The sequence below is a fragment of the Arachis hypogaea genome, chromosome 11 (genome assembly GCF_003086295.3).
Source record: "Arachis hypogaea cultivar Tifrunner chromosome 11, arahy.Tifrunner.gnm2.J5K5, whole genome shotgun sequence".
Lineage (NCBI taxonomy): Eukaryota > Viridiplantae > Streptophyta > Magnoliopsida > Fabales > Fabaceae > Arachis > Arachis hypogaea.
Window position 1 is genome coordinate 129,610,502 of NC_092046.1, and position 72,089 is coordinate 129,682,590.

Below are 72,089 nucleotides of genomic sequence, written 5' to 3' on the forward strand. Positions count from 1 at the left end.
CTCATCGACGCGCAAGCGTCATACGCGCGAACGCGCGGGTTGAAAATTAGCCAAACGACGCGCATGCGTCAGCCACGCGTACGCGTGGGTACTCTTGCGCCCCAGGCACAAAACTGGCACAACTCTGGCACAACTCTCTGGAAAATGGCTGGGCATTGGGTGCAGCACATTCGGCGCGCCCGCGCACATCACGCGCACGCGTGGATGGCGTTTCCTGGAAGAACGGCGCGTATGCGCCAAGTGCGCCTACGCGCGGAGGGTCATTCTGCTAAAAATTTTCTAAGTTAAAAGCTGCAGAATTTACAGATTCAACCCCCAATCTTCCGACGGACATAACTTCCTCATTTTAAATCGTTTTTCACCCGTTCTTCGAACGGCATGGACATCCCGGATCCAATTTCATTTCTAAACAGATTTGGCTCAAATCAGAGATCCGTAGCCCAAGTTATGTCCCGTCAAAGTATGCCCAAAAACCATGTTTTCATTCAAAACCACAAAGTGCCATTTTCAAAACAAGTCACTTTCAACTCTTTTCAAAATCAATCAAAACATGCCAATTTCATCCATTTTCTTTGAAATCAATCAAAATGTACCAAAATCAACATCAAGCCATCCTCAACTCACACATTGACATTTTACCCAAAATTTCCAAAACCACATCCAACCATTTTAACACTTCTCAATCAAATGGCTAAAGGACAAACACAATATCATGTCATACATCCTTCCTCATCCCAATTTCCAATAATACCATTTCCAATCAACCATCATTATACATGATCAACATCATACTCACCATCAACATGGTACCACCCATCAATTCAACCTCAATCATCCATCAAGCATATATCACAACATGCATTTCTCATATACCACACAATCAAGGCATCAATATTCATAATCACATATATGAACATATCATATATCTCAACCATTCAACCACATCAACAATCCAATGCCTATCTTAGGGCCTCTAGCCTAAGTATTTCCTACCACATTACATATTAGATACGGGAAACCGAAACCATACCTTAGCCGATTTCCCAAGCTCAACCGGAGCACTTCCAAACCACTTGTCCACAAGCTCTCAAGGTATCAACACCTCCAAGAACAGATTTTATCACACAAAACCCCCTTTCAAGCTTTCCAAAATCACCAATCAAGCTCCAATATTCACATATACACAACCTAAGCCACAATCATCATACCCATACACAACATCTCAATACCCAAACATCATAGAATCAACAAATTACACTAGGGTTGAGAATCTTACCACACCCAAGGTCCAAGGAGACAAGATTAACCTTCTCCTTCAAGAGAGTTGGGTCCTATAACATCAAAGAACCCAAAATCTCAACATTTCACCCATGAAACTCGAAATCAAGGGCTGGAATTTCGAACAGTAAAACGTGGCTTACTTCAAGATTGATTGTATGGGTTTTGTAGAGCTCTCCGCGGTGAACGCGTGGCCGCAAACGGAGCGGCAATCGGAGCTCTAGATCAAAAGTTATGGTGGTTTGAAGATCAACCAAGGGAGAGAACTTGAGAGAGTGTTCTTCCCCCCTCCATATTGATTTTCAGCGTGTTTGAGAGAGTTGTGAGGAGAGAGAATGCTGAAAACTAGGGTTTTGGTTTAGTTTAGTTGGGCCAAGGGCCCACTTTGGGTCCGGTTGGCCCGGTTTAGCCCGTTCGGTCTAATCTTGGTCCGATTTCTATAAAATTGGTACCGAAATTCTCGTCTCAATCTCCTCTATCATATTTAGCCATAAAAATAACATTTTTGGCTTTTCTAGAATAAATTCTCATTTATGGGTTAATTAGCCGTTAATTAACCGGGTCTTACATTCTACCCACCTAATTGGGAATTTTGCCCACAAAATTCAAATTCAATTACTTGAGAATAAATGCGGATAATCCGTTCGCATCTCCGAATCAAGTTCCCAAGTGTGTTCCTCAACACCGCCTCGACTCCAAGCCACTTTGACTAATGAAACCTCTTTTCCACGCAATTGTTTGATACTAGTATCATCAATTCTGACTAGAGCCACTGGAAGCGTCAAATCTTCCCTTAACTGAACCGATTCGGGTTCTAACACATGGCTAGCATCAGGGGTGTACTTCCGAAGCTGCGACACGTGAAATACGTCGTGCAGGTTCGAAAGATGAGGTGGTAGGGCCACCCGATACGCCACCGGTCCAATCCTCTCCAGGATCTGAAATGGACCAATGTATCGAGGATTCAACTTCTTCGCTTTAATCGCCCTACCTACTCCTGTGGTCGGAGTAACCTTCAGGAAAACATGATCTCCTGCCTCGAATTCCAAGGGCTTCCGCCTCTGATCGGCGTAACTCTTCTGGCGACTCTGCGCCGTAAGCATCCTATCTCGGATTTTCTTGACTTGTTCTGTGGTCTCAGCTATCATTTCCGGCCCCAACAAGCCTTTTTCTCCAGCTTCATACCAACATAGCAGAGATTGACATTTCCTCCCATACAATGCCTCATAAGGAGCCATTCCGATGCTCGCATGGTAACTATTATTGTATGCAAACTCCACTAACGGCATATACCGATCCCAACTCGCCGGTTGGTCCAAAACACAAGCTCTCAACATATCCTCTAGTGTTTGGATCGTCCTCTCGGATTGACCATCTGTTTGAGGATGGTAAGCTGTACTCAAGCTTAATCGGGTTCCAAAAGCTTTCTGAAATGCACCCCAGAATCTCGAAGTAAAACGAGGATCTCTATCAGAGATTATAGTAGCAGGTACACCATGAAGTCTCACAATTTCCTTTATGTATAACCGTGCTAGCTCCTCAAGGGTATAAGTCATCCGAACGGGTAAAAAGTGAGCTGACTTCGTCAGTCGGTCCACGATCACCCAGATAGCATCAAAACCAGTCCTAGTCCTTGGCAATCCCGACACAAAGTCCATTGCAATACTTTCCCACTTCCATTGCGGAATCTCTAAAGGTTGCAACATCCCGGAAGGTCTTTGATGTTCAATCTTTACCTTTTGACAAGTTAAGCACTTTGAAACATATTCCGCCACATCATTCTTCATACCCGGCCACCAAAACATCGCCTTTAAATCATGGTACATCTTAGTACTTCCCGGGTGAATGGAGAATCCGCTTTTGTGTGCCTCCTTTAAGATATCTTGCCTCAAAGTACCAACATCCGGCACAATGATCCTACCCTTGAATCTCCATAACCCATCTTTTTCTTCCGACACTCTCCACTGTTTTCCTTGCTCGATAGCCGGTAACACCTTCCATAACGCTTCATCATTTTCATGAGCCTTTAGGAGTTCGGACTTAAAGTCACTTGAGATTTCTAATCGGCTCAAACACAAGGTTCCAGATACTTCTCGAGCACCAATTTTTAGACTCTCGAATCCCTTGAGCAACTTCTCCTCTTGAAGCATCATCCAAGACGCATATAACGACTTCCGACTTAACGCATCCGCCACTACATTCGCCTTTCCTGGATGGTAATTCAACTCAAAGTCGTAGTCCTTCAATAATTCCATCCACCTTCTCTGCCTCATATTAAGCTCTTTCTGATCAAAGAGATATTTCAAGCTCTTATGATCGGAGAAGACTTGGAACTTAACCCCATAGAGATAATGCCTCCACACCTTCAAGGCAAACACGACCGCAGCGAGTTCCAGATCGTGCGTAGGGTAACTAACTTCATGAGGTCTCAATTGCCGTGAGGCATACGCCACCACATTATGATGCTGCATCAGCACGCATCCTAGACCCTTTAGTGAGGCATCACAGTACACCTCAAAAGGCTCGTTCGGCTCAGGTAACACTAACACAGGTGCAGTGGTCAACTTTTTCTTCAATGCCTGAAAGCTCTCTTCACACTCAGGAGTCCAAACAAACGGAGTGTCTTTGCGGGTTAATTTTGTCAACGGCAAGGCTAATTGCGAAAAGCCTTTGATGAACCTTCGATAATAGCCAGCTAAACCCAGAAAACTCCTTATCTCAGTCACTGTGGTTGGTTGCCTCCAATCCATCACAGCTTCCACCTTGGATGGATCTACGGCTATTCCCTCCTTACTCACCACGTGACCCAAAAACTTTACCTCACTCTTCCAAAACTCACACTTAGACAGTTTCGCATAGAGTTTCTTCTCCTTTAAAATCTGCAACACGGTCCGCAAGTGTTCCGCATGCTCTTCTTCAGTCTTGGAGTAAATCAGTATGTCGTCAATGAAGACAACAACGAATTTATCCAGAAACGGACGGAATACTCTATTCATGTAATCCATAAACACTGCAGGAGCGTTCGTCAACCCAAAAGACATCACTGTGTACTCGTAATGACCATAACGAGTCCTAAAAGCGGTCTTAGGGATATCCTCGCCCCTCACCCTTATCTGGTGATAACCGGATCGCAAATCGATCTTGGAGAAAACCCCAGCTCCTTGTAACTGATCCATGAGATCATCAATCCTCGACAATGGGTACTTATTCTTTATGGTGACCTTGTTCAGCTGCTTGTAATCCACACAGAGCCGCATACTTCCATCTTTCTTCTTTACCAGTAACACTGGAGCACCCCACGGGGAAACACTTGGTCGGATAAAGTTCTTACCCAACAATTCCTCTAACTGAGACTTTAGCTCGGCCATCTCTAACGGTGACATCCTATAAGGAGCACTTGAGATTGGTCCCGCCCCAGGCACCAACTCAATAGCAAACTCGACCTCTCGGTTAGGTGAAAATTCCTCAATATCATCGGGAAACACTTCCGAAAACTCACACACTACCGGAATCTGATCCAACCTTTGATCATCACCCGAAACACCAGCGGTTAACAACAGGATACCCTGACATTCGATTCCAGAACAGTTCACCATCATCGAATTCAAGTAATAATTATTCACCACAACCGGCCCTTCTGTATCCTCTGGCATAAAGTACACCGACTTTGTAGAACAATCGAGCAGGACATGGTTCTCAGATAACCAGTCCAATTCCAAGATAAGATAAAGACCGATCATCGGTAAGCAGATTAAATTATGGACAAAATCACGCTGCTTGAACCTAAACGAAACTTTCGGGCATCCTAGCCTAGTTACCATGGCTTCATGGGTAGCATTATACACTTTTAAGTCATAACCTAAGGTTACGATCTTCAATCCTAACTCATGGGCTTTCTCAAATGCAATAAATGAATGCGATGCTCCCGAATCAAATAAAGCATTTAAAGTTTGACCAGCCATTTCACAGTTACCTCGAATGAGAGTCTCAGATCCTTCTGCACCCACAGCTGAGGTGGTGAACACCCGACCAGTCTGTTGTGCTTTCCCAGCACATTGCTTTTGCTTCTCCGGACAACTTGCGGCTTTATGCCCCGCCTTTCCACAATTGTAGCACAAACCCCATCCGGCCTTGCATGGTACACCCGGATGGTGACTCCCACACCTAGTACAAGCTTGATCATTTTGAGGCTGCTTCTCAAACTTTTTCCCTTGGGAGTAGTTGTTGTTGGGCTTCCTAAAAGAACCTCCCCTCTTAAAGGGTGGACCTCTAGGTGCAAAGCTCTTCCCTCGGTTCTGTGGGAATGATCCTTTGTGACTTCCTTTCTCAACGGTTGCCCTCTTCACGCACTCTTCAGCGACCCTACACTTGTCCACCAACTCGGAGAAAGTCCTAATCTCCATTGGTCCCACTGAACTGAAAATATCGCTCCGGAGTCCTCCTTCGTACTTAACACACTTCCATTCCTCATATTCCACCGGAGTCCCTTGACACATACGAGAGAATCTGAACAGCTCCTCAAACTTGTCAGTATACTCAGATACGGACATAGTACCCTGCTTCAGCTGCAACAATTCAAGCTCCTTGGCCGTCCTAGCAGAAGTCGGAAAGTACTTCTTATAGAACTCCTCTTGGAAAACATCCCAGGTGATGTAATCATCACCCTGCTGCAGGAGACGATGGATACCTTGCCACCAATGCGACGCTTCACCTGTGAGCATATAAGTAGCGAACTCGACACGCTGTCCTTCAGGTACCACTTGTGCTTGCAGTGCTCGCTCTATAGCCTGAAACCATGTATCGGCCTCAGTCGGGCTAGTAGTTCCCTTGAACTTAGGTGGATTAACCTTCAAAAAGTTTGCCAGTGTCATCGGGCCCTGAACTCCACCTCCGTCATTACCACGGTTGTTCATCTGTTGGCCAAGAGCCTCGGCAGTGGCTTGCATAGCAGCAGCCATGTTCTCCAACGCAGTCATAAAGTTCACCGGGTCATTAGGGTTAGTCTCCAGCGCACGAGCATTATTACGACTCCTCCCACGACCTCTACCGCGTCCATGAGGCGCCATCTGGTTCCTATACACACCAAACAATCGATATTAAGTTGATCAGTCTCAATATCGGAAGTTTAGTGCTTCAAAGTCCCAAATGCATGCTCATGAACGTTTATGCCAATTATATCAAGCAGATATACTAACAGCACATGACACACATACAGAGAATGCACAGAAGCATAGTCAGTCCATTCCTCAGGCTCTACAGGAACGAACTGCTCTGATACCATAATGTAACACCCTACCATACAGAGTCTTATGCTTAAGTCATAATTCAGAGATGGCAAGGTATTACGACCTCTAAAACAAAAATTTAGTACGTATAGTAGTATGAATAATTGATTATAACTAGGAGCCTTTGCAGAAAAAGGGGTAAACAAAAACCGTAACTCGAACGCGCAACACTCCGATCGATAACGTAACGAGCAAGGGATAAGCTAACGCAAGATCATATATACAAAGGAGTGTCACAAACAGGAATATCAAGACTCAAAATTCGGTTGCGAAGATGACCGGTCCGAGCATAATAATATATACAAATAATAAAATAAGGAAAACCCCAAAGGAAACCCAAAGGGACACAAATACATAAAACCTATTCTCCAAAGTCCCCTCTAGAAGGAGTCATCACAGTGTATTATTCAATGGAGATAAAAGTATCTAAAAAAGATATATAAATCAAAATAGAGTCCCGAGAACAAGGATCTTCGCTAATCCAGAAGTCTCCAGCATGCCTTAACGAGAAGCCTCGCGTCCTGCATCTGAAAACCACAAAATCCGCATGGGTGAGAACCAGAGGTCCCCAGTACGGTAACAGCTTCCACATATATAATACATAATAATAGAGGAAAGCCGAAGGCAATCCTAGAACTTCCTCCAAATAATATCAAAGCTTATAAACAAGCTAAACCGTAAGTGGCAACTGACTAAAGATCCTTCAGTCTAACTAATACTTCCCTTTCCAATTCCTTCAGACCTCCCAACCACCAGCAGGAGTATAATATAGCAACCACAGTTATATCAAACAAGAGATATACAAATAAGAACAATTAAGGCATTTAGGCAATTAGCAAGTAATATGCAGTCAAATAGGCAATCTCAAACAATTCATGTAGTATGCTTATGATGCATGCCTGTCCCTAGTGGCTGATGATATCATCTGTCGGTTATAGAGCCAACCCGACAAGTCCTGGTAGCTAACCATTGGACTGTCCCTCTGTCGTGCATCCCCAACTCGAGTTATACTCATCATAAACTTGATCATAATCATGATCCATATCCATCACCCTCACTGGTGAATATTTATCCATCACCATCACTGGTGAATATTTATGGGGGCGAGCTCATCCGGGCCTTTCACAGTGCCCGGCCACACTTACGACATTGGGTTAACAGAGCTTCGAGTCTCAACCTGGAGCACATGGTGGCTAGCCATTGCTACTACCCAGGGAAACCCTCATCTCCAATGGTGGAAGTGCAAACATTCACAATTCAATCAACAGCATATATGCATTTATACTTGGCCATAAACATGGCTCCGCCGTAACACGGCAATAATCTAGCCATCCGGCTCACGGTTAAATCCATAACCAGCCAATTCATTAACAATTACGGCCCTTCGGCCCATGGCACAACAAGCACTTCCACCGCCATTCTCCGCATCTCACATAATCATCTTTGATCATCAATGATCATTCATTTTTCCCCTTGCTTCACTCGCAAGTTACCACATTCACTAGCCCTTTTCCTCATGCTAGGCATATCATAATGATTCAAGACATAAGTGGTGAGATCGGAGGCTTAGAAGTATGAAATTTGGCTTTTAAAACTCAAAAATCAACTTTGGGATGAAAACAGGTCCACGCGTACGCGCACTCCACGCGCACGCGCGGATGGCCTTAAAGCTCATCGACGCGCAAGCGTCATACGCGCGAACGCGCGGGTTGAAAATTAGCCAAACGACGCGCATGCGTCAGCCACGCGTACGCGTGGGTACTCTTGCGCCCCAGGCACAAAACTGGCACAACTCTGGCACAACTCTCTGGAAAATGGCTGGGCATTGGGTGCAGCACATTCGGCGCGCCCGCGCACATCACGCGCACGCGTGGATGGCGTTTCCTGGAAGAACGGCGCGTATGCGCCAAGTGCGCCTACACGCGGAGGGTCATTCTGCTAAAAATTTTCTAAGTTAAAAGCTGCAGAATTTACAGATTCAACCCCCAATCTTCCGACGGACATAACTTCCTCATTTTAAATCGTTTTTCACCCGTTCTTCGAACGGCATGGACATCCCGGATCCAATTTCATTTCTAAACAGATTTGGCTCAAATCAGAGATCCGTAGCCCAAGTTATGTCCCGTCAAAGTATGCCCAAAAACCATGTTTTCATTCAAAACCACAAAGTGCCATTTTCAAAACAAGTCACTTTCAACTCTTTTCAAAATCAATCAAAACATGCCAATTTCATCCATTTTCTTTGAAATCAATCAAAATGTACCAAAATCAACATCAAGCCATCCTCAACTCACACATTGACATTTTACCCAAAATTTCCAAAACCACATCCAACCATTTTAACACTTCTCAATCAAATGGCTAAAGGACAAACACAATATCATGTCATACATCCTTCCTCATCCCAATTTCCAATAATACCATTTCCAATCAACCATCATTATACATGATCAACATCATACTCACCATCAACATGGTACCACCCATCAATTCAACCTCAATCATCCATCAAGCATATATCACAACATGCATTTCTCATATACCACACAATCAAGGCATCAATATTCATAATCACATATATGAACACATCATATATCTCAACCATTCAACCACATCAACAATCCAATGCCTATCTTAGGGCCTCTAGCCTAAGTATTTCCTACCACATTACATATTAGATACGGGAAACCGAAACCATACCTTAGCCGATTTCCCAAGCTCAACCGGAGCACTTCCAAACCACTTGTCCACAAGCTCTCAAGGTATCAACACCTCCAAGAACAGATTTTATCACACAAAACCCCCTTTCAAGCTTTCCAAAATCACCAATCAAGCTCCAATATTCACATATACACAACCTAAGCCACAATCATCATACCCATACACAACATCTCAATACCCAAACATCATAGAATCAACAAATTACACTAGGGTTGAGAATCTTACCACACCCAAGGTCCAAGGAGACAAGATTAACCTTCTCCTTCAAGAGAGTTGGGTCCTATAACATCAAAGAACCCAAAATCTCAACATTTCACCCATGAAACTCGAAATCAAGGGCTGGAATTTCGAACAGTAAAACGTGGCTTACTTCAAGATTGATTGTATGGGTTTTGTAGAGCTCTCCGCGGTGAACGCGTGGCCGCAAACGGAGCGGCAATCGGAGCTCTAGATCAAAAGTTATGGTGGTTTGAAGATCAACCAAGGGAGAGAACTTGAGAGAGTGTTCTTCCCCCCTCCATATTGATTTTCAGCGTGTTTGAGAGAGTTGTGAGGAGAGAGAATGCTGAAAACTAGGGTTTTGGTTTAGTTTAGTTGGGCCAAGGGCCCACTTTGGGTCCGGTTGGCCCGGTTTAGCCCGTTCGGTCTAATCTTGGTCCGATTTCTATAAAATTGGTACCGAAATTCTCGTCTCAATCTCCTCTATCATATTTAGCCATAAAAATAACATTTTTGGCTTTTCTAGAATAAATTCTCATTTATGGGTTAATTAGCCGTTAATTAACCGGGTCTTACATTGGGTTAATATGATTGCTGCCTCTTTAACAGAAGCTTTTCTCATCTTATAAGTAGTTGCGGCCATAGTCATATTACACATTTGATCTAAAATAGCTTGTTCACTTAATCCATGTATATTCCATTCTACTAAGTCTGATCCGGAAAAACGATCTTGTACTAATTGCGTTCTTTCTTCTAAGCCTACATCTACTGGTGATGATCTAGAATAATAATTTCTTATTTTATGATAATCTCTTTTATGAGATGTTTTATTTATTTCTAATTCTCCTTTATTTTTTAATGTATTAATCTTTATTTTTCCTAGACTAATACTTCTAAGTTTTTCTTTTAATTCATCAACTTCTGCTTCTACTTTAGATTTTAAATTAATATTATCCAAACTTTGTAATTTATATATAGGTTTTTCTATAATTTTTTCTACTTTAATTGTTTTTTTTTATATTTTTCACTCTTCCTAATTGATTTTTCATTATATCTAACATGGTATTAGTAAAGTTTAATTGTTGATGTAATTTTTTAATATCTCTTTTTTCTATGTTTCCTTTTGTATTTCTATCTTTATAGGGTGTTGTTTCAACTTCTAAATCTTTTCCAACTGGTATTTTAATAGTTTCTTTAGAAGGATATTCAGATTCTATTATTGATCCTGAACTAGTTTTCTATACAACAGTTAGTTTTGTTAACGGACATAATTTCTTGTTGTTTTCAGAATAATAATTAACGTACCAATCAAAGAAGTATAAATTAATTCTATTTTCTTTCATAAAGTCATAAAATAATTTTCTAAGCCTAATAAATTTATTTTCAGAATAATTGGTAAAATATCAGTCTCTTAATGGTTTATTATAATCAACATTAAAATTTTGTCTTATCCATTCTTTATCAATTTCAAATAGTTCTTCCTTGATAATTACTGATAATACTTGCGATTCAGTTGGGTCATAATCTGAAGGTGCTTTATATACAGGAACGGCTATATGAGGCCTTATATTATTAATTCCTATAATATTATCCATATTTCCTATTGACGAATTATCTATAGAATTTCTATGACTAATAGTTTTAACACTATCAGGAATTCTTAGTGATTGGGATCTATTCATCCTAATTCTAATATCTATTCCTTCTTTTATTATTTCTCTTAATCTAGTATTTTTTATTTGTGGTTCTTCAATAATATTAGGTATTACCCATTCTTCAGACATTTTGCTGAGTAATTCCTCATGTCTTAGCTTTCTAGGTGTTTGTATATTAGATCTTTTAAGATTTGCATGCATAATTATCGTTTCTTTTTTTGAGGATTGTCTTAACACTTTAAAGTTATAATTAACCTTAGTGATTTTATAATATATTCTATAGATTATTTTAAATGGATCATATTTTTCATTTATGATTTTCTCATCAGATTGGACATGCAATTTTAAGGCTTGCCAAGTATATTCATGTCTTAGATTTATAGCATAATTCGGATAACAATTGAAGAAAACTGGTCCATCATGACCATTACTTTCTAATATTCCTATTAATGAATCACTAAAATTTTGAAATCTTGTATTTCTTAATGTTAATATAGGAACATTTATTCCTATTCTAAAATTAGGTTTAACTGCTACTTGTATTAATCCTATATGGATGAAGTTGTATCCTTTGTTACTATGTTCTTTTAACTTATCTTCTTCTAAAATGGTAATGGTCCTATTATTACTTGTTCCTGGTTTACAACATTCTAACATATGTATTTCATAATTTCTTCTTTCCCAGAAAGATCCTTTTTTATATACTTCATTTTTATCTATTATAAGTATATTCCAATTATGAAAATTTTTCTCTAAATTAGCTATTTCTAATTCATTTTTAGTTTCGAAGGTTGATGCTTCACCGTTATCTGTTTTTATTACTAAAGAATTATTTTTTCCTAGATTTAAACTACTCATCGTTCTCAATAAACTAGCCATTTTATGGTTAGAACTTTGTGAGTTACGGGACCACCCTCGTTAACTAACAGATTCACTGCCTCACTAGGACTTACAACCGGGACCACTGCTACTTCAAAGTTTTAACTATAAAATTTTTAGTTTATCAAGAAGACTTGTAATAAAAATCCGGTTAAATATATATATATATATATATATATATATATATATATATATATATATATATATATATATATATCAGAAAAGCTCTACATCCATGTAATTTCTTCATCCAAGCTATCCAAGTAATTTCTTCCAGAGGCGTCTCCCCCACTCCCTCACTCGTTTGTCATACACGCGCCTCATATAACATAAACATTCTGCTGCAACCTAAACCTTGTTCTCTTCTCACGTTTTCATTCTTCTTCTTCTTCTCTGCTCGCGTTCTTCTTCTTCTTCTTCTTCTTCTTCTTCTTCTTCTTCTTCTTCTTCTTCTTCTTCTTCTTCTTCTTCTTCTTCTTCTTCTTCTTCTTCTTCTTCTTCTTCTTCTTCTTCAACGTAATAAGCTTCATCGTTGATAAACCACTATTTTATGGTTTATCTTGTGCTTAATTGAGTGGATTTTATCCATCTTTCATACACTTGTTCATACAAAATGCATGGTTTTATAATTTCCTTCCTGATTTTGTGCTATGATTGAAAACATGCCTCTTTGGCCTTATATTTGCTAATATTAACCCTCTCTTATTACCATTTGATGCCTTGATATGTGTGTTAAGTGTTTTCAGAGATTACGGGACAGGAATGGCTTAGAGGATGGAAAGGAAGCATGCAAAAGTGGAAGGAATACAAGAAGTTGAAGAAATTGCTAAGATGTCCAGCCTAACCTCTTCGCATTCAAACAGTCATAACTTGAGCTACAGAGGTCCAAATGATGCGGTTCTAGTTGCGTTGGAAAGCTAACGTTCGGGGCTTCGATTCGATATATAATTTACCATAGCTTCCCCGAAGCAAGACGACGCGAACGCGTGGATCACGCGGACGCGTGACCTGGCAGAAACGCAATCCACGCAAACGCGTGGACGACGCCTCCGCGTCACTTTCCGCAACCTATACGTACCAAAATACGCTGGGGGCGATTTCTAGGATGTTTTTGACCCAGTTTTCAGCCCAGAAAACACAGATTAGAGGCTATAAAGTGGGGGAATGCATCCGTTCAACAGGGAGTCGATCATAATTCACTTTTCATAATTTAGATGTAGTTTTTAGAGAGAGAGGTTCTCTCCTCTCTCTTAGGTTTTAGGATTAGGATTCCTCTTAAAGGATTTAGGATTTCAACTCTCTATTAGGTTCAATATTCCTTTTACTCTATATTTCTCTTTTACTTTCAGATACTTCAATGCTTTTCTTTAATTACTTATGTTGCCAAATTGGCTTATGAACTCTTTGTGTTTAGATTAATTTTCTCTTATTAATGCAATTGAGGTATTTCATATTTATGATTCCTATTTAGCCTTTTTATATTCTTGGCTTTAATTGATTAACTGGAGACTCTTGAGTTATCAAACTTATTGTGATTGATTGTTATGTCTGCTAATTGAATTGAATTTCACTAACTCTAGTCTTTCCTTAGGAGTTGGCTAGGACTTGGGAAATCTAACTAATTAGTCCACTTGACTTTCCCTTGCTTTCGTAAAGGTTAACTAAGTGGGATTAACTTCAATTCTCATAAGAATAACTAGGATAGGACTTCCGAATTTTCATACCTTGCCGAGAGTTTATTTTATAGTTATTTATTTATTTTACTTGTCATTTAAATTACTTGTTCCTTACTTTCAAAACCCCCAATTTACAAAACTCATAACCAATAATAAGAACATACCTCCCTGCAGTTCCTTGAGAAGACGACCCGAGGTTTAAATACTTTGGTTATCAATTTTTAAGGGGTTTGTTAATTGTGACAACCAAAACGTTTGTAAGAAAGGATGATTGCTTGGTTTAGAAACTATACTTACAACGGGAATTTATTCTGAATTCTAAACCGTCAATCATCCGTTCTTCAGTCGTTCTCCTCTGTTCGCATTTTCTTTATTGTTCTTTTTCTTCTTCTCTGCTCGCGTTCTTCATTATTGATATGCATTGAATTCAACGTAATAAGCTCTGTCGTTCTTCTTCTTCTTTTTCTTCGTTTTCTTCTTCGATCTTCACTTCTGAATCAAAACAATGAATGATTCAACGTCAAATCAGTTGAATGAGAACAATTTAGTTTATTCTTCTGAAACGAATCATGCTTATGAGGTTTGGATTATTCAATTTTGAATCAAATTGAATGGAATGCAATTGTTAATTTTATTTGAATTGAATTCAATGGACATAGGTGTTTTTGAATCTGAATTGAATAGAATTGAATTGATAATATCTAAATTGTAGACAGAGGTATTTTGAATTTGATTTTGTATAATGGATTATGTTTCGTTCACTAAGTACTATACAATTGTTTCACCGTGAGTACCTGTTCGGTTCGATATACAGAAAGGAGTTTGAATTTAATTTTTTATACTAGATTATGTTTCATTCACTCAGTACTATAGAGTTGTTTCATCATGAGTATGTGTTCGGTTCGATATGAAGAAAGGAGTTTGAATTTGAATATATATAATGGATTATGTTTCGTTCACTGAGTAATATATAATTGTTTCACCATAATGACGTTTTCGGTTCACTATGCAGACCAGCTGTGTTGTGGATGAAAAATTTGTCCCAGAGATGGGGATAATTTTCAAGACACTAGAAGAAGCTGGAAAGTTCTACAAACATTATTCCAAACTTAGTGGTTTTTCTACCAAAATAAGAAACTTGACTCAGGACGGAGACAAGATTAAGAATCAACTAATTGTATGCAGCAGAGATGGAAGGTGGAAATCCAAGATATCTCCAACTCTGAAGACAAACCACTCAGCCGGGTTAAACTATCCAGTTAGGATTTACGTACACATAATGAAGGACGTCGGTCTTTGGACAATTTCGGTTCACTGATGTTATAGGAGGGTTAATTTCTGAATGTTGTTAGTCTTTAATGAATAGTAACTTTTTTTGTTTTTTATATTAGTTTTTGTGAAATTTTTTATTCAAAAGTTACTTTTTTTTCTTTATTGAATAGTCAATTTATTGTGCTATGTTAGAGAATTAAGGTGTTTCTGAAACTGAATACTAATAGAAACATTTTTTTTAATTAGCTCTCTGCTAAAATGATATATGCAATTTTTCGGTTCATTCAGTGTATTAATTTCGGTTCACTGTATTTTTTTGGGTTCTTAATATCTTGATAAATACCATGATTCCATTCACTGTGAACCTGGAACAAAACAGCAGCCATACAGTTCCAACAGATATATAAATTAACATCTCAGACCGACGGGACAAGGAGTAATGCATCTTGAATCAGATAAAAATATTAACATTAGATATATACATTGATATTAATATTAGATATATAGATTAACATTTACATTAATATTCACATGAATACATTGAAAGAAGCATTGTTTACTTTTTTAAACAAGTTAAACAAAATATTGTTAATTACAACCAGTGAATCACAGTATATCCTATTTACTCTCTAAATCCGCAGATGAGAATTTACAATAAGGACTGGAGAGGGCAGCAGATGACTTCGGGAGTCTTATTGCTTCAGATGTCCGAATCAATTGGTCTCTGATTTTGTTCGTTTCGTGCAACAGAATATTCGAACCATATTCGTGCCTGAAACCATCAATCTCTTCCTACATTTGAATCGAAAGGAATTAGTTACATAAGAAACGAGCCCAACTGAAATGATAAATGAAAGAATTGAAATGATAAAGGTCTCATTGTCTTGTTGAGTTTTGCTGTAATGAAAAAATTTGGTCATTACTTCACTCAATACACCGACAAGCACAAGCATGCATATGTTAATCAAGTCAATTAAAATGCTCCAGTCCACTGAACCGAACCCTTTTCATGCACTGAATAAATATGATAAATAATAAAACAGCTAGAAAAGCATTTTTGCATGCAATCAGAATAACTCTAAATCCTGAACACACTAATTATCAAGTGAATGAAAATCACCAAGCCCACCGAACCAAACAGAATTCATGTGGTGAATAAATCTTTATAAGCTTTCAATCATTAAGAATAGTATTTCTCCATGCAAAAGATGTCAACTCAATAGAGTAACAACCAAGTTGACATTTACATACACTATCTACTCACATTAACTATCCATTGAACTGAATAAAAATAAGAACAAATTTCATTCAAAGCCCTAGTTACACTGTAAAAATACAATCAGAATAACCCTAAATCCTGAACACACTAAATATCAAGTGAATGAAAATCACTAAGCCCATCGAACCGAACAGAATTCATGTGGTGAATAAATCTTTATAAACTTTCAATCATCAAGAATAGTATTTGTCCATGCAAAAGAAGTCAACTGAACAGAGTAACAACCAAGTTCAAATTTAGATATACTATCCACTGAACAGAGTTATAACCAAGTTCAAACCGCTAGTTACACTATCCACTAAACTGACTGAAAATAAGAACAAATTTCATACAAAGCCCTAGTTATACTGTAAAAATGCAATCAGAATAACCCTAAATCCTAAACACACTAAATATCAAGTAAATGAAAATCACCAAGGCTACCGAACTAAACAACATATATGTGGTGAATGAATCGTTATAAACTTTCAATCATCAAAAATAGTATTTCTCCATGCAAAAGAAGAACTGAACAGAGTAACAATCAAGTTCAAAGTCCTAGTTACACTATCCACTAAACTGAATGAAAATAAGAAAACATTTTATTCAAAGCCCTAGTTACACTGTAAAAATCCAATCAGAATACGTCGATCTACTAAACAAAGCAACTCAGTCCAGTAACTAAAATACAACTAGGAGAAACACTACATTGTAAGATTTCAAATGAACAGTAGTTTTTCTCATACCTTTGTCAGTCTTTGTTGCTGTGGTGGTTCGTTTTTGCTTCTTCCTTGTGAAATCTTCTCGCCATTCTTCTCCAGTAGTGGTTTTCACAGAGAGCGTGAGTGAAGTTCGAGTAATTTTGAGAGAAATTCAAAGAGAAGGAACGGTTTTATGTAGTGGTTTCGTGTTGAGAAAGAAGTAACGTTTTTTCATAATGAACGCGAAGTAACAAGGGATTTTCAGGCGCATGTTTTCACGCTTTATTAATGCGGGTGACTATATTTGGGTTTGAACCAACTTGGATATATGGATGTGTAGCATATATATATATATATATATATATATACCATCTGTAATAGAATTAATAAATGAGATTACTCATTTTCTGTCCACATTCACATGTTCTAATAGATAGCCAACCCCAAAAAAGCTCGAATTAAACTCCAATTGACATATTAGTCTTCCGAACTAGAGGATACATTGGAAAACCAAAAATCACATCAATGATTTGAATCTTTTTATTTTGTTACAAAACAGGGCATTTGCCCGGAAGAGATCAGGAGAGAAAAGAAAGAAGGCCGGGGCTGCACTATGTTCGGCCATGGCGACGCAAAGAAACCCCTCAGACTTCGCGGAGCAGCTAGTTGCACCATGGTGAAAAACTGAATGGATCGGCAAAGAAAGGTCGAGACATTGCAGATATGAAGATAGCTATCAAATTTTCACTTCGATTCAACATTTTCAGTTGCTGTTTAATATTTACTCTATCCGACATCTAAATTACAAATACAAAATACAAAATCCAGGAAGCGAGATTAAATTTTAGACAGTGGGAACAGTAAACGACCAGTATCCACAATTTCTCTGCTGAAACCTAGTGTTGTAACTTGCAACTGTGATGGTCATGCGTGTCACCAAGGAACTATAGTGTATCAAAAGTATTTAATAACCAACAGTGGCCATTCATAAATCATAATCTTTGCTTCAACAAACTAAACTACATTTTCGGTTTTTGCTGTCTGCAGTTGTCTCCTGACTAATGCAGTATAGACACCATTCTTGCCGAGAAGCTCGTCGTGCGTGCCACTCTCAACTACTTGGCCATCCGAGATAACCGCTACAGTATCGGCAGTTTTGACAGTTGATAATCTATGAGCAATGACTAGAACAGTTCTTCCCTTCATTAGAGAATCCATAGCATCCTACAACATATGGACCATAAAATTAGCGAATGGCAAATACAAGCCAAAGTTTATATGCTACATGATGTCAACTCACTACTCACCTGCACTAGGTACTCGCTCTCGGCATCCAGGGCACTAGTGGCTTCATCCAGGAGGAGAATTTTTGGATCCATGAGCAGGGCTCTAGCAATCGCAATTCTCTGTTTCTGCCCTCCCGAAAGCCGTACCCCACGCTCTCCAACAAAGGTCTTGTATTTCTCTGGGAACTTTGATATAAATTCATGTGCATTGGCCATTTTCTGCATTCAAACCCATACAAATGGTGAATAAACTAGAGTTAGGACAAAATGAGAGATGAGTTTCATTGGAGAAAGAAAGTAAATATTACAGCCGCATTTTCTATGTCAACTTCGTCGACTTTGCCGTCAAAACCATAGGCTATGTTCTCCTCTATGGAACAGTTGAACAATGTAGGCTCCTGACTCACTATACTGATCTGCGAAATTACAAGCAGACATCGTTAATCTCAGAAATTAGACTTCAGAGTGTTCAACCTTTCTTTTGCTAACACGGGCATATTAACACTTAGAATAAGTCTGCAATGTAATAGGTGAGTTCATGAGGCACAATATATAAATTAATAAATAGCACTTCATCTTGATTTCCTCAGGAATATTTCAAGATCCCCTCAGAATCTAATATGTTCAAAATACTATAAAGCCTTAAACTATAATACACTAACTTAAAATGAGTTAAACAGTTGTTATTGAAACATTATAATATTGGTGTAACTAATTTTAAGCAGCAAAAACCATAAGTTTATGATTGAGATACCTTTCTGTGCAAATGCTTGTGAGATATTTCTACCAGAGGAACCCCATTCAGCAAAATCTTTCCTTTGCTTGGATCATAAAATCTTTCAATCAAGTTAGCTATTGTTGTCTGCACAAAAAAGACATAAGTTCATGTTGAATAAGAACTTTGTCGAATAATAAACAGCAGAAAATAAACAAAGGAACAAAGAAAAATCATGGAGAAAATATGCACGATACCTTCCCGCCACCACTTGGACCAACAAGAGCAACTTTTGAGCCAGGCAGCAGTTTAATTGTAATGCCCTATTGAAGAAAATGTACTTTTTAGTAATTGTAGCCTTGAATTTGTATTGTATATGCAACAGCAGAACAGTAACTTAGAAGGAAACTGATACCTTGAGCACCATGTGATTAGGGCGCGACGGATAGGAAAACCATACATCATCGAGTTCCACTTCCCCATCTTGATCACTACAATATAATGTTCATTTGTTGTGATAAATAAGTTGGTATAGTTAATTCATGAAAATTATTCTGCAATTCACACTTTTTATGACAGAGGTGAAATTGACTTTTGTACTCTCGCCCTATGTAAGGTTTTCATCAACAAATTTCCACTTCGTAACACTGGCTGTCTTTGGTTTTGGGGTACAAAGTGAGTGGTAAAATTTCATGGATGAACTTCAACCAACATTGGAAATGTAGGCTTTGAATAGTGAATACATAATTGGAACACTGTAAATTCTGTGGTACAGGAATCTACACCTTGAACCTTAGGATGAGACACAATAGATTAGGGGTATTTCAGGATCTTAATATGCCAAAATAGGCAAAAGAGAAGGGGGACTATCTGAAAATAACATTTATAGATATATTTTACAAAATCTATGTTTACTGACCCAAGAGGACACTTATTTCCTGGCTTAGGCATTGACGACTCACGATCCAAAAGTTGAAATACCCTTCGGCTAGCACCTGCAGCTTTCATAACTACTGTATACAATCCCGACAAGCCAGATATAGAAGATCCCACTGCAAGGAAAAATAACCGAGTCAACATATATACTACGCCACAGCTCAAACACAACAGATCAAACTGGAATCTGATCAACAATCAACTATAACAATCATGCATCATACATACTTTCAACTGTTGATGTTCTATAGAAATCATTTAATGTAAAATTGCAGAATAGAATGAGGAACTTACCTGAAAGACTATAAAGAATGAAAGACGTGAGATCACCCGAGGTCATGTGACCCTTGATTGTCAAGCTAGCTCCATATATAACTACTACGATAACAGAAAGTGTGGACGCTGCATTAAGGCCTCCAGAAAAGAGTCCAACGACTTTCTGTAACATCAAGTGGATAAGGTTAAAATGCATAGGCAAAACAACTTAGTTTACAAAGTAGCACATAGATCAAACCAGAAAGGACTAACTCACAGCTTGCTTAAGGCCAAGGCTGAGTGTCTCACTAACTTTCTCAGAGTAGCGTGAAATTTCATAATCTTCTTGGGCAAAAGATCTTACTGTTCTTATGGCACCAAATGATTCCTAAGCAACATGCAAAATTAAGATTAGATTGGAAATGAATATCATCTCCTAATGTTGGTTTGATGGAAGAGGAATACCTCAGCAATTGAAGATGCTACTGCAGCTGCAGCTTGAGTTTTGTGAGATAGTTCACGCAGGAAACGCCCAAATTTACGGACAGCAACAGAAATTACAGGCACAACAGCCAAAGCCAACACTATAAGATATTGAGGGAAGAGGGAGAAGTTAGGATTTGAACAATGGCATAAATGTGTGTCTATAGTTTATGAAATAAACCTCCACTCTTCAACTACTCACATGTTAACTTCCAAGATGTTGCAAACATGAAGCTGAGACCCATAAGTGCTGTTGCTAGGTTCCTCATGGCCTCAGAAAGATTGGTAGTTGCGGCATTCTTTATGATCTGTGTATCTTCCGACAACCTACTTAAGAGTTCTCCCGTTCGAGTAACATCGAAGAAAGCAATCTCCTGAAAAATCGTGATTCCATAATAAACAAAAGCTTTCGTTGAGCAGCAAGGGCAGTTACAATCTGCAAGATTGAAAATTCCTACTCTCCAATTCATTGGACCAAAAATAACACAACGCAAGAGTCATTGCAACAATATTATTTTACCTGGTTTACAAGGTGACTGAACAAATCCTTTCTTAGCCGTGCGACAACTCTTTCACTAGCAGAAGAAAATAGCCAAGCTCGAAGTGCTGTGCAAATTGAACTGAAAATCCAGGAAAACTCGGTGAACCACGTGGGGATACAGAAAATCCACACAACAGATCACAAAACATAACTACATTCAGATTATAAAAAAAATGACCAGTGAAAGAGTAATCAGGCAAGGTTCATACCCAAGAAACACAATTAGAAAGATCTCTATAATAGTGTTCTTGACAGCATTTAAAGCCGCATCTCTCTGCTCTTGAGTTCTTAGATCTCCTGACACAATGTCAATTATCTTGCCACCATATTTTTGCTACAGCAGGAAATTCCATGTTCATTAGGAAACATGCTGGAAAAACTGTGTGCGCGCACGCAGGAAATAGAGGGAGTAAATGATCATACAACTAAGATACTTGATGTGGCCGCAATCAACAAAGCCCCTGTACCAATCACCAAATTTCCAGCCTCTGGTTTTGCCTGAAATTAATTAATTATAGAATTAAATGATCACAAAAATATGGCAGCAATTCATCCAAATAAACACCAGCACCAACCACTTACAAGTGAAAACACTCGGAAGAATCCCACATTCGCTGCCTGACAATTTAATTCATCTAGTTAGCAATTGTACACATAAAAACATGATCAAAGAGATTCTAAGGGTGTATAGACAACCGGCACTCCGTCACCGTGCTCAAGGTCTGAGACTTGGTCCTCTGAAGCTCCATCCCTTTTTCCCCTTCCCTATACAAAATCAATAGAATACAATCATAAAATGCAGTTCCAGATATATGTCTAGAATCCTTATTCTTTTATGCAGTTCTTTGGTGTAAATAAAGCATAACCATTATGAACAATTAGGAAGTTAATTTAACAGTTCCATTAAAACGATTGTCAAGAAAACACGCATGTCTCAATAGGTTTAGGAGGAAGCCATAGCAAAAGTCAACAAGCCAACATTTTGAAGCGAAAAATTTTCAAACTATGAAGACTGTGATTTGATGGATTTCAAAAATCAATTTTCATTTCTCAATTCTATGTAACTCTAGCATCAGATTTTCGAAATAGAAACAGCTCATTAAACACACTCTTTCACTCAAAATAATAACACTAACATTACGTAATAAATAAATCTGAACTAAATAAAAACATAGTAATATTCTTATCCAGAGTGAATGGAACAATCATATTTTTAGAGCTGCAAAATTGTTGGAGCTGAAAAGTAAAAAGGTAAGCAAACACAAGAATGGCAGAGTGACTGAGACTGTGGAATAAAAAATTAAAAATAAGAGAAAATATTGTGACTTACGCCGCGCTCAGCTTCCAAGAGAGGAGCTCTTTCACCTCTTAAACCGTTCATCTCTCTCTCTCTCTCTCTCTCTCTCTCTCTCTCTCTCCAATTTCTAATTTCTAGTTGTAATAGGAAGAATGCTACACTTGCACGTTACTAGTAATCTCTCATCGCCACTCCAACTTATAGATTCTCCCCTAGAAATTAATTAATATCCCCAATATTGTTAATACTGTTAATTAATAAAATCAATTGACGTACTATTTATATTGAGTTGGTCATTTAAAAATATATAAAAAAAATTAAATTAATTAATGTATTGCAAAAAGATGTAGTACTACTTATTACTTAATAATGAAGTTATTATTCTTGGTCAAAGATTTCAGTTCAGAAAATTGCCCAGAAAATGAATGTGGTCCAATATCACCCAACTAGAAGGGGTGGCCGAAATTAAACAATCACTGTGAAGTACTAACTGCTCACTTTCCATCTATCAATTCAATAGGGCCATTTTTTGCTATTGGTTTTATTTTCAGATACATTTATGTACAAAAATACATGCTCATATATAATTTTAGTCATTAATTTTAATTATATATATTTTATTATTAAAATTAATGACTAAAATTATCTACAAAATTTAATTAGAATTTCAATATATATATAATTAAAACAATTCAAATTTATTTTATTTAAAAATTATTAATTATTACTATAATTAATACAAAAAAATTTTATATTTAAGTCATTAATCTAACTAAATCCAACTAAGTTGTTATAATGTATTTTTTGTTTATGCACTTCTTCTTATGTATTGCTACTGCCTCTTCTTATTCTCCTCCTTTTTCTTCATTTTTCTTTTTCGTTATCATCGTTACCACCACCTCCTCCTCTTCCTCTTCTTTCTTTTTTCATTTGAATTTATTTTTCTCTTTCCTTTTCCTCCTCTTCCATCATCGTCGTTGTTGTCATCGTCATTGCTGCTGCTACTATCTCTTCTTATTCTCCTCATTTTTCTTCATATTTCGCTTTTATTATCGTCATCGTCATCGTCACCACTACGACCTCCTCCTCTTCCTCGTCATTTCTTTCTCATTTGAATTTATTCTCCTCCTTCCTTTTTCTTTTTCTCCTCCTCCATCACCATAGTCATTATCATTGTTAATGTCGTTTTCTTTTTATACGTAAATTACAATGTTTCTTTTCCTCTTTTATTTTCTTTTAAATTTTTGCACATGTAAGTTTTCAATCTAATAAATGTGCATTCAAGTCTAATTGAGAAATAATACTCTTAAAAGAAATAAGAGCAACAAAAAAAAAAAAAGAAGAATAAGAAACAAAAAATGCAGCATTAAAAAAGAGATTTCTGTATTTATGTAAGAACATTTTGGTATTAAAATTAAGAAATTTCGATATTTTTTGTTTTTGGCAAGAATTCAAATTCAATAAGTGGAAATTTACATTCATTCAACTAAATAAGATTCAAATATAGTACAAACATATTTATTCAAGTAATTTTGGTGTTATTTTGTGATCTTATAGTATACAATTTGTTTTTTATATTCATTCAATTAAATAACATTGTAATACATGTTCATTCAAATCTAACATGAGAAGTAATATTCCAAAAAAAAATAAGAACAACAATTCAAAACAAAAGCTCTTCCTCTTCTTATTCTTGGTTATCTTGATCATTATAATTACTTAGCAAGATTAGAACATCAAATTAAAATATTCCTTTTGATTATTTTTAGTTAGTAAGTAGAGAAAGAAAAGAAGCTCTCATTGAAGCATCAGAAGATATTAAAAAGATATTTATGTGTTTGCAGTAAAAATTTTAGTGTCAAAATTAAGAATTTTTTTGTTTTTGTAATATTTTGGTGTCAAAATTAAAAAATTTTAGTGTCAAAATTCAGAAATTTCGGTGATTTGTTATTTCTGGCAAGAATTCAATGCAATAAATATGAAACTCATTCATTCAACTAAATAAGATTGTAATATAGTATAAACATATTCATTCAAGTCATTTGGGTGCTATCTTATGATCTTTTAGTATGCAATTTACTTTTTACCTTCATTCAATTAAATAAGATTGTAATATATGTTTATTCAAGTCTAATATGAGAATCAATACTTCTAAAAAAATTAAGAATAACAATTCAAAACTCCTCCTCCTCCTCCTCCTCCTCCTCCTCCTCCTCCTCCTCCTCCTCCTCCTCCTCCTCCTCCTCCTCCTCCTCCTCCTCCTCCTCCTCCTCCTCCTCCTCCTCCTCCTCCTCGTCGTCGTCGTCGTCGTCGTCGTCGTCGTCGTCGTCGTCGTCGTCGTCGTCGTCGTCGTCGTCGTCGTCGTCGTCGTCGTCGTCGTCGTCGTCGTCGTCGTCGTCGTCGTCATCATCATCATCATCATCATCATCACCATCATCATCATAAGAAGCAAAAAAAAATGCAGCATTAAAAAAGCTATTTTTTTTAGTTAAATTTTGGTATTAAAATTAAGAAGTTTTAGTGTTATTGTTGAGATATTTTAGTGTTATTTTCTAATAAATTTTGCATTATTCCAAATTCTTCATCTTCCTCCTCTTCTTCTTTATCATTATCTTCTTTTTTTTTTTGTCTCGCATTCTCATCATTTTTCTTCTTTTATCCTATTAACAAGAATAAAAATAAAAAAAAGAGAAAAAAATCAAATATAAAAAAAAGGCATACATAATGCTGCAAACAATCGCTAGAAAAATGAAGAGGAAAAGAAAAGAAAAATGCAGCAACTGCACTGCATGTAGAGAAGAATAAGGAATACGAAAAAGAAGGAAGAACGTCAAGAAGAAGAGGAAGCACGCGATGTCGCTGGGAGTTGGAGCATGTCTACACGCTCTCACTATGAAACTGATTTTTGTTAGGTTTAAACCAAGTTGATTGAATTTAGTCGCCAAAAAAATTTAGATGTATAACGAAATCGTAATTAATTAAATACTAAATAAAGTAAATTTAAATTTTTTTATTTTTCTAACATTATTGTTATAATTTATTATATCATCCATTAGGTTTTCTAAAATAATTTAATTATAAAAATATTATTATTTAATAATGGCTGCTTTCATTAATTAATATAAACCAAAGACTTACACCCGCTTTTTCCCCCCTAGTGAGTGGAAAATGTGTGGGAAAAACAAAAAAGGCAGCAATTTTCTTAGCAAACGATGATGACTTTGACTTGTGTTTACATTAAATCCACGTGGAATTTTCTTAGCAAACACATAGAAGGTGCGGTATTGGTAATTTGCCAATAAGGCTTAGCACTTATCAATTATCAGGGTCATGTGTAATAGAGAAAAATATATTTTGTACTTTCAATATTTGTATTTAATTTTAATTTTATCTCTAAATTTTATATCAACCTTTAATTGTTAGAAGATTTAATTGAAAGATGCAAAATAAAATATTTTGAAAATTTTGGTATAAAATTAAAATGAAATAAAATTTAAAGATAAACTTAAAATAAAATATAAATATTAAGAGTATAAAATATTTGTTTAAGTTATTTGCCAACTGTATGTTTAGTGTATGGAATATGTTTACATTTTTTTAAAGGGTCAAAAAGTTTATACTCACATCAGATAATATAATATAATTAATTTGTCATGAAATATTTAACTCAAAAATTTAAACGGTATGTTGCATACAAATAATTTATTTTTAATTAACAAAAACTAAATTCTAAACTTTTTTCATGAAAACTTTAATAATATATTATAAAATCACTTAAGAAAAAAACTCAAACTAATATATATATATATATATATATATATATATATATATATATATATATATTTCATATATCCTAACATATTATTGTATTATTGATACTATATAAACATCTGGTTATGGAAAATTTGTGAATTTGAATATTGAAACAGAAAAATAAAAGGGAAAATTTTAAGGAATAAAATCGAAAAGAGAAAATTTTCCTTTTCATTATTTGCCATATAATACCGAAATGTCAGAGAAATATACTAAATATTTATAGTAAGTCAGCTGTAACCTTAACCTTATAGGGGGGAGGTGGTGCTGGGTGCGTAGTGCATAAATCTGATGGTTTGAAATATCTGTGAATATAAAATGTTGAGCCTTAATTAGAATAGAAATGTTGTTTTATGGGTATATGATAAAATAAGAAACGTCAGCAGGGACGTTATGGTCGATGTAAGTGGCGTAGGAGGTGTATGGAATATTCCTTCTTGTATTATTATTATTATTATTATTATTATTATTATTATTATTATTATTATTATTATTATTATTATTATTATTATTGAAGTTGTGAAAAATATTATTCCTTTTTTAATACATGTTTTTTATTTTTAGATTTATTAAAATTATCTAATTGCATTAAATTCCTAATAAACTTAAAAAATAAAGAACATTTAAATAACATGTTAAAATTATTATTAGTATATTTTTTAATTTGTTTAATAAATATATAACAAATAAATTAAAATTTTAAATTTTTGGTACTATTTTTAATTTTTAATTTTTAAGTTTTTAAAATACGAAGATATAATATATATATAAAATATAAAATATTTTTAGATAAATTTTAATAATATTTTGATATTTTATTTATTATATTAAAATATAAATTATTTTTTTATTTTTAATTATACAACATATTTAAAATATTTTTTTTAATAAATAATAACATATATTATTTTAAAATTTATTTTAAAAATATATAATAATAATAATAATAATAAAAATAAACACAATAATACATAATAATATTTAAATGTACCTAAATATGTCGAAATTTTTTTTATTTTTTGTTAAACCACATTTGGATACAAAATGAAGATTTTGATCAAGATGTGTTCATATGTGTGCCCGTGAATGTGCGGCGGTCCCATCCTCTGTCTTGTTAGGGCAGTTTTGGATAAAAATGAAACTAATACGGCGACCGCATCATTACACATTTTCACAGGTTAGAAATAAGAGAGAAATTTTAAAAAAATTTTGTGTATTATTTATATTGAAAAAAATACAATGTATAAGAGAGATATATATAACTGTTAGTAAGATTAAAATAATAAAAACATAAAATTCTATAATTAATATATAAATACACTATATAAATATAAATGATACTAATTAATCTAATTCAATTTTAATGATTCTCTTAACATCACAAATGAACTTCACTTCCGGAAACTGGAAATGTGTGTTGTAATATACGAATGTAAATCACTTTCCAATTACGTATATAAATTTTTTGGTGAATCTTACGTACAATATAATTTATTTATGTAACTTAAATTAATCACTTTTTTTTTTCATTTTAGTATTTTACTAACTTAGACCAATTAAATACTGAAAAACAACCTTATTTATATGAATGCAAATAACACATTTAACAAAATTCAATTCGTACTCAGGATATATGAATGGAAAACAAACTCACGTGAAAAATAGATTTTGTATTTGTATATATTTACTGAATATTTAACACTTTAAATTATCAGAAAATTAACAAAAATATTATATATTAACACAAAAATTATTGTAACTAAAAATATATTAGAGATATTTTATTTAAAAAATTATTTTAAGGAAAACATGCAAAAAAATTTGTCATCCAATAAATTACTGTATGCATAAAATTAAATGAGATTCAAATTCTAATACCTATTTAAAGAGACTGCCATTCAAATTGGTTAGATAAAAATATCTATTATCAAAACCAACATAACCAAAAGGATAAACTAAAAGGAGAATTTTTTTTTTTTAATGTGACAATACTAATGGAGACACTAATAAAAATAGGGGTTGGTTTGAAGCGTTAGAAGAGGCCCAACTCAGAAGTTTTTCTACATCTATGAAAATATCCACGTATACCCAATTTCCAACAAAACATATGTAGATTCAAAATAATTTCATTATCGAAGAAAAAAAACATTCGTAATCTAAACAACAAAACCTTTTGTCCAAAAAAAAAAAAAAAAAACAAAACCACTTTCACCCTATATCAGCAAGACTCTAAACCTCAGTAAAAAAAAACACCTAGTCCCAGAAAAAGGGAAGGTAAGTATCAAACTTATCATAATACCAAAAAAAAAGTATCAAACTTATCCGGAATAAAATTTGATATCTTTAACCAACCTGGGTCGATGAAATAGTCAATTTACTGGTCAGCTCACTCTTGTTTTTTTATCACTAAAACAGACATAATATAATTCTTCTAACATGATAAGATTACAATTTTATTTTTTGGTTCTAGAATAACAAAAATGTCCTCTTAAATACATATCATTTTTATTATCTATAAGAATAATATAACTATTCCATGAATAAAATATTTGCTTTTATGTCAAAAGAAAATTATAATTTTCTCTAATTCAAAATAATAGCATCAAACTTGGTTAAGGTTGTATTCATATTAGTAACATGAAAAAGTATAGATAGATAATGAGAATACTAAACAATGTGAACAATGAATATGTTGGATATTCAATTCAATAGGTATGCAGATAATTATGTTCATTATTTTTAATTAGATGGTTATTTCTTTTGATTCGATTTATTCATGCACAGTTAACAATGGCTGAATGTTCAATTTACTAGGTGTGCAGATGATTATCCTAATATTAAAATTTAGGAGGTAATTTGGAATGAAGTGTTTTTTTTTTTTATTGAGTCAATTCAAAAGCTCATTATTCACATTATTTATAAAAGTTATTGTCTACCTAATAAAATCGTAGTAACATTCCTCATCAAATATTCTTGAAACACCACCATATATATATATATATACTATTGAAGAAACTTTTACTAAATTTAAACCTTTTTCTATTGATACATAATAAACATACAATAATATGAACTGTGTGATACGAAAATGCTGATGAAAATACAAGTTATCAACCACAATACATAGTATATATATGTTGATGTTGATGTTGATATTTTATATCAAGTTGGCCACCAGCATATGCATGCATGCATGCATGCATCATGTTCTATAATCAATAAGCTACATTCTCTATTTATCTATTAACTAACCAATAAATTAATAATCCCTGATATCTTGTATTGCTTTTTGAACGTGGAGAATGATTCCTTATTATGAACTAGCTAGTAGCTAGGTTACATAATAATATATATGAACTAGCAACTAGCTTGATGGTGATGACCATAAGAATTCCACTTTTTTTTCCATCTGGCTTTTAATAATGATTGAGGAATAAGAACCTTACAATAATTATAAATTTAAAATGGACCTATATATGATCCCTTTCGCATGATCCGATCGACATCCTTTTCTCCATCCAGAATATATTTATTGTAATTTACATGACAATTGTGCCTGTAAAAGTTTTGCTCCTTTCCCACCCATAAATCATATAATAAAGATGAAAATGTAGGTGAATATCCAAAGAAACTAATTAGTAATATATCTTTCTTATTATTCTATACTAAGGCAACTTGCTTTAGACCTCCTTTTTTAGTTTTTGTTATTTTCTATTGAGTAATTATATTCTCTCTCCTTGTCATCTTTTTCTGTATTTCTTTCCTTCTTCGTACAGAGAATTAATTTTTAATTAATTAATATTAACTAATTTTTTAAATTATATAATTATCTTTTCAATTTTTATTTTGTAAAAAATTTAAAATTTAAAATACAAAAAATTAACCGATGTAGGTATATTTATTAAAAAATTAATTTTTTAATTGAATTCTAAAATAGTGTCATCATCCATTATCAATATCCTCACTAAATCAATAAAAATATTATTTACATATTAAAATAAACTATTAAAATTAGTCATTATATTTATATTTAAATATATATATAATTTAATTTATTTTTAATATATATTTTATATTTTAATATATATTCTATACTAATAATTAATTTTTATGACTAATTTTTAGGTATACTAAACCAATGCCAAAAGTCACAATAGAGATGACTCGTCACTACTTATAGTCACAAAATTAATCGTCTTTTAAATTAATAGTTTTGAAAGTTCAAGTTACTTTTCAATTAATGAAAATAAAAAATTCAGAACTAAATTCTTTTAAAACAAAAGTAATTCGATACAACAAGATGGAACATAATAAGAACAAATAGAAGTAAATATAAAATAAAATAAAATCCTAGTTATTTCTAAGATTTTTATCAACAACTTAAAAGATTAATAACATTCCACTCTTTATAAAATATGAACAAGTGTAATACCCGTGTCATGTACGTGATAAATTTAAAATTATAATTTTAAATCTTTTGTTAAGATTAATTTGAATTATAATAATTTGATTAATAAAAATGTAACATATTATGTATATTTATTTTTTCTTAATCTAGTATTAAATGTATTAACTCTAAAATAGTTATTAATTAGTTTTAGTAATTTACTTTTTTCAATAAATCAAACATATATACTCAATGTGACCATAAATAACCTAGTAATACTTAGACCCACCAACAATTTTTTATATGTTGTTTTACTGTCAAGTAAGAACATATCAAAATCAGCTCAAAATAAATAATAAATTATTAGAGAATTCTAATGCACAAAATTCTCTAATAAACAATAAATAATTTAAACCCACTAAAAAATAACTCAACATTTTTCTTTGATGCCTGCAAAACATATACCTGAAATAATATTATAGCAATGTTAGTATACAGTTTTACAATTATCGAACGTATTTACTATACATAACTCATTCTTAAAAGTTATTCTACATACGTGTGCAGTCGAAAGATAAATTACTGGACTTTATTTTATTTTTCTAAATTATTATAATTATGCATTATTCATTAAGTGCTACTTGTAATATAATTGTAATATTGTAATATAATTATAATAAAGATATTTTTTTAAAATAAATTTAGAAGAGAGAATAGTACTTTCATTTTGGAGGAAAAATGAATTCATGAGGAATTGACACTTCACTTTTATTAGTTGATAATATATTAAATATTGATTTTATATAATTATAATAAAGATATTTTCCTAAATTAGTATAATCATGCATTATTCGTTAAATGTTAATTGTAATATAATTATAATAAAGATATTTTTCTAAAATAAATTTAGAAGAGAAAATAGTGATTTCATTTTAGAGGAAAAATAAATTCATGAAAAATTGACACCTCACTTTTATTAGTTGGAGGAAAAATCCAGTTTTAGTATATTTCTCGTTATTATATATTTTTCTCTAATCATATATCCACTGTTTTCTTTCCTTTGTTTCAGCATTTTGAATCTGGGTTTAACTTGTCGTAGTTCTCACTTCTCAGTCATTCTATTAGATGTAGTTGATAACTATCGAAATTCTTTGATTAACATAGGAGAAAAATATATTATTATATGATAGAATTAATATGAATATATTTTGTTATTAAATACACAAAGTTAATGTAAAATAAAATTACACATAAAAAAGCAAAGAAAATAAAATTAAAATAGCAAAAACGATAAAAAGATTATTTTTACAATTTTGTTTTGTCATTTTTATGTATAGAAGATTAGAAAATAATAAACTTTTGACTAAATTAATTTTGTATTTGTTGTATTCAAATTAAATAAGTAATAAGTTATATTATTTTAATTTATTCCTTAAATTTATATATCATAAAAATCAAATCAATATACATAATTTTAAATTATGTGATACTTAAATATCTAATTAAATCAATTAGTTGATATAATTAACGCATTATAATGAATTGTATTTAATGAGTTAAACAAAATAAATTAAGAAACACTCTCAGAAACATGCTACGTTGACTCTATCATTAAATGTAAAAAATCGATTTTAATATAATAGAATCGATAATATAATAGACGGCGAGAAAGAGAAAGATAAACATTTTAGATCTTAGGTTGTTTCATTTGGATGTTGTAATATGTGTATCACATTATTTTACTTATTCTACCCTATGGACCTTTTTGCAACTTTATTTCAGTATCAATAGAATTTCACTACCTTTTAGTAATAAATTAAAATCCAAAATGAAATTAAAAAAAAGTAAAGAATATAAAATTATTGATTGAAATAAATTTTATTTTATTTTTTGTTATTATAACAGGTATTTTTATTTAATATACCAACACCGTACAAAATTAATCATAAAAAAAGTATAAAATATAAATAAATATACTGAATTAAGAGATAAAATTATATTTGTTATCTCATTTTTACTTTTAGCAGCACAATAGAATATCATGTACTCAACATAATTTAAGATGTAAATTATAATTAATTATACTTTTTATTTTAAAATATTTAAAATTAATCTTAATATAAATAAAAATAATTTAATATATTAAATAAATTAATAGAATAATATAAGTTAACTATTTTTTATTAATTTTTTTTGTTTTTTCTGACTACCTTTAAAATTACGACTTTTTTTTTTAAATTTGACCGTGAAATAAAATTAGAGTTGTTGGTCTACACCATTAAAAAAAATAATACTATACAATTACATTTGTACATATAACATATTTCTAAATTTTTATATTCTAAACTTAAGATTTTGTATTTCTTTGTTTATGCCATAAATAAGTATTATTTACAATGATTCGTATTGATTTAAAAGCTTAAAAATTTTTGTACGTATTAATTTTATATTTAATATTAAAACATAAAAATTTACTATATTATTTTACTATTAATGTATGTAGTATTACATTACAAAATACAAAAATTAAAATGATTATTATATAGCTTAGATTGATTGAACTAAATATAAAAATATAAAACAGAATTGCATTATTAAATTTTAGTAATTTTAATTAGTTAATAATATAAAATAAGATAAAAGTGACTATTTATAATTGAATATTTTTGGTTGATTAGACTAAGAAAATTGAAAAACACTCTAAATAAAAAGCCAAATTAACTTTAATATTAAATTCATTAATACGATTTTAATTTTATATAATAGTTAGATAATAAATTAGTAAAAGTAAATGGAAGGATGACTTTAATTAGTATTTGATAAAATATTCATTTAGAATAATTAAAAAAAGTAAAAGTATGATATTATTAAAAATAATACATTTTTATGTTTAAAATATATTTAAATAAAATATTTGTAAAATATAAAATTTAGAATAACATAGCTTCATTAATCAATTATGAACTAACATAAAATTATAATATAATTTATTGACGAAAAATAATCAATAATTAATATTAATAAATATAAAAATCATCCAAACACTTTGATTAAAAGTATGAGTGATTAATTATCATTTATTATTAATAATATTTTGTTCATAAATAAGACTAAAAATATAATTATTCAGATTTAGATTTTAGAAGAATAAACGTATAAGTAACAAATAATCTATTTTATCATGCATATTATAAATTAATGAATTAAACTAACTGATATAATGAATTATAATTAATTAATTGGTATAAATTATAATAATTATATGATATTTAAAAAAAAATAAAATGAATAAGAAGAAAATAAAAAGAAATAGAAGAGATAAAAGACTACAATAAAATAAATTACGTGTGAGAGTTTTATTTTTTTAACAAATTTTATATCACTTCCGTTTCAATAATAATAAATAAAAATACATCAACTTGATATCTAAGAGAAAAGGATGAGATAAAATCATAACACGGTTCTAAAATAAAAGCTTAAATTAAACCATAATATCATTGCACAACACAAATTGAAAGTAATTTCACACTATAATATACCACACAAACAGGTAAATGACTTAAGTTTAATTACGGAATTTTTTTTATTTATGCATACATGATAACACCATGGTCTATAAATGTTTCATGGATAACATATCATATATTGCTCTGAATGATGAGCATAGGAGTTGAAGAGTGTGTGGTAGTTTGTGTCCATGATAGTTGACTTCTTGCGACGACGCCTCATAGGAAGAAAAAGAATTATTGTAAAAGCTACCTAATTAAAGAATAATTGGTAAATGAATGATATTTTCTTCTAGCATATATGGTCTTTTATAGTGGTAAAATAAAAATGGAAGGAATAAAATTTTATATTTTTATATTCGAAATAGAATTTGATATTTATCGTAATAAAATCAAATAACTAATCAGTTATAATTCATGTATTTAAATAAATAAAATAAATCAAATAAAAATATTTTTAAGAATTAATCAAATCAGTTAGTTGATACAAATAATTAGTATAATTGATTTTATTTGATTTATTGAATTCAAAAAATTAAATTAGAAAATAATTGATTAAATTAATTAGTTGATATAATTAATTTATTATAATTGATTGGATTTAATAAATTAAAAAAACAATAGAAAAACATATGAGACAATGATTTTTGTAACTAAATTAATCTGTATTTATTGTATTTAATTATTATAAGTAACAAATCATCTATGCTATATATTATGTAGTTTATAAATTAATGAATTAAAATAATTAATATAATAAATTACAATTATTTGATTGATATGAATTATAATAAATTGTGTGATATTTAAATATCTAATCAAATCAATTAGTTGATATAATTAATTTACTGTAATAAATTGTATTCAATGAATTATAAAAAGTAAATTAAGAAACACGCTCAAAAGTAGTGACGGATCCAAAAATTTTAAATAATAGAGGTAAACATATAGCATATAAAAATAATAAAAAATATTTATAAATATATCAAAATATATAAAAAATAAATAATATAAAAATATTAAATATTAAATAATTTTTATATAATCATTATCAATATTAATATATTGATAAATAATAATATGGTTATTAATTTATCTTTCTGTAAATTAATAATAATAATAATAATAATAATAATAATAATAATAATAAATAAAATTAATCAAAATATAAATAGGTTATCTTCTAATCAATAATAAAAGTGAAATATATTTTTTATGAATTATATACAATAAATAATATTTTAAATAAATAATATTTTTTATGTTATATTTTTTTCAATAAATGATATCATGGGTAATTATCATTATTATTATTATTATTATTATTATTATTATTATTATTATTATTATTATTATTATTATTATTATTATTATGATTAAAAGTATTTTTAATTAATAATTGATAAGTAGTTTCATAATGCATTAAATATTGATTTGATATAATTATAACAAAGATGTGTTTCTAAATTAGTATAATGATGTATTATTGATTAAATATTAATTATAATATAATTATAATAAATATATTTTTTATAAAATAATTTAGAATAGAGAATAGAAAAGTTTATTTTAAAGGAAAAACGGAGTCACGAGAGATCGACATCTCACCTTTATTAATTGTGAGAAAATCCAATTTTAATATATTAAGTAGATAATCCCTCAATTATTTCTGCAATCCATGCTATCTTGTGAAAACCATTTAATTCCTTCCCAACCAAGTATATATATTTTAAATAAAAGCAAAAAAATTCAATAACCAATTTTTTCGTTCCAACTTCCTCATAAAAAATATTGTTTAACTCTCAAAATATTACTTTATTGCTTGTGTTTAGAATATAGTCCATCGTCTACCAAAGTCAAACAATCAAATGTCGCATATCTACCCAAAAAAAAAACTCACAACTAAAAAATAAATATTGCACACTTTCAATATATTTTTTACATACTATATTATTACTCTTTTTAATTAATAACACTTAATTTATACAATTTGTTCTTGGTATTAACACTGCGTACCCACTAAAATAAATTAAGCAAACAATTCAACTCTTGGTGATATCAAGGCCTTCTATATATTTTTTGTAAAGCTATAACTAGACATAGTCTTTGAAAAAATATTTACTTGCAAGATCTATATAAATAAGTTAGTAGAAAAAATACAATTTTTATCAAATTAAATACAATATTGTCTTCTTTATCTTCTTTGTTTAACTGACTGCAAAATTACGTGGAGTTTGTAACACCCTATCATACAGAATTTTACGTTTAAGCCATAAGATAAAGATGGTTTGGTATTACGACCTCTAAAATAAAATATATATGTAATAATATTGAAAAGGATATAGTATACAAGGAGTCTTGAAAAATGGATAAAGCAAAATTGCAAAATAAAAAGTACAACACTCAGGAAACGAGATTACTTGCGTGTGAAGAAATCTAAAGTTTATAAGCACAAATAAACGGAAAACAGGATTAGAAGATCAAGAATACAAGATAACAAGTCTCCGACTCAGTCTGCGAAACTAAGGCTGGCCGGAGAATATTTATATACAAAATATACAACTTTTAGCCCAAAAGTACATGTTTTAAAAGCCCTAGTTCTCCATAAAACCTCTAAGAGGTACAAAAGTAAAGTATCCATATATACAAGAGGAGAAACTATACATATATGTATCAAAATATCAAAAGTAGTGAGCCCCGAAAATGAAACCACTTCGTTGCAGAAGCTCCAGACGCCTACCGAGGTGCCTCTCAACCTGCATCTGAAAATGACAACATAGTATGGGATGAGAACCGGGGGTTCTCAGCATGGTAAATGTGCCACATACATAAGATATAAGGTCCTGGGAAAGCCAGAGGCAATCCTAGAACGCCGACACTCAGATTATAAAGCTTAAAGTACTAAAACAGAAACCATAATCGGGTGGTCTTCTAAGAATATCTAAGCATAGCTTAAACTTAACTTTAAAACTAAGTCTTTCCACCTTTCCTCTGTTCATTTGTCTCCAGTGAGTTTGCAAAGACAAACAAACAGACAAATGCAAGCACAGGTAGAAAACAAATAGTGCAAGTAGCAAATATAACAGTTAACATAACATATTCAATTAGGCATTCCCAAATAATGAATAGCAAACAGAACAAACAATATACACATGATATATGTTTGTCCTATGGCTGATGAGTCTCATCTGTCGGTTATCAAGCCAACCCGACAAGCCGGCTGTTAAACCATGGACTGTCCCCCGTTGCGCATCCCCATGAGTCTATGCATAGTTTTTTCACATACATAAATATCAATTGCTCAATGGAGGGTATCATTCTCGAGAATTTATACGTGCCTGGTCACCCTTACGACGTAGGGTCAATAGAGTATCGAGTCTCAACTTGGAACACATGGTGGCAAGTCACGGTACTTTACCCAGGGAAACTCGTATCTCAGATAATCATTTCATATTCATTCATTAACATTTCATAATCATTCATTACTTACTCATCATATAATTGCACTTTTATATATAACACATCTTAACCCGGAGCAAGTGGGGCAAAACCACAACCCTTGCGTCTACCCGAAGAGCCTCTATACTAACCAACGTGGAGCAAGTGGGGCAAAACCACAACCCTTGTGTTTACCCAAGAGGTACGTTCTCATATGCCCAGGAGGAACAAAGGAGGGGATCCTAACCTCCCACCATCTCACTGGGGGCGATTTTACAATACCAGGAGGAACAAAGAAGGGGATCCTCACCTTCCACCATCTCCTGGGGTCGCACTTTCGAGAAAGAGTACTCAGATGTAACATTTATTCTTTTCTTTAGCCAGTTTCATAATTCAAGTAGTATACATATACATATACAGTTGCACCCTACTTCCTCATATCTAAATCATCACTTCTCAAACTTTCTTCATCTCCAAGTTACCACCTATTCCTAACTTCAACTCATTACTAGGCTTACTAACAAAATCTAGGACCAAAGGAATGAAAATAGAGGTTTAGAGGATCCAAAATTAAGCTTTAAAACAAAAAAATTCATTTGCTGAAAATATGGGTCATGCATACGCGTGGACCATGCATACGCGTGGGAGTGCATTTACTGAAAGGTCATGCGTACGCGTGGGCGTATAATTCTCTATGCTCGCGTACGCAAGTTATGCAGAACAATAAAAATGCTGAATGCTGCAGAATTTTCAGCTTTGCACTCCAAACTTCCGACCCGCATAACTTTTTTGGTTTAAAATATTTTTCATCCGTTCGAAGAATGGCATAAACTTCACAGATCCAATTTTCAATTGAAATAAGTTTGAAATAATTTGGGGGTCCAGAAACCAAGTTATGGCTCGCCGAAGTTTGGCTAAAAATAAGTTTTTGCACAAGATTTCCGACATCCATAACTTCCTCTACAAAATTCCATTTTCCACAAAACTTATACCGTTTTAAAGCTTGTAAAACTATCTTTGCTTTGAAATAAATTTCATTTTTATCCAAAATTTGAGGCTCAAGTTATGGACCGTCGAAGTTCATTAAAATCAAGTTTTTCAACCAAAACACCAAACCTCTATTTTTTTTACCATATTCTCAACTTAAACAATCTTTCAAGTTTCCAAACCAACCTCTAAAAAACTGCATTCAATTCCAATTATTCCATTACTCATTATCATAACATTATTATTCATTCAACACATTAACTCACCAACCATTCTCCACATTCATAACACCCAACAATATATCCAATTATCCACATACAATCTCAACACACATAGCATTACTAAACCACTAAACATACATCAAACATACATTTCAAATTATCTTAAGTCGTCTAGCCTAAGTTTTCACAAAACCTTACATATTAAATACGAGAAACCAAAACCATACCTTGGCCGATTTCCACGTATAATCTGAAACACCACCAAAGAGGCACCAAACACAGCTCCAAGAATCCAAAATCCCCAAAGTAATGGCACCTAAACTCCACCAAGCCACCAATGTATACAATCAAGCTCCAATTTACTTATACACAAACCTAATTCACCATATATCACACATACATACCCAAAATTTAATACATAACATATTCAATTAAGGAATTAGCTAAGGTTCTAGAATTCTCACCTTACACAAGCACCAATGAAGCAAGATTGAACGTTTCTCTCAAACTAATTCGAGCCTAAACACCAGAATTGAACAATTTTAACATCATGGCTCATGAATTTCGAAACTGAGAATGAGGAAATTGAGGAAGAAAATATAAATTTCTTAACTTACAATATTTTGGGTTTTTTAGAGCTCGACGACGCGAACGCTTGGTCGCAAATGGTGCGGCAATCGAAGCTCTGAATCAAAAGTTACGTAGATTTGAATGAAATCAAGGGTTTTGTGAATTGGAGGGTGTTCATCCTCCCTTTTCAGTTCCAGCGTGAAAATGGAAATGTTTAAGGGAAGGGAACTAAACTTTTGGCCTTTTATGTGATGGGCTTTGGGATTGGTTCAGGCCCGGTTCACCGGTTCGGCCTAATTTTGGGCTAAATTCTTTAAAATTAGTATCAAAATTTTTATTTTAATTAGCTCTATCTTATTAAACTATAAAATTAGTATTCCTAATTTTTTTATTAAAAATTAATTTATTGAGTAGTTATTTGATAATTTTTATGGGCTTTATAGAGTTAGTTTACTAGTTTTATGTTCGCTATAAGAAAAAAACTGAATATCGTCGGATCTGTCAGCAGAATAACGAAAATAATCCGCTGGTAAATATATTACCATCAGATTTACCATTAAAAAAATCCAACGGCGGTATAACTCTTATCAATAACTAATTACCGTCGGATTGAAAATTACCGGCGGATTCTTTGATCGAAAAAATTTGGTTATCGACGAAAATTTTTCGCCGGTAATTTTGGCACACAACACTATATTGTTTCGTGCCAACTTACCATAGATTTTTTTCTGATAAATCCGATAATAAATTCAATTTTTTATTTTTTAAATATTTTTAACACAATTAGTTGTCAAATACTAAATAACAAGAATCAAATGAGGATTTTATTAAATATCAAGTGTACATACAGAATAAAAAGTCAAATAAATAAGATATAATCAAATATTTTAGAGCAAAATCCTAATCACTACGGATCCTGATAGTCGTCGTTGTCGTCATCCCCTAGTCCTACTGAGGCAACAGTCTAGGCGGTAACGTCGGTACCCCTCTAGCAGCGCTGCTACCACCAGCATGCATATGCTCGTGGTACACCACCATATGTTGTTGCATCTGCTGAATTCGATCCAGCTCTTGCCTAAGCTCCAGCCTAAGGGAATATGTGTCTAACACGCATGCGAAGATCTCATTATACCTCTCCTCAGATAGCTGCAACTGCTGAGCCTGTTGGTGAAGACTCTGGGTGAGATTCTGTACTTTCTCCCTCAAATCAATGTTGTCCACGGGATCGACAGGACTGGTGGCAGAGGCAGATGAAGCCCTTAATGTAGATGTGAGGAGGTTGTTAGCGAAGAACGATCCCAACCCGTAAACACGATTCTTGTACATCTCAAATGCAGTCTCGCGCCAAATTGTATCAGGATCGACGACTGAATCAGTGGAGTTGCTGTCGTCCTCTCCAATATGCCGATATTGTTGGGTTGCGGTCTCTAATCTCTACGTGTAGGAGTCCTGTGTAACACATGTTATGATTAGGATGACAGTTAATTAAAAACTTTATATCACATAATTTTTACTCACATAATGATCCGCTGACTGCTAATCAGCAAATTTTGTTTTTGTTCTCCTTCAAGATGTGAGTATACTTGAAGGTCTTTGCCATCGTTGCATCATGATTCATTGACTTAGAATACACATATTGAAATATTATGTTAAATCAAGTAATAATGATATTATATGTCAAAGAAAAAACAAACTTAATAAAAAAATAAAACAAGTTACATATCAGCCCGACCTTTGTCTTCATGAAAGTTGTTGACCCATCGGTATACTTTGATGGCCTAGCCGATGTCCTGTTAGCTCTGTTTGTGAGATGGTGATGCCTGAATCCCTCATTAATCTCTCAATGGACGTACAATGCCTTCTTAGCATCTGGGGGAGCCACTGAGTGAGGTGTTTGTGCCTCTCACGTACGTCCTGTATCATCTGCTGAAGCTACCTAAACATTCGATGGTCGAAGATCTTCCTAATCATGGTATCTCAAGTCTTAGCCCATATAAATTTTTCTTGCACAAATAAATATTTAGCACTATTTAATTAAAATTAAATACATAATTAAACAAAATAGAAGATATAAATTGGCTAAAGTTTGAATATGTTGAGTTTTTATCGTGCACTTATAAAATCATCGCTCTCTGATCTTAGCAGAGATCTTCTTGTAGCTAGGTCATGGGTTTTCGTACATCAGCTTAGTACACTCTTGTGTACATGCATTATTATTTAGCGTGAACTTATCAATGAAAAACTTAAGATTAGCAAACACATATGTTGAATAAGAATATCAAAATAAATTACATCTAAAAGACATTAAAATAGTACTCACACCGTCAAACCATCAAACCAAATCATCATCTGCACGACGGGCAGTGGTGGAGGAGCATCTAGCTAGGATCCATGAGAGAATTTTAGCACTGCGGTGTCTGTCCCTGGAGGAGACGTCGTCATCGAAGTTGTCGGCTGCTAAGCGGGTGGAAGTGGTGGAAGAGTCTATCCTGGTGAAGTAGTCGGAAGACTTTCCGGTGGCGGGGGTGATGCAGTAGAAGGACCCACGTAGTTGGGGTTAGGGACCATGATAAATGGCTGATCCTGTGCACCCGTTGCCTGTGATGTTCCAGCGGTAGTCGGGGTAGAAGACGATGATAGAAAAATCCCAGGAGTACCAGTAGTAGACACCTTCTTTCTATGTTGACCACGAGATCGATTCGTGAAACCTCTGCCTATTGTCATGTCTGCAAAAGAGAGAAATTTTAAGAATTTATAGATAAAGCAAATTAGTTCTTAATCCTTTTTAGACATATTATTCATTTCATACCTATTAATATAATATTTTGTATTTCATGACTATTATTCATTCAATGCCAAAAAAGATTTGTTTTTAATTTCATCATTTAATTATATTTAGATATTTTTTAGAAATTTCAGCAGAGTTTCGTATATAATAAAAGCCTCCTCCAAATTTAATTTTTATTTTTTTTTACAAACCAAACAAGGATTTTAACGAAAATTCGACAAAGTTTTTCCTTAATTTAGATACCTCAACCAAAAAAATTTATCAAATTTTTACATAGAAAACAACTGTAATTAATTAAAATAAGCACGCATTAAAACAAACATCAATTCCTAGCCGTTTTACTATGCAATCCCTTATTACTCTACAATTTTTCAGCAAATAAGGATTTTGAGAAGGCACTACAAGGCAACCTTCTCCCACTTCGTCCTAAAACTCTATCCTAGAAAAAGTAAGTCTGACAAAAAAAACTTAACAATTAATTATATTCAGAGATAGAAAACCAACCTAGAATATAACTGCACAAACTAGGAAAGAAGTGAATTCTAATTTATCTTAAAGAAATAACACCGTCCTAATAAAAAAGATAACAACTTATTAAATTCACAAGGTAAAACTAATTCAAAAAACTAATTTGGAAGGAATAAGTAAAATTTAACATTGAAATTAATTAAAACCTAATTCTATTTTCACCAAATTAACGACAAACATAACAAAAATAAATTATATAATTCCAATGCAATTGAAAAAAAAAACTCATTCACTAAATTCAAATAAAATTTTTCAACAACTCAAGCACTCTTAAGTGTGTGTATAAAATTCTCCACCTCAGAACAAATCCTAAATTACACCCTATCTAACCTAACATTATTTAATTTATAATTATACTAAATTAATATAACAAACCCTAATCATACACTTCATTAAAAAATTTAATAAAAACTTTAATAAAGTACCTAATAAAATCCTAAATAAAAAAATCTGAAAAAAAAACTATAGAAAACTTACCTCTGATAGTGGCTGCAAGATGGTAGAAGCGTAGTGGTGATAGGAGGCAGCAGTGACAGCGACAAGGAGATGACTTTTGACTATAAGAGACACCAACAGCAGCGGCAAAGGCTCTCCATGGAGACTTCAGCAACAGTGACGACGACGTGCAGCGGCGATGACAGTAGAAGTTCCAGGTGGTGGCATAGCAACCTCCTTCAATGGAACAGCAACACAGAGAGAGAGAGAGAGAGAGAGAGAGAGAGAGAGAGAGAGAGAGAGAGAGAGAGAGAGAGAGAGAGAGAGAGAGAGAGAGAGAGAGAGAGAGAGAGAGAGAGAGAGAGAAGAATTTTTCATTTGAATTTTATTCTAAATTTATCGTCGGATTGCTGGCGGAAAAAATTGACAGTAAGATGTCTATTGTTGTTTAAACATCGCATTTCACTAAATCTTGTTACGCTAAATTTGACGCTAATAAAATTAATTTTTGCGCTTCTATTTACTGTCGAATTCAGGTACAGAATTTTAAATCTAACAGTAGCTTATTTGAGTTACAAATTTCTACTTGTAATCGTATGAAACTTTATTGATAATTTCCGTCGCTAAATCCAAAGATAAATTCGACGATATTTAATATTTTTTTGTAATAGTTTCACTGGTTTTCTTTTCAATTCTATTAAGTAACTAACTAGAATACTAAGTAAGTTAAAATTCTAAGTTATAAAATTTAGAATTACACCAGCCACTGGTATGATTTCTTCATTAAATTCTAAGTTATAATAAAATTTAGAATGTAATTATTATTAACTACAATAATTTGGTAATATTTATTGGCCTAACTAACTTATAAACCCAAATAATAACACTCTCTAATGCGCCTTACTAGTGCGTCATTTATCAAGAAAATAATACTCTTTTTTCTTATGGGATGTAATAATATTTTTTTATTTATAAAATATATACTCTATTAAATTTTTTCCGTAGTTTTAAAATAATATATATTATAGTCTATTTAGTCAAAATATCCTTAAATAATTGTCTAATTATATAAAAATTAGTAAAAATATTTGGTTGATAATAATAATAATAATAATAATAATAATAATAATAATAATAATAATAATAATATATTTATTATTATTGTAAGAAAATTTATTTATTATAAAATGAGCCTGCAAGTGGCCGTGCGTGCCACATACAATTTTATAAACTAGCTCCCGTGGATTATAGCGTTCCTTTTCCGATCCTTTGACTGCAAATTGCATTATATTCTTCATGTTATTTTGGCCACTGTAAAGTACTTTTATATATATATATATATATATATATATATATATATATTTTGAAAGAACGGACTAAGAGGGTCAGCTACCCAACTAATATGTATACTTAAATACCGTTATTTTATAGCTAGATTTCGTTGTGAAAAACCTATTTTACTGGATATTTCATGGGTAGAGCCAAAGAGTGTGAACTGTACAAGTTAATAATATGAATGAAATTTAGAAAAAAACTCCGGTGTATAGAGAGGATCTCGCCGTTTAAAAAGTAATCATAGAAACGATGGAACCTACCATTTCTTTATCTATTTCTATTTTATTTACTATGTTTTTTCTCAATTCAATACACTTTCATATGGATAGGTTAAACGCTTTTAAATAAAAAGCAAAAAATGGTAGCCAGAAAGATTATAGTAACAAAAGCCATTGAAATTCTTACACACACACATATATATATATATATATATATATATATATATATATATATATATATATATATATATATATATATATCTATATCTATATATATATATATATCTATATCTATATCTATCGTCGACACTTTAAGTGGTGACAATCAAATTGAAAATGGCTAATAATGGATCCAAATCGCTCAAGTGAAAAACTGTTCTAGACTTAGTGTCTGAATTTTTAATGGATTCAATATAATTGATTTAAAAATATTTTTGTTATCCTAACAGTTTGGAATCGTCTCTACTTCTTAACCATTTTTCGAATGATAAAAGATAGGACTTTTTATTTTAAAGATAAAATAACTTACACTATCTATAAAAAAGAAATTTTATCACTCTTTTAAATATAATCATTTTACCCTAACACTTACTTTCTACCTCTCTAATTCTCTGACTTAGACGTTAGAATGTCTTTGCAGGTATCACTCCCGCTTTGAGAATTCTATTTTATCATCTTGCCAGACCAATGGGCATCCGATCCTTCTTCACCTAAAGAAGAACTATTTGAACCTTCAGGTACCGACCTGAATATTGGCGTCATCTGTGGGGACCATAGAGATTCTGGTAGCATGGCGACATCTATGAGGAGTAACCCAACCAAAACCCAAAACCTAACCCTCATTGACTGCCTGATCAATCTGAGCCTCAAAACCACGATGACCCCCAGGCTAAGGAAGGGTGGCCAACGTGGTCCACAACCATGCAATGCGCAGTCACTGAGACAACAGTCTCGAGAAAAAAATTACCGGTCTAACAGAAGCAGTACATTCAACGGCCTAGGAGAAGATACAAACCACATAATCTATAAGCTTGTCCATCGAGTTCAAACCCTGGAAGGTAGGATCGCCACAAACAAATGCTACCAACCAGAGCACACGGGCGAAGCAATCTCTCGAACTGCCTTCAGAAGAGAGCACAAAACAAGAATCCCAGATCGCCATCACGAGAGGAATAGGAATCACAGTCGATCCCGAGATTCTGATCGAAGGACCATGGAGGAAGACACTAGAGAGATTCCAAGCGAAGGCGACACGAATGCATGGTAATGGGAGCAACCCATTCACCGAGAAAGTCCTGAGAATAAGGTTACCAAAAAGGTTCGATAAGCCAACCGACATGAAGTATGACGGCACCAAAGACCCTCAAGAACACATAACGGCCTTTGAGGCTAGGATAAACCTGGAAGGAGTGGTGGATGTTGTCCGATGTCGGGCCTTTTTGGTAACCATAGCCGACCCGGCTATCAAGTGGTTCAACGCACTCCCAAATGGCTTGATCTCATGCTTCAGCGACATCTCCCAGAAATTCCTGGCACAATTCATCACACGTATAGCCAAAGCAAAGCATCAGATCAGCCTCCTAGATAGTACTCAACACTCGGACTAGTCTATGAAAAAGTATCTCGATAGATTCAACGACAAATGCCTAACCATAGATAGACTGACCGACTCGATGGCTAGCCTGTGCCTAACTAACGGCTTGATGAATGGGGACTTCCGGAAGTACCCCACAACGAAGCCTGTTTAGTCAATGCATGAGATCGAGAGTGTGGTGAAGGAATACATAAATGACGAAGAAGTGAGCCAAGTCGTAGCAGCCAATAAGTAGTACCACGACTACACGGCACCTCAAAACAATCCTTCACTCGAAGACACAAACGAGGAACAGTTAAGCCAAACACTCAAAACCGACTGCCGTGGGAATCGTCCTCGTCGATCTAGACACACATCAAGACGACCTGCCAAGACCAGAACTAGAAGAAGACTTAGAGAAGCTACAAATAAGGCAATCCAGAGAGAAAGTCACTTACATCAACAAGAATTTGAAACTTATCTTTTAGCATTTTTCCTTTTTGATACTTTGTCTTTCTTTTTTGCTTTTAAAGGGCATTCTTTCCTACCCAAAGCAGTAGGAGTTTTCAACGAGGTCTTCACCTTGTAAACATTCTCCATTTAAGTAAAGTTTTTTACAAGTAAATCCAAAATGTTAAACGGAACTCGACAAAATAACTACCATGGGGAATGATCACCCTCGAGGTCAACGAAATGGATATCAAAATTTACAAAACTAAAATATCAAACCAGCCCACCAAGAGTCCCAAAAGTCTTTAAAATACAAAGTAACGTTTCACTTTCCTATGCAAGATTCACAATCTCCCAAACCACAGAGAACCGAACTCAATCAGCATGAAGACTAAGCAATTTTACCCGCACACTTCGGGGGCAATTGTTTCGGACTTAGTGTCCGGATTCTTAATGGGCCCAATACAATCGAGCCAAAAACATCTCTTCCATCCTAACAACCCAGGATCGTCTCTACCTCCTAACCTTTTTTTGAATTATAAAAGGTGAGACCCCTTATCTCAAAGATAAGATAACCTACACTATATATAAAAGGAGAGTCTCACACTACAAGAAAAATACTGAGTACCATCGGATTTACTAGCGGTAATGGCGTTGATTTCGTAAGATTAAGTGATTACCGCAGATTTTGATTTCTGACGGTAAATTTGCTAGTAATATTTGGAGAAAAAATAAATTGGTGCATCACCATCAAATTTACCATCAGAAAAATCTGACAATAAACTCAATTAGTGAAACGCTACATTTTGGTGACCCGCAATGGTTTACCGTCAGAGAAATCCGACAGTAACAGGACATAAATTCAAATTGTGAACCCTCTTCCCCCTCATTCGAGATTCACTCTCTCTCGCTCTTTCTCTCACTCAACCACCATTTCCTCCCCTCTTCCCAACACCACCATCTGCCGCTGCCGACACCACTACCATCACAGCCCCTAGCCTCCTCTCCGTCGTCGTTAACCCACCTACTGCCGATATTTTTTCTTCTTCTTCTTCTTCTTGCCACAGACCCACCACCGCTACTGCCCAGCTTCGCCTTTCTCCCTCCTCACGTCTCTGCTTGACTTTGCTTCCTGATCGTGTGTCGCCACGCCTCTCTCCGCCTCTCCTCCGCCTATGCAACAATAGGTAACCATTTTAATTTTTTTCAAGTTATTCTAAAATTTTAGATGCTATATTAATTTTAAGTAGTTGATTCATTGATGTTATTGCTGTTAACTTTATTATTGATTGGTTTATGATGCTGATTAGAATATGCCAGTGGTTGAAATATTGAATTAGTTTTGTTGATTGTTGAATTAGTTTTATATGAATTCATAATGTAAATAAAAAATTGACGTTATTCTAATTATCTAATGAAAATTTTCTTATTTTGAAAATGTGACAACACTTGAAGAAATATTATTTTGAGTATATGTGTTATGTACATTATTAAGCTTCTTGTTGATTTTTTCTTATTTTTAACTGGCAAATATTTTGAAATCATCTTTGGTGCATTAATTGAGTTGAATTTGAACTTTGAAAAGTGTTTTAATTATTGAACTGAATTGCTAAATATTGTTGTTGGAGTTGTTTGAAATTGTCTGAATTATGTTGATTCACTATGTTCCGGCTAGTTTTGCTCTTTGCAGACATGACGATGGGTAGAGGTGTTGCGTATCAGGCTGCTGGTCGTGATTGTAGTCGTGGTCGGGGTAGAGGGAGGGTTTCTTCCAATATCCCTGGGAATTTTGGATCCTCTCCCTCTACTCCGACTACCCCGGTAACGTTACAAGTTGCGATTTTAGCAGATAGCCATTCATCATGGTCCCTAACCCTACCTATGTTCCTCCGACTAGAACGACGACACTGCCTCCAACCGCTTAGCAGCACCACAACAATGCCACCTCTTGCGACGGAAGTTGTGGACTTGGAGTCCTCTCACGGAAGTAAGGCAGCCGATGCCCCTCCACCACGTCCCATCGTACAGTTGACGATTTGTCCTGATGGCGATACGGGGTAAGTATCACTTTAAGTCTTCTATATTTCCTGATTATTGAATTATTGAAAGTGTCTAATTATTGATTCTAGTTTAATGGATTTAGGGTTGTAGGTTTGAATGGATGAAAGTGTTTCATGTTTTCTGATTATTAAATTGCTGAAAGTGTCTAATTATTGATTCTAGTTTAATGGTTTTATGGCAGTAGGTTTGAAAGGCTAAAAGTATTTCATATTTTCTGATTATTGAATTGCTAAATATGTCTGATTATTGATTCTGGTTTAGTGGATTTAGGGCTGTAGGTTTGAATGGCTGAAAGTGTTTCATGTTTCCTAATTAGTGAACTGCTGAAAGTGTCTGTTGTTCATTGGTTATTGATATTTGATATTGTTTAAGTTAATTGTTGATGGAAAGAGTTTGTAGTACATTCCAGTTATGGATGAAACTCTGTCGACATTTCTATAAAAATCTCTATATATTATGGGTATTTGCTTCTGTAGTTTTAATTTATATTGCCATATTGGTTTGCTTGTGGATTGTTGATAGGTTCGCGCCGAACAACAACGCATGTACTCAGGAGATGGCCAACGTCAACAAGCTAATATACGACCATCCCTGACCTAGCTACAAGAAGATCCTCGTTGAGACTAAAGAGCGATGATTTTAGAAATGGATTGTAATTAATTTATTTAATTTTTAGTTTTAAACCTTTTTAGCGAGTTTATATCTTCTATTTTGGTTAACTAATTTCAAAGTTTCTTTGTGCAGCTGCGCTTTATATAGGACACCTCTCATGATTCTCTCATTAGGAAGTTCTACGACCATCAAATGGATCGGCGGCTGCAGCAGATGCTGGAGGATGTTCGTGAGGGGGCGGGACTATCTGACGACCTGGCTCCGACCGAAAATAAAGAAGGCTCTATTAGTTCACTTGGAGACCGATGAGAGATTTAGGTATCGGCGTCTCACCAACAAAACTAACAGGGCATCGGCCAGGTCGTCTAAGTATATCGGAAGCTTAGTGACCTCCATGAAGACTAAGGCCAGACTAGTATGTGGTGTCTTTAATTTTGTTATTAACTTAGTTATATTCTTTTACATATCATTATTAGGCATCCTAATCATATTGTTTTAATGCAACATGTGTAGTCGAAGTCGTTGGATCGCGATGCGACATTGGCGGAGACGTTCAAGTACCCCTACATGTTGAAGGAGAACAAAGCGAGATTTACTTATCAGCGGTCTCAGGAATCAGGAGAGGTATCAGAAGATCTTCACACGCGTGACAGACATCGATGATCTCAAGCTAGAGTGGAAGGGGATCGGAGCAGCGCAGCTGGAGAGGCTTCAGCGGATGGAGGCTCAGATGGAGATATACCAAGCTCAGATGCGCACCACTAGCATCAACTCTGCTGGTGGCAGCACCGCTACTGGTGGCAGCACCGCTGCTGGTGGCAGCAATCCTGCTGGTGGTACACAGACATCACTGCCTTCTGCGCCAACTCATCAGGGCCACGGGAACGACGACGACGACGAGGACTACCTGGATCTTTAGTTATTAGTGTTTCATTTTATTGTTTTATTGTATTTATTTGATGTACTTGACTTTTAATTTATTTAAACATGTTATTATTTATAAATTGACCATTAATTGTGTAAAAAATAAATTTAAATAAAAAATTAAAATTGACTATTTGTTTTACAATTTTTTTTAAATTGTCATTACCGTCGGATTTACCGAAAAAACAATCCAACGGTAAAATACGGGAAACAACATATTGTGACACCAATATTACCGTTAGAAAAATTTGCTGGTAACTAAATGATTTTCGAACAGGTAATCCATTGCAAAGTTACTGTCGGATGAAAAAATTTTGACGATAAATATTTACCGGCAAAATTTATACTGTTTGATTGCTTCCGATGGTAAATATGACAGTAACTTAATTATCGCCAGATTTTGTTCATTTTTCTGACAAAATTCAAGTTACTCAACGTTTTTCTTATAATGCCATCATTCTCCCATATATAATCATTCTACCCTAACACATTTTTTATTTCTCTAACTTTTTGACTTGGGCGTCGAAATACTTTTGTAGATACTACCTCCGCTCTAAAAATTTTGTCTTACCATTTTGCCGGACTAACAAATTACCCGATCTTTCTTCACTTAAAAAAACACACTTTAAACTTTCAGGTACCGACCTAAACAGAAACGTATATCGAGTTTTATTTATTAACCATAGAAAGTGAAATTGAGTGGAATTATTACAACTGCTTCTTGATGATATGCGTTAATTAACAAACTTCAAACTTCAAAATGATCAAATAATATTAATGTTCGCAACTAGAGTGTTTAACAATGAAAGTTATTACAACTAATTAAACAAATAAAATCCTTTAAAGTTACGTTGTTGTAGGTTACAACTTACAATTGAATACATATATCATAAAATTATTTATCTCAAAAACTTAACAAATTAATACATATATGAATTGTGTTATTTGTATATTTTTTCAGTGTACCTTATTTGTATACCACCTTTCATTTTATATCTAAAACTGAATATAATAAGAATGAAAAATAGGAAATCGATTATATCTATTATATATTCTATTATATACATCTAATTTTACAATTAAAATGTGTCACATGTCATATTCTTATTGTAATTAGAATCAAATTTTTTCCTCTAAAATTAAGAAATTCTCCTCTCCCTCAATATTAATCAATGACTAATTACTAATTTGATAATCAAAATGTGCAACATGACATTTTTTAATTGCATTAAAATTAAAATTAAAATATTAAAATTAAAATTAAAATATACCTATATTATGTATTATATATTATTATCTAATTTAATAATTAAATGTGTCATATGACACTCTCTCTTATTAAAATTGAGAGAAAATATTTTTTTTTCAAAATTAATAAACTCCCTTCCTGAATTCTCTCATCTACCTCTCTCCATTTTTCTATTTCTCTCTATCATTTTTATTCTATATATAATTTATATTTTATATTAATAATTTGACAAATAAAAATATGTCACTTGGTAACTTTTTACAATTAAAATAATTTTTTTCTTCTAAAATTAACAAACTCTCACTCTCACTCTTCATCTTTATCTTTCTCTCCCTTTTCTCTCATTCTCTATTTTTTCTATTTTTCTATTCTACAGAAAATAAAATTAACAAAATAATATAATTCAAATAAAAAATATTATTATTATTATTATTATTATTATTATTATTATTATTATTATTATTATTATTATTATATACATATTTTTTTAATTTTTTATTTAGTTTTAAATTTTACTTCTTATCTTTTTAATCTATATTTTTATTTTTCTTTTTTAAAATATTTATTACATATAGTTTGGAGAGAATACTAATATTATAATTAAAAGTTAGAATCAAGATTCAATTATTTTAAAAAAATTAATTTTAAGTTAACTTTATAACTATCAGTATAATTTTTTATATTAATATTTAATTATATTTTTATATACATAAAAAAATATTATTTTTAAATAGCAAGTAACAAAATTAATTATTTCTATTTGTGTAACAGACTTAACACCAAATTAAATAATGTAAAATTATACACGTTAAATTATTTTTAATTTTAGATAACGAATGTTAAAATTAATTATTAATAAAAAATTAGACTTTTTATATAAAAATAATAACTAAAAATCTTATTATTTAATTTTTTATCTACAGATACCTTGGTCTTCTTAATCAGAGACTTTTGTCCATCTACGATTTTTTTTTTGTAAAAGTAGTTTAATTTTATAAATTTTTTGTGTCATGTATAATCTATACTATCAGAATAAAGTGAACCATAATTTTAAAAAAAATATATTCCCATAATATTATTATAAGTAAAAATACTAGTATCTACTATTTATTAACACATACACACCAACAAATTAATATTAGTGTTCGGTAAGTCAGGTTACCGGACGGTTCGGGGGTAGGTTGTGTGTGAAAATGGGTCTCTGCCTCGGTCTGGACGTTGGGAACGGTTTGTGTTGCTGCCGATCTGCCGGGCTCTTGATGAAGTGAGGGGGTGTCACCTGCAATGACACTCCGACGCCCAAGTCAGTAGAGTGTATAGATGATGCGAGAATTTGGAGTAAGGTGACGTACCTGGGGGGAGGGGTAGGACCCTCCCCTTATATACCTTGTCAGTGAGGGGGCCCCACAAAGGGAGGCCTCCTTCCTGGAAGGTTCCTTCCTCCCAGCTGTCAAGCAGCTGGCACCTGGGGTGCGTGGCCGGGTCGCTAACCGGACGGGTCTTGCACCCTGACCCATCCGAGCGGGTCGCAACATTGTCGGGCCGGACCGCCAGATGTGCCCAGCTGGGCTGGGCCGTAACAGTGCCCCCAACGCGGCAGCTGCAGCCACGAGCGCCGTTGGTGGCGCGTTCCGTCTTCCCTTTTGCAGGTCGTCGATGAGTGTTCGGTTGCCCGTGGAGGGGATGCGCCTTGCGCGCGTGTAGTCCTGTTCGTTGCCAGAGAAACCTTCGTCGCCTCGTTCTCCGCGTCGAGCATTTAATGCTCATAATGGGTTATTCAAAACCCTGCGAGTAAAGACCTTTTTACCCCTGTCTTTCGCGCTTCCTGAGTCAGTTTCCAAATCTCCCATTCAGTTTCATTTCTCATCCACTCTTCACTATCTCCTTCTTTCTGCGTTTGCTTCCTCCATTTCCTCATTCCCTGGGCGACTTCTTAGTTTGCTTGCATTCGATTTTCCTGCTCTCCAGATTAACACAAGCGCATTTGGTAAGCTTTATTTCTTACTTGCTGCTTTGTTTTGCGGTTTGTGCCATCTATTTCCTTGCTTTGCTTCTGCATGCATGCTGCTTCCTTGATTGACTTGTATGTTGGATGTCATTAGCGCCAAGTAGGCTTTTTAGGGGGTTGCCATTCCAGTACACTAGTTTTTAGTCCTTAGGGTTTGGTAGGATTTGTTTCGACCATATTTAGTCGTAGCCATTTGATGAGCAAACTGTAGTTTCTGAGTTAGTTCCGACTTCTCGGTCTTCCTAGTCTAACTGAGTTGTGCCCCCACTGTAGGTATGGCCCAACGTCGTGCTGCCCAAGTCCCCATCGCGGGCATGCCATACGATCAGTATGCCTGGGTAACTTCTGATGTGAAGGATTCTCCGAATCAGATGGGCGTGGAGAAGCTCACCAAGTTCTGCAAAGCCGAGTACTTGTGTGGTGGGACCGACGAGGAATCTAACTACGGGGTTTTCGTCCCTGCCCCCCATGAACGGATTTACGAGCTCAACCTGCACTCCCCCCGTGTTGCCAACTGGATCTGGTTTTACAAAGCCATGTTCACCCAGTTGGGAGTTCGACTCCTCCTTTCATCCTTTCAGATGGCGCTACTCAACCGGTGTGGCGCCATCACAGTTGCATCCGAACAGCTGGACTTCGATCCGATGTTTCGAGATGGTGTGCGAGTACCTAGATTTGTCGGTTTCTGTCGAGGTGTTTCTTTTTCTCTTCACCTTGACGAATCCCTCTAAAGAGGGAAAAGCCAAGAAAGGTTTCATGTCCTTTCAGTCTGCACAAGGTCGGAGGATTTTTGGTTTGTTTGAGGACTCTTACCATGGGTTCAAGGACAAATACTTCAAGGTTCGCCCCACCAGAGGTCGTCACCCCTTTTGGTTGACCCTGGAGGGGGAACGCCGCATCCCAACATACTGGAGTTTCGGGGTGGGCGCCAATGCCTTCACCAAAGTTACCTACAAGGGGATGAGCCCTGAGAATAAAAGAGTTGCCGACGTGTTGTTGGCCGTATTTGGAAAAAAATCACGTCAATCCCCATCTCTTCATGGGTGATCGGGAAGTCGCTAGGAATTACATACGTGAGTGATTGGTTTGAACATGCATGATTTTCATTAATATAATTATCTATCCCCCCGATCTGATGGTTAACAATTTTCATTGTTTGTTGCAGTGTCAATGTCTGCCGAGGTTATTGGACTTGACGTGTTATTCAATACGTTCCTTGCTGACGATGTTGACGAGGACCCGGCCAATGACACCCAGGAGGTGCCTCCTGAAAATACTGAAAACCAAGCGGTGCCTCCTCCTCATGATGCTGCCGAAATGCATGACTCACCTACCCAGGATGAGGTGGTCGGCACTGGCGATGGTTCATCTTCTCAGCACGAGATGGAGGATGAGATGATTATTGTCAGCAACCCGAAGAGGAGCAGGTTGTCCTCTAGCCCCGAGGGAGTCCTCACTGTAATGGAGAGAAACTTCGATGTCGGAAACTTTATTGATTCTCAACTTCTTCCTGGCACGGAGGATTTCTTCCAAGGTGGGTATCTTCCCGGTCAGACGAGGTGGATGTATCACACCCTTCTTCGTGGAGCCGCCATAGCGAGGAAAGCGGAGTTCGCTTTGGCGGGGACACAATCACTGCAAAGAAAACTTGAGTCCTCTGCTCAAGCCAACAATAAATACAAAGTTGAAGTTGAATCACTTCGGGAGTAACTGGTCAAAGTAGAAGAGAAGCTCAAAGTTTCCGAGGAGAAGTCGAGGTCGCTGAGGAGAAGTTGAATACTTCTGATACCGCCGTTTCCCGACTAACCGAGCGGGAGATAACTTTGGAGGGTCAGCTTAACGCCGCTCAGGGTCGGGTGGCTGCGTTGGAGAAGGAGCGCGACGAAGCTGCCTCGTCGGCTAAGGCTGCTCAAGCTGAGGCTGCTGAATTTAAGAATAAGTATAAAGAGACAGTGAAACAGGGGAAGAATGCCATTTTGATGACTGAGGAGGCTCTTAAAGCCCAGGTGAAGATCGTGACTCCTGACTTCGACACATCAGCAATTAGGATCTTTAAGACGATTGGAGATGGTAAGATCGTCGATATGTCGAGGAAGTGATTTTTGTGTTGTATAAACTGTAATTTTGGGGTTTTGTAAACTTTTTCGTTTTGTATGCTGGACGTTGTAACTTTGAATTACTTTGGTGAAATGGTAGCCGCTTGGTCGGCTTATGATTATTGTTTGTTCCTACCTTAATCGGCAGTGAGCGTTTGTTCTATTTTGTTACCATTTTGTGGGTGTTGGCTTGTCGCTCGTGTTTATTTACCGTTGTGTTGGTAACTTGACAAAGCTAAGTCATGGCTTTATTGTTGCTATAACCGCTTACGTGTTATTTTGGGTGGTTCCCGGGGTGATCAGTCCCAGGTTACTGTGTCGTCGTCGCGCTTATCACTTATCATAAGAAATTTGTTAACATGGAATAGAAAGGGAAAGAATGAACTTAATCATGTGAACATTAGTCGGCTGTTGGTTAGACCTTTAGTGATAATAAGTATTTGATAGAAATTATTTAATCACTAACCAACTTGGGTCATACTGAGTCTAGGAGGTCGCATAATCGGCGCACTTGGTCTAAAAATAAAATCTTCTTAAATTAACCGCGTTCCATGTTCTGGGGACCTCCTTGCCGTTAAGTCTTTCCAACTTGTAAGCGCCTTTGCCGATTACCTCCTTTACCCTGTACGGGCCTTCCCAATTCGCCGCCAGTTTACCTTCCCCGTGAGTCGGTAGGCCAATATCGTTGCGCCACAGGACCAGGTCGTTTTGTTCAAATTCTCTCTTGAGCACCTTAGTGTTGTAGCGCAAGGCCATTCTTTGCTTTAGCACTGCTTCCGACAAATGAGCCATCTCTCTAGCCTCGTCTACTAGGTCTTTTTCCACAGCTTCTTCTACTCCCCCCAAGAGTAATCGTGGGCTCAGTTTGTCGACTTCCACTGGTATCATAGCATCCACCCTATATGTTAGGCGAAATGTGGTCTCCCCAGTAGACGATTGCTGGGTTATGCGGTAAGACCAGAGGACTGAGGCGAGCTCGTCAGCCCATGCTCCCTTTTTCTTATCAAGCCGCTTTTTGAGGCCTAGCAAGATGACCTTATTCGCGGCCTCAACTTGGCCGTTCGTCTGGGGGTGTTCCATGGATGAGAACTTTTGCTTTATGCCCAAACCAGCGAGGAACTCTCCGAACTTGTTATCAGTGAACTGGGTCCCGTTATCAGAGATGATGACCTCAGGGATACCGAACCGAGTTACTACTTGCCTCCACATAAACTTCCGACAATTGGATGAGGATATGCTGGCCAGTGGCTCGGCCTCTATCCACTTGGTGTAATAGTCTATAGCAACTATAAGGTACTTGAATTGCCCTGGACCAACCGGGAAGGGTCCTAGGAGGTCAACTCTCTAATGTGAGAAAGGTCGGGAAGACGTCAGTAGATTTAGCTCGGTTGCCGGCGCCTTGTGAAAATTGGCGTTCTCCTGGCACTTGACGTATTTTCTTACGAATTCCTTGGAGTCCTTCATCTCGATGGCCAGTAATAACCAGCTCTGATGAACTTCCTTGGTAGGGCTTTGCCCCCGATGTGGTGACTGCAGCACCCCTCATGGACCTCTCTGAGCACATAGTCCGTCTGGTCGGGATGTAGGCATTTCAGCAACGGTTGGCTGAGTCCCTTCTTAAACAGCTGACCTTGTATGATTGCATACTTGGCCGCCTCTCTTCTCAACGCTTTGGCCGACTTCTCATCATCCGGGAGCTTGCCGCTTTCCAAGAAGTCGATGATCGGGTCCATCCAAGAGGGATCTACCTGGGTTAGCTATAACAGCACTGCTGGTTCTTTCATCAAACCTTAAATGGGGGACCGGTTGCCAGTCCCTAGCTTTGTGCTTGCTAGCTTGGTCAGGAGGTCTGCACGTATGTTCCTTTCTCTCAGAACGTGTTGGATCATGACCTCTTCAAACTGCTTGCTCAATTCTTTGACTTTTTCCAGGTACTTCTATAACAGTGAGTCTCTGGCTTGGTAGGTCCCATTGATCTGAGAAGTAACGACCTGCGAGTCACTACACACTTCTAGTCTTGTGGCTCCGACCTCCCTTGCTAGAGCTAGGCCGCCCAGCAGAAACTCATATTTCGCTTGGTTGTTTGACACCAGGAAGTCAAATTTGACTGACTGCTCGTATATAACTCTAGATGGGTTCTCCAGGATGATTCCTGCTCCTCCGAATGTTTGGTTGGATGCTCCATCAACATGGAGCTTCCACCATGTGCTTGGCGCCCCGTCTGGGTCCCCTGTTACTTCTACCAGGAAATCAATCATGGCTTGAGCCTTGATCGCGTGTCTGGGTTCATACTGTAAGTCATACTGGGAGAGTTCGATGGCCCAAGTCATCATTCTACCCGCCAAGTCGGGTTTCTGGAGTACTTGCCGGATTGCCTGATCCATCCTGGCAATTACTTGGTGTCCCTGAAAGTACTGCCGCAGCCTGCGCGACGATGTCAGGAGCGCATACGCCACTTTCTCCAGCTTGCAATACCTTAGCTCTGCTCCTTGTAGTGCTTTACTCACAAAATATATTGGTTGTTGAGTCTTCCCCTCTTCTCGCACCCAGACCGCCGCCAAGGCCTCGTCGGTTACTTCCAAGTACAAGTATAGCGTTACTCCTTTTTTAGGTCTCGCGAGGACGGGTGGTGCCGAGACTATTTGTTTGAATTGCTTGAAAGCTTCTTCACATGCCGGGGTCCACTCGAACACAATTCCCTTCTTTATTAGGTTAAAGAAAGGTAGAGCTTTGGCCGCTGACGCGCCGAGGAAACGAGATAGTGCTGTGAGCCTGTCCGCCAACCTTTGGACATCCTTCATGCTTCCCGGGCTCTTCATCTGAAGGATTGCATCGCATTTTTCCGGGTTGGCCTTCACCCCTCGTTGGGTTATCATAAACCCCAAGAACTTACTGGCTTCGACGGCGAAGGCGCACTTCAGCGGATTGAGCCTCATTCCGTGCTGTCGAAGAGACGCAAAGACACTTTCCAGGTCACTCAAAAGGGCCTCGGGCCTGGCGGTCTTGACCAAGATATCGTCTACGTATACCTCTATCATCTTGCCGATGAGGTCCTTGAAGACCTTGTTTATCAGCCTTTGGTATGTGGCCCCCGCGTTCTTCAGTTCGAACGACATGACTTTGTAGCAATATGTCCCTCCCGGCGTTATGAATGTCGTTTTCTCTTCATCTGGCGGGTGCATCGGTATCTGATTATACCCAGAATAGGCATCCATGAAGCTCAGATATCGGTAACCCACCGCCGCGTCGACAAGAGCATCGATGTTCGGTAGGGGGAAGGAATTTTTGGGACATGCTTTGTTAAGGTCGGAGTAATCCACGCACATTCTCCATTTCCCGCTAGGCTTTTTAACCAGGACAACGTTGGTAAGCCAATTCAAGTAATCGAGTTCCCGAATAAAGCCCGCTTCCAGTAGGCTGGCCGTCTGTTTGGCTACCTCTTCTGCCATTTCTTGTGACATTTTTCTCCTCCTTTGGGCCACTGGCTTTGCCTCCGGTCTCACGGCCAGCTGGTGTGACATGAACTGGGGGTCTATACCCGGCATGTTGGCCGGCGTCCAGGCAAACAAGTCGCCGTTAGCTCTGATCATCTCTATGAGGGGTTCTTTCAGGTCATGGGGAAGATTCCTGTTTACAAAGGTAAACTTCTCGTCTGAATCGCCGACCCTGAACTTTTCAAGAACTCCCTCTGGTTTATGCCTGGGTTTGTCATCAACCCTGGCGTCTAGGTGAGTAAGAAAGACACCGGATGCTTCTTTAGATTTCTTTCTCAGGGAGAGGCTGGCGTTGTCGCATGCGACTACTGTCTCTAGGTCTCCCCTGATGGTCCCAACTGATCCATCATCAGCTACAAACTTCATTAGCAATAGCTTGGTGGAGATCACCGCCCCAAATTCGTTGATGGTCTTCCTCCCCAGGATGAGGTTGTAGGCCGTCGAGTCTCTTAAGACCACGAACTCCGCCATTAGCGACCTCTTCCCCCTGCCTCCGCCTATGGAGATCGGGAGGGAGATTACGCCGTCTGGCTTGATGAAGTTATCACCTAGGCATACCATGCCGTGCTGGTGACCTCTGAGGTCGGTGTCTCGTAGGCCCAGGGCGTCAAAAACATTGCGAAACATGATGTTGGAATCAGCTCCTGTGTCTAGCAAGATCCGCTTTACTAGGCCGGTGCCCACCCTGGCCGTGATCACCATTTGCGGACTCTCCGCAACCTCCTCGAACCATTGATCCTCGGGGCCAAAAGATATCGAGGGCAACCTGTGAGAGGTCAGCGCGGGGCCAGAGGACATAGCTAAAACCTTGGCATCCTTCTTACTAGCCGACTTCAACCTGGAAGGGACATCCCTTCCAATCACCATATTCACCACGGTGAGGGCACGCTCCACGTCCTCCTCGGGTTCCCATCTCTGCTTTACGGCGCGACTTTTGTCCTCGGTTGACCTGTCCCTCCTCCTAGATTCCCTTATTAGGTGGGCGAACTCGGCCAGCTTTCCTTCTCGGATGGCCTGCTCCAGGGCGTCCTTCAGGTCGAAGCAGTCTTGGGTCTTGTGGCCATATCCCTTGTGATAATCACAATAGAGGTTTTTGTTTCCTCCCGTCCTGTCCCTGAGTTGTCGTGGTTTCGACAAGATGCCCTTGTCGGCAATTTGCTGATAAACCTCGACGATTGGAGCCGCTAGGGGGTGTAGTTGGTGAACTTCCCAACACGGGAAAAGGGTTTGAAAGTCTTGGTTGTTCCTCCGTCTCTGGAGTGTTCCTTGGACCTCTCACCACCACTGGATGGGGGGGCACTAGGGTATACAGGCTTCCGTTTATTGGCTGCCACGACCTGACTTACCTCTTTGTCATTAATGTATTCCCTGGCTACGTTCTGAATTCCTGCATTGTCCAGATGGGCTTGGTGGTGAGGTATTTTCGAAAATCCTCATTTAGCAAACTGTTGGTCAAGCATAAGCTGGCCACCGAATCAGTTAAGCCGTCTATCTCGAGGCACTCATCGTTGAATCTGTCCAGGTATTTTCTGGTCGGCTCGCCGTTTCGCTGCGTCACCCCTAGCAGGTTAATCGGGTGTTTTGTTTTGGCGATGCGCGTGGTGAACTGGGCCAAGAAAGAATGACTAATGTCGGCAAACATGGTTATGGAGCCTTAGGAGAGGGAATTAAACCAACGAATCGCCGGCCCAGCTAAGGTTACCGGGAAAGCCTAGCATCTCACTTCGTCACCTACCCCTTCCAGGTTCATCCTGGCCTCGAAGGCCATTAGATGTTCCTGGGGATCTTGGGTACCGTTGTACCTCATATCTGTCGGCTTGTCAAAGTGCTTTGGTAGTCGTACTCCAAAGATCGAGTGGTGGAAAGGGGTTGCCCCCATGACTATCGGTTGCCTTTCCCTGCCATCTTCTCTGTCAGGTCGGCCTCTCCTCGTCCTTTCTCGGCGGTGCACTTGCGATGGTCGGCTTCTTCTTCTTCGTTCTCTATCGCTTTCCTAGTCTTCTTCTTCAGTGTCTCTCGTTGGCGATCTATTGTAGACCAGCGGGTCTCGCCTTCTCCTTGGCAACTCTCTGCTCTCCTGGCTTTCTGATTCTGTCCAGGGGCTCAAGGTGCGCCTGGAGCGACTCCTCCGGAGACTCCTTTCTCCCCTTTGAGTGGATCGGAAAGGCTCCTGGCTAGGAGTGGGTTGACGACTTTCACGGTTGGCTACTTCTCGCTCCATGTTCTGCACCCTGTGGCGCAGCTCTTATATTATCCTGGCGCTGTCGCTGCCTTTCCCTCCAAAGGGTCGTCCCTCTGTGTGTTGCGGGGGAGATCTGCTGCCTTTGCGAACGGTGGCTCTTGCGGCTACCCCACTGCCTCGGGGATCTATTCCCTCCCCGCGGGTTCCAGCTCCACCGTCGGCTGCGCCAGAAACCAAAACAAAATCCATGTTGGGGAGAGTCCCCACAGACGGCGTCAATGTTCGGTAAGTCGGGTTACCGGATGGTTCGGGTGGTAGGTTGTGTGTGAAGATGGGTCTTTACCTCGGTCTAGACGCTGGGAACGGTTTGTGTTGCTGCCGATCTGCCGGGCTCTTGATGAAGTGAGGGGGGTGTCACCTGCAATGACACTCTGAGGCCCAAGTCAGTAGAGTGTATAGATGATGCGAGAATTTGGAGTAAGGTGACGTACCTGGGGGGAGGGGTAGGACCTTCCCCTTATATACCTTGTCAGTAAGGGGGTCCCACAAAGGGAGGCCTCCTTCCTGAAAGGTTCCTTCCTCCCAGCTATCAAGCAGCTGGCACCTGGGGTGCGTGGCCCGGTCGCTAACCGGACGGGTCTTGCGCCCTAACCATCCGAGCGGGTTGCAACATCGTCGGGCCGGGCCGCCAGATGTGTCCAGCTGGGCTGGGCCGTAACAATTAGAAAGTCTTAGGAGCAACCTATCTAATTCCACAATGAAGTAGAGCTAGCATAAATTAAATGTGGAGAAATTAAATAATTCTAGTCGAATAAAATTAGGAGGAATAATAATGCTGGTGATGTATAGCAAAATCTAGTAACCGGATATATCTATATGCTTAATTTGAATATGATAATCGAAGTTTAGAGTTTAATATAGAAGAATAAACTTTTACTGCTGTCAAAAGGAAGAAGGGAGAAAAATACACCTGAAAGTTCGCACGCTGGATACGATTACACTTTAATCATTTAATGAGTCACACGTACACACCATTTATACACTCCGGCAGACACATTTACCCTTTCGACCATCGGCATGTAGCGGCGTTAAATGATTGAAGTATAATTGTGACCAGCGTGTGAACTTTCAGATGTATTTTTGTCCTTTCTTTCTAAACAAAATAAACACGAAAAATATTGTGTTTGTCAGAGTGTATAAATGGTGTGCACGCGTGACTCATTAAATGATTGAAGTGTAATCGTGTCCAACATACAAACTTTTCATATGTACTTTTGTCCCTTCCAAATCAAATATATATATTATATATATTATATAATATATATATTATTGTTAGAATTATTTTTTTAACCTTCATCTTTTGATAGTTTAAGATTTAACATGGCTTATGGTAATAGTCACTAGAGAGTGGTCAACGACGACGGTTTTCCTTCCAAGAGTGATTGACAACGAAAAGTAATTAAAGTTGCGGTGATATTAAAAAAGTGGTGTGAAGGAAAAAAAAAAGGAGTGAAAAGAAAAACTAGAAAATACCACTCTCCTCTCTTATGAAATACTAAAATGATATTTTCCTTCTTTTTATTTATAAAATATATATTTCTATTTTTTATAACTTTTAAAAAAAATTTTTTTATTATATTTTAAATTTTTGTATTAATTAATGTTAATTTTATCTATTTAAAAAAATAAATTATTTTTTATAAAAATATCTTTTAACAAAATTTTTATTTTTTATCATTAAATTTTGTTTATCAAAATACTCTTTAATAAATTATTTTTTTATTGATTAAATTGTATTTTACCAAAATATTTTTAAAAAAATTTAATAATTAAATTTATTATTTCTAAAATACTCTTTAATAATTTTTTAATTATTAAATTATGGTTTTATCAACATTTTTGTTAACAATTTTTTTTTATATTTTATTATTAATTTTCTGATATTAATATATATTATTTTAATATTAAATAAAAAATCTTAGTAAGATTATTTTTTAATATAAATATATATTAATTATTATACATATTAATAATAGTAAGATTTTTTTATTTAATGTTAAAATAATATATATTAATATCAAAAAATTAATAGTAAAATATAAAAATAATTGTTAACAAAAATTTTGATAAAATCACAATTTAATAATTAAAAAGTTATTGAAGGATACCTTAGAAAAAAATAATTTAATTATTAATTTTTTAAAAAATATTTTAGTAAAAATACAATTTAATTAATAAAAAAATAATTTATTAAAGAGTATTTTGTTAAGCAAAATTTAATGACAAAAAAATAAAATTTTTGCTAAAGAGTATTTTTGTAAAAAAATTTATTTTTTGAAAAATGGATAAAGTTAACATTAGTTAACGCAAAAAAATTTAAAATGGATTAAAGATGAGATTTTTTAAAAGTTATAAGAAAGAGAAATATATATTTTATAAATAAAAAAAAAAGAAAAATATCATTTTAGTATCTCTCAGAAGAGAGGAGTGGTATTTTTTCAAAAAAAATTAATATAAGAGTAGAAAGAAAATTTAAAGAAATCAATCATGTTAAATATATACTATAACTAGTCATTAAAATTAAATATTAATAAAAAAGTATAAAAATATATAATATATATTAAAAAATAAGTTAAATAATATATATTATATATAATAAATACATAGTGATAAAATTTAATAGTTGATTTTAGTGTATATATAATATTTAAAAAAAGGTTGATTTTAATTATCAAAAATTAATTATCTAATTAAACTCTCGTGTGTGTGTATATTTGTAAATCCTATATATCACTCAATAAGTGAAAATAAATATAAGAAAAAAAAAAGAAAAAGGTTGAATTATATAAAACCTGCGCCGCCTCCTCAACTAAAAATAAATAAAGGCTTGGGGGAAGCATATGAACGAATCATCTTCCTCCACCACCACCTAAAAAAAGTGTAACTAACTGTAGGGAAATTTTTTTGTATTTGTTAATTATAACGTACTAATGAAGTGATTAAAGAACCTAATTCTAAACTCTTTTTTTTTCATTGCATTGCATGCGCCTTGAAAGCATACACGTGGCTGATTAATTTATGAAAAAGTACCTAATAGATAAACAATGAGAATATTAAATAATCTGGATAATAAATATATAGATGATTATGTTTATTATTTTTAATTCAATTAATATTTTTTTAATTCAATTTACTCTTCAGTAGGTGTGCAGAAGTTATTTTAATGTTAAGATTTAAGAGGTAATTTAGGGTAAAATATTTTTTTACTTTATTAGATCAATTCTAAAATCTATTGTTCACGTTATTTATAAAAGTCATTATTTATCTAGCAAAATCATTTATTTATTAGTAATGTTAGATAACTAATTTTGTTAATTATTATCAACTAATTTTTTTATAATTATTTTATTAATCTTAAAATTTAGATCTTAAATTATAAATTATAAATCGAAACACTAAAATTAATTAATATTACCCAACTAAAATTAATTACCAGCACGTTTTCTTAATTTATTAATCATGTATTACCATCATGCTTGCTTGTTGGATGCTTCACCAACATATGCTTCAACATGGTATATACATAGGGAACATTGGGGAAGAAAATTATTCCTTCCTATGATATGCTCTGCCTCATATATTAAGGATACAACCAACATGATTAAAAATACATCTTTTATTCGTTTTTTACATAAATATTAAGAATAAGATGTATGTTTTAAATATTTAATTTCAGGTATGTAATTAGATTAAGCTTGAAGGCTGTAAACAATTTAGATAAACTAAAAAATTAAGTTGAGAGAAAATATTATATGTATTATTTTTTTCATATGAAATTTTGTTATAATATTTAGAATTAAACTTAGGTAAAGAAAATATAAAATATTTGTCTTTTAATCTGAGAAAAGAAAAATGTTCACTAGCTAGAGACCTAGAGTTGTACCAAAAAAAGTTGTGTAAGTTTTTTTCTTAAATTAACATTCCAATTGAGAAACTATTTTTTTATTAATAATTAGCTAAAAAAAAATTTCAGAGACAATATTGATCTTTTAAAGCTAGGTATCTAACAATCAAAGAAAATAAAAGAATGAATAATGAATTTAATTAAATGTTTGCCGAAAAAGTTGATTATAAACAATGCTGTTTGAAAATTTTTTAAAGTTATTTTTTTGAGTTTTTCACTTATAAAAAGTTATATTAATGATGTTTGTTATAATTTTTTAGATATGTTTTTAACTTCTCAATAAATTGTTTAAGAGTTTTTGAAGAAATTTAAAAATTTGACTTCTTTCTTTCTCAAAAAGCTATTTTATCATTCTTATTTATTTTAAAACTTTAAAACAAATACTTCTATAATAACTTTTCAAAAATAAAATAACTTATTTATAAGCTGTTTTTAATATAAGTCTTTATATTTTAAACTCTTTTTTCAAAAGAACATAGATCCAATTTTAATAAATAACTTAAGTTTTTTTTTGAAAAAAGAACTTAAAGTATAAAGACTTTTATTAATACCAATTTATTATAAATAATTTATTTTGTATTTAGATTTTTACTTATAGAAATACTTATTTTAAAATTGTAGTGTTTGGATAAATAACTCAAAAAATATAATTTTTTTTACATGAAAGAATTGATATTAAAATAACGTAATTGAGTATGGGGAGACTATGCCATTTGAGCTATTACTCATTGGCAATAACAAATACTTTTCAATATTGAATAACGGTGTTTTTGTATGTGGTGAATAGTAATAAAATTCTAATTCACAATAATCTTGATGGCAATGCTAAAAAAATTATTGTGTAGTTAGTGTTTGCTGTTTTATTGTGTATGATATGGTAGGTGAAAATAAAAAATAAATATAAACTATGTATCAATGTATATTTTATTATTTTTTATTTTTTTACTCCTATTAGAACTCCCTTTTCCTTTATTGGGATCAAGAACTTGTTAGTTGCTATAATTAACTATAAAAATAATAGCAAGTTATATAAAAATAAAATCATAGATAAAAAAATAAAATTAAAATTGAGATTTCATACCACACATAATATTAGATACAAACTTAATAATAAGAATAGAATGATAAAATGATAAAAAAAAAATAACTGAACAAAATATATGCATTAAGTAGTTCACATGGAACCTTATGTGAAGATGGTGTAGGAGGGCCAGAACAAATATTTTTCATAAAGCCAACAATAAAAATAGATCTTTTTTATTTTGAAGTCATTTTTTTAGGGGAGTAATAGAATAATTTTTATCGAAAGAGAGAAAAGTCATGTATTTTTACTTCTTTAAAAAGCTGTAAATTAATTTTTTTGAAAAGATAAAAACTTTTCTTTAAAATGGTGCTAAACACGCTTATTATGACTTTTTCATAATGTAAAAGTAAAAAAAAATAGCTTCTGTTACTTCTCCAAACGAGTTTTTAGTTAAGTTGTTTATTCAAATTGGCCATAAGTTTGGGTAGAGTTTAATTAAGCTCCTTTTTAGGTAAACAATTTAATTAAACTCTTTTTAAAAAATAGTTTAAACAATAAATATTTATATTAAAAGTAACTTATAAATAAAGTATTTTGTGTCTAATTTTTTAATTCTAAAAGTGTTTATTTTTAAAAAAATATGATAAAAAATTTTTATTATGAAAAAATAATTTTTTTAAAAAATATAGCATTTCTATAATTTTATTTTAAAATTACACCAGACACTAATAATATATATTTTCATAAGTTAAAAATAAAAAATTACTTATAAACCTATTGAAATAGGCCCAAAATAAAGTGCTTTGTTATTTCTTAGCTTTATTAGAAAAAATAAAAAGTATCTATAAAAATACATTATTCAAATATATTTGTTTTTTTAATTAAAAATTGAGAGAGAAATTATTAAAAGGTCATAAAAGTAAAAATAATAATAAAAAGGAGTTTACATCATGATATATGCATGCGAATAATTACGATATAAATGATGATGAGATCTCGTAATTAATTAAGGGTAGGTAAGGTTTATATGAGTGCCTCTTCATTGTCCAGCATCTCTATATAAATACTTTCCCACACCTTTGCTCCTCAACAATTCCATCCACTCTCAAAAAATTGAAGAATACACACAATAATGTCATCATCACAACTATGCTCTATGCTTCTCCCACCTTCACTTTGTTTTGCATCACTCAACTTTCATGTCTTCCTTACTCTCCTTCTATTGCTTCTTGTTTTCAACTATTGGTTGGTCCCTGGTGGTCTTGCTTGGGCTCTCTCCAAGTTCCGTTTAGAATCACCACGTGCCCATAATACTAATAACAACAACAAAAGGTCGATTCCTGGGCCTTCAGGTCTTCCAGTTCTTGGCCTTGTTTCAGCCTTCACTGGAACCCTAACTCACAGGGTTCTGGCGAACTTGGCTGAAACATTTAAGGCCAAGAACTTGATGGCATTTTCCATTGGGGTGACCCGGTTTGTTATCTCCACAAACCCTAACACGGCCAAAGAGATTCTTAACAGTTCAGCTTTCGCTGATCGACCTATCAAAGAATCAGCTTACGAGCTTCTCTTCCACCGTGCAATGGGGTTCGCTCCTTATGGCGAATACTGGAGGAACCTTAGAAGAATCGCCACCGTTCATTTGTTCTCTCCACGGAGGATCGCTGCTAGCGGTGAGTTCAGAGCTAGAGTTGGTGAGCACATGGTGAAAGAAATGGTTGGTTTGATGGAGAAGAAGAGTGAGGTTAAGGTTAGAGAGGTGTTGCATTTAGGATCGTTAAACAATGTGATGATGAGTGTGTTCGGGAAAAGCTATGAGTTTGGTGAAGGTGGTAATGGGTGTGAGCTTGAAGAGTTGGTGAAAGAAGGGTATGATCTGCTTGGTGTTTTCAATTGGAGTGACCACTTCCCTTTCTTGGGTTGGTTGGATTTGCAAGGTGTCAGAAAGAGGTGTAGGAATCTAGTAGCGAAAGTGGATGATTTTGTTGGAAATATCATATTGGAACATAGAATGAAAAGGGTTGCCAAGGATGAAGCCTTTGATGACTTTGTTGACGTGTTACTAGATTTGGAAAAACAGAGCAAGCTTCAGCACTCCGATATGGTTGCTATTCTTTGGGTGAGTCTGTGACGGTTATCCTTACGTGAATATAATATTATGAATTGTTAGATAATTTAATATATTTTACTGAATTTTTTGAATTTATTTCAGGAAATGATATTTAGAGGGACTGATACAGTAGCAATTCTTTTGGAATGGATTCTAGCACGGATGGTATTGCACCCTGAAATCCAAGCAAAAGCTCAATCTGAAATTGACTCTGTAGTTGGATATGATCGTACAATCAATGATTTAGATCTTCAAAATCTACCATACCTACGTGCCATAGTGAAAGAAACCCTAAGAATGCACCCACCAGGCCCACTGCTATCATGGGCGAGGCTTGCAATCCACGACACACAAGTGGGCCCCCACATGATTCCAGCTGGCACAACGGCAATGGTTAACATGTGGGGCATCACGCATGACAAAGAAGTTTGGTGTGAGCCGGAAGAGTTCAAGCCAGAGAGGTTCATAGAAGAAGAGGTTCAAATAATGGGGTCTGATCTTAGGGTTGCACCATTTGGTTCTGGAAGAAGGGTGTGTCCTGGCAAGGCTATGGGCTTGGCCACTGTGGAGCTTTGGCTTGCTATCTTGCTTCAAACCTTCAAATGGATTCCTACAAATCATCTTGACTTATCTGAGTGCTTGAAACTCTCTCTTGAGATGAAGTCACCTCTTCTTGCTAAGCTTATTCCAAGATTTGGTTAATTAATTACTTTTTGTTTTTTGAAATTTAAATTAAACCGTGGGCTATGTTTTTTGCGAACTACTAGTGTTTATTGGGAAAGGTTTGATCATCAATAGTTTTTTTTTTTAATTAAAAAAATGGGTTGTGGACATGTATTTGCTGGGTATATTTCTTATCTATTTAATTATATAAAAAAGTTGAGTAATTATGTTTATGTTATTAAAATTTTGTTTCTTTGCATATCAAATTGTAATGGAGTTTGAGAATGTGAAATTTGATAATTATCAACAGATATTTCTATTTTGTAATTTGTATGTATGATGTATTATCATGCATATGTTTTATAATTTATACTCATATTTTGTTTTTTTATTAACAACTTGACACTTCGTTGGCCTCGGTTATTTAGTACAATTTAATTATTCATTAAGGTATATAGGATACATAATATTTTGATTGTACCAACCATAGTGTGTGCGGATTCTTTTATAATTTAATTTATATCTATAAATACAATTATAGTGGAAAGTAGGAATAATTGTTTTTCCCCATTAAAAATGGCATGTATTTTTTTAAGATATGACATATTGTGTATAATTAAGAATGATTTGGATTTTGTAGCATGCTAATTTTGTACAAATATTATTATATAAGTAATAGTCATTCCGTATTTAATTTAGAGTACATTTGTACTCTAAATTTGATAAATGATAATTAAATTAGTTAAATTTAATTTGTTAAAATTTTTTAATAAAATATCAAATTTGGAGTACGAATATATTCTAAACTAAGGTAATGATTATTAATTATATAACAAAGATTTAATACTAAAACATTCTATTATTCTATATTTTATTTGCATGCATGTTCTACAAGTTTTAAGGCATGTCACCTGAGACTAGTTCAATTGATGTATAAATTTAGACTAATTTTCTTATCTCACATGCCATGGTTCCATATCCCAAATATATATATATATAACGAACAAAAAAAAAGCATTAATGTAAGCAGTTGGGTGCATATTACTAGGTAATACTACTTTCTTCTCCTCGCCTTTTTATTTCTAACGAAAAGGCACTAATAAATACTAATAAATATAATTTACAACTACATAGAAAGAAGTGATATATGAATAATTATCATCTCTTGATCAATCAATATAATGATCATGCATGCATGTGTCAATTTCATTTGATGATACATTATTATTCATGTGAAAATGCAATCTTATCCTTTTGGGTCTCTATAATCTGTGCAGTAATGGGAACAGCCTAAGGTTATGGTAACAGCCAATAAGATAATTTGATTGATGAATAAAGCAGTCATGTATCATTATTGATGAATATGAAAAGTTAGTTTTGTCATCTTTTCAAAAAGGAGGATTTGTTAATTCCATCAGAACAAGTTGCCTAACACTAAAAAGATTTGTGCAGGTTGGTTCCAATTCCCATGCGTGATATTATTATTGCGTCTTTTTCTTATTTGTCTTTGTTGGGGAAAGGAGCTATTGTGATCCGAAAAAATAGCATTTCTTAAAAAATATATATTATTAGAAAAAACAAACAAATTAAATTATTAAGATCAGGGTAAGTCAATTAAAAGTTTTGGATTTTTAATTTTCATAATTTTAATAAAGAAGTAATTAACTTAATTGATAGATAACTTTTTAAATTTTAAATTATTAATATAAAATATAATATTTATTTAATTAACCAAAAATACTAGTAAAAAAATTTAAAAATAAACTCTCAAAATTTACACACCATACAAATACATATTCATAAGTATAGATAATTCGATTATTCGATCAAAATTGATGTGACTTGATTATATTAGTTTTATACCTGATGGATAATAAAATGTAATCAGATCAGATCAAATTCGATTAAATCCAACATTAATTGATTCGGATATAAGTTTTAGGGTTAAAAAACTTGAGCCAACTCGATTACCATATTAAAATTATATTAATTTAAAAAATAAAAATATAATAATATATATATACAGGTCTATTTCTCTTCAAGTCAAATTATAATATTTATTTAACTATAATATAATTTTGATTATATATTACTCTTTATTATTTTTACTATGACATATTGTTTACATAAACTTTTTTTTTATATATTTTTTATTTTTTTAAATTTCATTTTTAATAGATATCTAATCATCTGAATTTATCCAACTTGAATTTAATCAGTTTAAATTGGTTTGCGTCAACTTACAAAAAACTTTATATATAAACCAATTCAAACTAATCAACATTTAATTGATTCTCATTTTTTTCCAAATTCAAACTAACTGGCCGACCCGTAAACATCCCTAACAAAATGCTATATATTGAAATCAAAAATTAAGTTCGATTTATTAACAATCAAATTTATTTATAAAATTCAAACCTAACTTACTAAAATCCTATGAGTTAATTAGAATTCAGGAGCTAGCTCAAATTACAAATACAATCTATATTTTTATATAAATAAATTATAATTTATACATAAAAACTACCAATTATATATGTTATTTATCTATTTATATCATCTATCAAATCATATAAAATCAACGAAGATATTAAAATTTAATATGACAAAAATAAAAAAAAAACAATACATCGTCATGTATTTAACAAATATGAAAGTTATAATTATGTGTGTATAAAATGACATATTATTAATTATTATAAATTAAAAATATAAAATACGTAATATGTACAATTGAATTAATTCGATCAACTCATTTAATATATGAACTCAAATTCAGATTTAAGTTCAATTAAGAAGTTTATGACTTTAATTTATTGAATATTTAACAAATAAAATTTGAGCTGGTTCATGAGTTAACTTGATTCACTTATAAAGTTATAATATTTTCTCTCTTTTTGTTTTTTGCTTTTTTTGGCTAAACATGCATAAGGCCAAAATCATTTAATAGGACAAAGACAAAGTATAATTTTTGCATTGTCTCTAATGTTTGTAAT

General features: G+C 34.2%; 2 protein-coding genes across 2 annotated transcripts; one reads left to right on the forward strand and one right to left on the reverse strand.

Moving 5' to 3' along the window:
• Positions 1-17,674: 17,674 nt before the first annotated feature.
• LOC112722605 (ABC transporter B family member 25) lies at positions 17,675-22,978 on the reverse strand. The gene is made up of 17 exons (XM_025773698.3): positions 22,491-22,978; positions 21,857-21,925; positions 21,743-21,778; positions 21,584-21,658; positions 21,370-21,494; positions 21,140-21,239; positions 20,822-20,993; positions 20,602-20,720; positions 20,414-20,524; positions 20,176-20,320; positions 19,865-19,997; positions 19,361-19,436; positions 19,203-19,268; positions 18,985-19,092; positions 18,539-18,646; positions 18,252-18,449; positions 17,675-18,168 (listed from the first exon to the last, which is right to left on the reverse strand). The coding sequence occupies exons 1-17, from the start codon at positions 22,539-22,541 to the stop codon at positions 17,959-17,961; spliced, it is 1,902 nt and encodes a 633-aa protein (XP_025629483.1). The 5' UTR covers positions 22,542-22,978; the 3' UTR covers positions 17,675-17,958.
• Positions 22,979-67,376: 44,398 nt separating this feature from the next.
• On the forward strand, positions 67,377-69,337 carry LOC112722606 (cytochrome P450 78A5). Its single transcript, XM_025773699.3, has 2 exons — positions 67,377-68,439; positions 68,533-69,337. The coding sequence occupies exons 1-2, from the start codon at positions 67,453-67,455 to the stop codon at positions 69,130-69,132; spliced, it is 1,587 nt and encodes a 528-aa protein (XP_025629484.1). The 5' UTR covers positions 67,377-67,452; the 3' UTR covers positions 69,133-69,337.
• Positions 69,338-72,089: the final 2,752 nt, after the last annotated feature.

Bases quoted from the DNA above. Each gene is read 5' to 3' on its own strand.
- LOC112722605 (XM_025773698.3), bottom strand. From the start codon at position 22,541: ATGAACGGTTTAAGAGGTGAAAGAGCTCCTCTCTTGGAAGCTGAGCGC. The intron at 21,495-21,583 runs GTATGATCATTT...TTCCTGCTGTAG, and splicing joins CCACATCAAGTATCTTAGTT to CAAAAATATGGTGGCAAGAT. The intron at 19,269-19,360 runs GTATCAGTTTCC...TTTCTTCAATAG, and splicing joins CTAATCACATGGTGCTCAAG to GGCATTACAATTAAACTGCT.
- LOC112722606 (XM_025773699.3), top strand. From the start codon at position 67,453: ATGTCATCATCACAACTATGCTCTATGCTTCTCCCACCTTCACTTTGT. The intron at 68,440-68,532 runs GTGAGTCTGTGA...AATTTATTTCAG, and splicing joins ATATGGTTGCTATTCTTTGG to GAAATGATATTTAGAGGGAC.